The sequence below is a fragment of the Hesperophylax consimilis genome, unplaced genomic scaffold (genome assembly GCF_061612785.1).
Source record: "Hesperophylax consimilis isolate HC1 unplaced genomic scaffold, BYU_Hcon_1.0 scaffold_40, whole genome shotgun sequence".
In the NCBI taxonomy this organism is placed as follows: Eukaryota; Metazoa; Arthropoda; class Insecta; order Trichoptera; family Limnephilidae; genus Hesperophylax; species Hesperophylax consimilis.
In genome coordinates, this window is record NW_028301270.1 from 935,162 (window position 1) to 1,007,250 (window position 72,089).

The 72,089-nt window shown below is 37.0% G+C and overlaps 2 protein-coding genes and 2 long non-coding RNA genes across 4 annotated transcripts in view; 2 read left to right on the forward strand and 2 right to left on the reverse strand.

The window, feature by feature from the left end:
• Nucleotides 1–34,259: 34,259 nt before the first annotated feature.
• Nucleotides 34,260–40,675, reverse strand: LOC149408971 (mitotic checkpoint protein BUB3-like). The gene is made up of 4 exons (XM_089650259.1): nt 40,107–40,675; nt 39,733–39,957; nt 35,889–36,159; nt 34,260–35,202 (listed from the first exon to the last, which is right to left on the reverse strand). The coding sequence occupies exons 1-4, from the start codon at nt 40,308–40,310 to the stop codon at nt 34,910–34,912; spliced, it is 993 nt and encodes a 330-aa protein (XP_089506385.1). The 5' UTR covers nt 40,311–40,675; the 3' UTR covers nt 34,260–34,909.
• A 1,173-nt stretch (nt 40,676–41,848) lies between these two features.
• LOC149408972 (uncharacterized) lies at nt 41,849–45,447 on the forward strand. The gene is made up of 4 exons (XM_089650285.1): nt 41,849–42,005; nt 42,119–42,255; nt 42,805–42,951; nt 45,192–45,447. Exons 1-4 carry the CDS (start codon nt 41,987–41,989, stop codon nt 45,240–45,242), a joined length of 354 nt encoding a protein of 117 aa, XP_089506411.1. The 5' UTR covers nt 41,849–41,986; the 3' UTR covers nt 45,243–45,447.
• Nucleotides 45,448–46,755: 1,308 nt separating this feature from the next.
• On the forward strand, nt 46,756–54,232 carry LOC149408973 (uncharacterized). The gene is made up of 3 exons (XR_016305319.1): nt 46,756–47,207; nt 47,962–48,108; nt 52,393–54,232. It is a non-coding gene; the product is annotated as an uncharacterized LOC149408973 (long non-coding RNA).
• A 14,219-nt stretch (nt 54,233–68,451) lies between these two features.
• LOC149408974 (uncharacterized) overlaps nt 68,452–72,089 on the reverse strand; it is a 4,578-nt gene continuing 940 nt past the window's right edge. Inside the window, exons 3-6 of the long non-coding RNA XR_016305317.1 lie at nt 71,721–71,828; nt 71,426–71,500; nt 70,980–71,132; nt 68,452–69,895 (exon numbers count right to left, since the gene is read on the reverse strand). This is a non-coding gene — a long non-coding RNA (uncharacterized LOC149408974). The remainder of the gene's footprint in view (nt 69,896–70,979; nt 71,133–71,425; nt 71,501–71,720; nt 71,829–72,089) is intronic.

Genomic DNA, 72,089 nt, shown 5'->3' on the forward strand with positions numbered 1-72,089 from the left:
ACAGAAAATAGGAACACCTTTAACACATTAGCTACGGAGATGTTTGTTAAAAAACTGCCACTTGCGGCGGGCGAAATTCTTAGAGTAATAATATACAAGAGACCGCACTAATATTTGTACAAATCGTTGACATACTCGCAAAATAAAGCTCTCCCTTTCAGCTCGTTTCCATTAACGTACAAAAAACAGAGGCAAACAATTTCTGTTAAAAACATACTGTGTAAACGGTATGAAGCGACTTTTTGGAGCGAGCGAAGTTCACACCAGTTTGATCTGTCATCGTGCGGTAGCTCGAAAGTGCAAACATATTGATATTTTTACGTTAATTGAGCGAAATTAAAAAAAAAAACGCCATGGCTATATGTGCTATGTTTGGGTGCTTCAACCGAAGCTCAAAAGGAACAAAAAAATCAGTTTTCACAGGTATTTATTAAAGAATTCATGTTTTTCACTGTATTCAATCTTTGATATCAAATATTTTATATGCTTAACTACAAAACCACAAGTAACTTCCACCATTATTTAAACAATCCTTACACTATTTGTATCTTGTTATGAATATGTATTTGACACAATGTTACGATACTTACTTAGCCCATAGATGTGTTAATAGGCTGTTATTGTGTGTGGTTTTTCTAAGTACATTATTGACTGTTAATATGATTGAATAGTGGGTGGCCAAGTTTGACTTTGTTGGTCTTTGAAGGCCAACGCGCCAGAGTCCCTTCCAGTGGTTGAACTGGAAAAGAGCTCGCCAAACCGACCTACCGACGGTAGAGCATAATTCTCCATTCAGGGCGGGGAAAAATATATCCCATCTACATGATGTTTGAAAGGAAGTTGCAAGGTTGTAGAATGAAAGTAATCTGGATAAACTTTGGACTGGCCGTAACAAATTATATTTGATAAATTTCACAGAGAAATACAAAAAAAGGTGAAAACTTACCCCCATCGACCAGAACGTAGAATCTATCTACCCTGTCTAAAATAATAAGAACGTATTTAGTTATGAGGAACGAACACTGAGTGCCGCGAATGGCGGAGTAGATGAATCAGCCATGTAGCTAGAGGACGGCAGCATCAGGATGTGGCTGGCCGACGGCCCAGTGTGGTCCAGCCAGTAGGAGTAGACGGCATCAGAATGTGGCTGGCCTACGGCCCAGTGTGGTCCAGCCAAGAGGAGTAGACGGCATCAGAATGTGGCTGGCCTACGGCCCAGTGTGGTCCAGCCCTGAGTAGACGGTTAATCCGTAAGTTGCCCTTCCACGAGGCAAGGTGGAACTTAATAATGCTCTGAATCAAAATGCACACGGCGAAAACAGTTTATCGGCAGAAATAATCACCGATCGCTTGGATAAACTATGATTACCCCCACGGCCACACATGGTAAAAACGTTTTCATTATTCACGCCACCCGGGGCGAATTCCACTCGCGGGAAATATGACTAGACTTCTAATCTCGAAGCACAAACTGAACATTTCGGTATTAATCTCAAATCCATGAAATAACTTTCGATTAGAGCCTCAGACCTCCAGAAATAATAATTGACCCCCCGACCGGACAGCCTGTCTCTCTTGTGCCCGGCCGGGAAGTGCCACCATCTTGAATTTTTTCTCACTTCCTGTTAAAGTTCTAAGTTGCCAGAGCATAAACAATAGACAAGATAAATCACAGATTTGACAGGTTCTTACTTAGAGTGAAAATCGTATGTTATTTTCATAACATTACCCCGGTCGCCCCCAACGTGTTTGCCCTTAAACACAAGGAGAACAAAATAAAAGCCTGAGCTAAGAGATACCCTAACTTGGTCTGATGGGTTCCTAAAACATACATGATATAATAACATAAAAAAACGAGTTATATAGCAGAAATGTACTAAAAGTAATAGTATGCTTGCAAAAGGGTGTGTCACAAAATCAGTCGCGCCCATCATGCGTAAGACATGATGGATGAGTCTGCGGCGCATCCAATTGAAGTTCAGAGTATTAGATATAACAAAATCAGAACTTAGAAATAAAGACCTTAAATTGTACACAATTAGCAGTAAGAAGATACGTGGACGGGGCCCGTAATCACCCGCAGCATGTACGATGCTGGGTGATGTATTCTGACTCTCGTCTGGGACTACCGTAGACGTAGCATCTATAACAGAATAGAACTTAAAATTAGTATACAAATATTATCACTAAAGCATGACATCAATATACATCAAAACATTAAATATGCACAAAGCATCACTGTTCAGATTCACTTTTTTAAATAAGCCAAAGTAGGCTACACTCGTAGATGGTGTACCATCTGCACTTTATCACTGATTCTAAATCCATTTTGGAAAAGAAGAGTTTCTCTATAGAAGAGTATTCCTATCTAACTCCCTAAACTGGTCTCGTGGGTTTAGTTTTTCTGACAGTTATACAATAGAAAACAATATATAAGTTTATTTTACCATTGGTATATGAAATACAGGATATAACCAACCATTGTAAATGAATGGTGTTATGAATAGTCTTACAATCATCGCAAAAATGATGCCACATTATTTAGTAAACAACCATCGTTAAAAATGGTGCCAATAGAATTGTTAGCGACCATCGTAAATAAATGGTGCTATAAATAGTCTACAACCATCGTTAAAAATGGTGCCAATCAATTAAGTATTCGTCTTTTGTCCCCGAGGGTTCAATTTGTAAATTGTAGTATTAGTGTAACTAATTACCGAGGTTCTCACAGGAACCAATCAATCACTAATTTATTTTTAGGATTGATTTACATTTTTCAAATGATGAAGTTTTAATATTATATAAATTTATTAATATTAGTTCAGTAGTAACTTGTTTATAGAAACTTAACAAGAATTTTTTGTAATAGTAAAGATACTTACATAGACAAATGGGCAATGAGACCTATGCAAGCACAATATATTTAAACTCGGAACATCTTGAAATACTGGGCGAATAATTCCATATGTTTTTACTTAAAGTAATACAATATAAAGGTATATGAACACAGTTCATATGATATTAAGCTTAGAATACAAGAGGATATGCGGGTTCATATCGTCGTATAATCCAAGTTGACATAAAAATAAACTTAAAAATAAATATGAGCTAAGTTGAACTGATCGTGACCAGAAATATGTATGTATTTGTGTTTCGAAGCATCTCACATTTGTATATATATTTTATAATCTACCAAATTTTAACTTATTATTTTAATGAGAAATTATACTCGAGTAATCAACTGGAGTAAAATTAATTTTCCGTGAAGGACAAACTTAAAAATATGTATATTTTATAATCTACAAAATTTTAACTTATTATTCTAATGAGAAATTATACTCGAGTAATCAACTGGAGTAAAATTAATTTTCCGTAAAGGAAGAACTTAAAAATATGTATATTTATTAACAAATACTGGTCATAGCAATCCGGATGATCAGGCCGAACTGAAATGAGCAGTATTCAGAAGATTTATTTAAAGATAGCACCTGTAAAGATGGCCAGTCTCCACACGATACTTTATGGTAGAAGACTAAACTGGTATGTTATCTGATTTTACTATATCTTTGACATGAAAGTCACCAGTTTCCTTACCATTTAAATCAGCCAGTGTATAGACTAGGTCTGATTTTTTTTTAACAACAATATTTTGAACAAAACGAGGTGCCAATTTTTGTGAAAAATAGTTCAAAGCATTGGATAATACAAAGTTTCTTCTCCAGACTACGTCTCCGACCTGAAAGGTAACGTTTCTTCTCCGTAAATTGTAGTGATTAGCGCCTTTTTTAAATGCTGCAAAAAGAGCGTTCATAAATTGTGGACAGTCCATTTAATCTGTCAGTGTAAATTTTGAGATGAGAGGAATCTTGCGGACTGGATACTTCATCTGCTAATGGATTACGGTGGAGATCCCCATCTAATATTTGTTCTCTACCGTGCATAACAAAGAAAGGAGTAAATCCTGTGGTACAATTTACGGTATTATTCATTGCCGATTGAATTTGTGGGAGAAATTTGGACCAATTTCGATGATCTGATTCCACTAATATTGATAGTGCCGTGCCTAAGGTTTGATTATACCTTTCAACAACATTGTTCTGAGGTGTGTACAGTGAATTGTAAAATGGAGGGCTTATATTGTAACTTTGTAATAGTTCTTTAAATTCTTTTGAAATGAACTGTCTCCCATTATCACATACAATGGTACGCGGTACTCCGTGTACAAGGAAAATATTTTCCTCTAAATTTTTAATAATACTTCTCGCGGTTCCTTGGCGTAGCGGGAATAACCAGGTATATTTAGAGAAAACATCCACGCATGATAATATAACTGTAAAACCTGAATAACTTCTAGGCAGAGGGCCTACTAGATCCACTGATAACATCTGCATAAGTCTCGTAACTTTTTTATAATTTGAAGAAATTCCATTAGGCGGGGCTGTACTAATTTTGTGTGCTTTACAGACGGCACATTGATTTACGAATTGTTTCACCTCTTTGTACATATTTGGCCAGAAATAACGGAGTTGTAATTTTTTATAAGTCTTAAAGACTCCTGGGTGACAAGCACGAGAGGATTCATGTGAGTCTGACAAAATTTCCCTTCTGTTTTCCAGAGGGACTACTTTTTTCCAAGAAGTATCTTCACACAGAGGTAAACGGGTTTTTGTGTGACGAAACAATTCATTTTCACGTATCTGAAAGTTTTGAAAACGCTGCGGACATTCTTTGCAGCCTCTCCAGATATCTGTATACCACTTATCGGTGGACAAATTAGATTCAATGACTGCTATTGTAGCTTGGTCCATTCTCGAAAGTACGTCCGGGACGATGTGTTGTGTGCCTTTACGATGTATAACATCGAAGGAGAATTGAGATAAGCGAGAACTCCAACGTGCAAGACGTCCACTAGGGTTCGATAAAGATCCTAACCATTTTAAACTAGAGTGGTCAGTGATAACAGAAAAATGTGCCCCTTCTATATATGGTCTAAAATGTGTGACCGAGTCTAATACTGCTAACAGTTCACGCTCTGTGATACCGTAATTACGTTCATATGTATTAAGGCACCTAGAATAATAAGCGATAGGGTGTTCTATCCCTTCAATTGATTGTATAAGGACGCCACCTATACCCACAGAGCTTGCGTCACAATGAATAGCAAAAGGCTTAGTAAAGTCTGGACAACTAAGGACAGGAGCAGTCGTAAGTGCTTCCTTTAATTTATTAAACGCTGTTTCAGCTTCTTTCGACCATTTAAATAAACTTATTCCTTTTTTGATCCAGTAAGTTTTGACAGGGGAGCAGCTATACTAGAGAATCCTTTTATGAAACGTCTAAAATAACCACATAGCCCGAGAAAAGCTCTTATTCCTTTAGCATTTTTAGGAATTGGAAAATTTTTTATACTTTCTATCTTAATTGGGTCGGTGCGAAGACCTTTGGAATCCACCATATATCCCAAGTATTTAAGTTCTGACTTACAGAATTCACATTTTTTTAAATTAATCGTGAGACCCGCATCTCTTAACCGTTCAAAAACTTTAATTAACAGTTTAAAATGAGATTCTAAATCTTCAGACACTAAGATTAGGTCATCCAAATAACAAAATGCGTTCTCATCGAACTCTGGTCCAAACAGAGCGTCTGCTAGTCTTTGGAGTTCACTCGGAGCGTTTTTTAACCCGAAAGGCATCCGAGTGAATTCGAACCAAAGAGTATGGATACTAGAGAGACAGCATGTGAAGTGTGCCCGCGCGCTCCAAGTGTGAATTTTGTGGAATTTTACGGAGACGGCTGACATTAGCTTTTACAACTCGGTCGCGTATTGAGCTCCTGGTAAAACGTTGATAAAACATAGAAAAATGGTCAACTGCGCCGTAAAATTGTGTAAAAGCAATTCTGTGAAGAAAATTAAGAAGAAAGACGGCCTTACCTTTCACATATAAGTATTTAAACACCGCTCAATTAGACATTTTATAGTTAATTTTTTGACGAGTTCATTTCAACCGCCATCAGCCAGCACGGCCATCCCGGAATCACGCGGCGGACGAATGTCAATGGGCCGAATCAGTCAACTTATTTTATAATAATTAAAAATTACCAACAAACCTTTATTTTTTATTAATTATAACACACGTTTATAATGATTTGTCTTGTATGGTGACCTGATAAATCAACACATCGACGATTCAACACGAATTTTAAAAGTGGTATAAAGTCATGGAAAGTGATGAAACAAAAACTTTATTAACTGGGTTAAGTAGGTTAGGTTAGGTTTTTTTTTCCTTCGTTTTTAATGACTTTATAATGTACTTTTAAAATGTGTGTTGAATTGTCGATGTGTTGATCAGGGAACCGTCTGTATATATATATACCTAGGTCGTACTTTAAATCCTAGTTTTGTGAACAATCGCGCATGTGCGCGCGTCGGTACGACGAGATGTGTGTCACTATTTTAGGTTTTCGATAAATAACTCTTAAAAGTTCACTTGTATCACATTTTATTTTTTTCCGGTGTAGATAAATATTCTAAGATATTCCGTGTTTTTTTATCGTATTTATGGAACCATGGCTTGATGTTTATATTTATTCATTTTGTATCATGCCTATAAATTGTGTTTATAACATAATATTTTATTAATTATTTAAAATAGTTATTCATGTCTCCTGTACTTATCTTTAATTTGATTTTTTTTCTTCTTTTTTTTGTTATCACTGTAAAACTGTAGAGTTTTTTTCTTATATTATTTACGACCACTCCTTTTCTTAAAGTCAAGCACCAGCTTCCATAGGGAAATAATAATGCACAAAATTGTACTATGCAAATCTGTTGATTAAATAAAATAATACTACCTAACTCTATATTATCAAGTTATTCGTAATCCGGAAATTTTTGTCTTTCTTTGAAAATAAATCTTTATATATGTATATATAAGAAATCTCGTGTCATGGTGTTTGTGGTCGCACTCCTCCGAAACGGCTCGACCGATTTTTATGAAATTTTGTATGTATATTTTTTAGGTATGAGAATAGGTCGTAAAGTATATTTCTTACCAATAGGTGATTATGTGTCCCTCCGGGTCAGCTAGTATATATATAGTTGATACACTGTAACACTGTAAAGTTATTTAATTTGACTTTTATGTCGTTTTTAGTGTTTTTATTAGAGTTTTTTCATCGAACTCTTTCAGCCAGATTTTTATTTTTGATTTGTATTCATGAAACTTTTCCAATATTTTTTTTTTATCTGGAGGAAGGATGTTGTCAATTTTTGTTACAAAATAAATTAAGTTTCTTCATCGCAACATGGGTTTATAACTTGCAATGTTTTCTGTCTTTTTGATTCGTCTAGTGTGATGGATAAGTTTTAAGTTTTTTCTTATATTATTAACGACAACTCCTTTCCTAAAAGTCAAGCACCAGTTTACATTAGAAAAGAATATAATAATGCACATAATTGTACTCTGCAAATCTGTTGATTATTTAAAATAATTCTACCTAATACAAAAAAAAATCTATTCAAACTGATGAATTGCGCAATATTAGCACCAAGGAATGGCGCTGCGAGTTTCAGCAAGTTCATAACATTAGTTTTTCACCCAATTGCACTTGCTATACATTCCCTGAAGATTGATACCGATTTATTTGGACGCGCACTACACGATTCGATCATAATCTTGATTTAGCAAAAAAAAGAGTTACGTGAAATCAGATTTAGGTAATTAACAATAACATGTATGGTACAATAAATAAATAAACAATATGTATGTCTTTTTTTACTTCCCTTTCTGCACTAGTTAATTTTATATTTTTACCACCATTCTTTGTTTGGCAAATAATGCGTAATGCGCTGTATGCCCAAAATGTGATAAAAAATTAAGGATGTTTTTTTAATAAAAAATAAATAAAATAATCTGCAGCCCGTTCACAGTTCGGCCCTTAACTCTGACCCACGGCCCCCTCCGCGCTCGCTTACCGCTCTTCCCCGTCTCTATCCCCCCCCACAAGGGCGTTGACAATTATGGGAGCTTCATTGGTTTTGCGTATTATTTAATACATCTCGACAAATTATGCCGCTTCCATTGATCCTAGTTCCATGATTCGAACAAACCGCGACCGGGCACGACAAAAGCTGTCTTTTCACACGAATCTTTGTCTAGGGCGATCTGCCAAAAAGCCTTTGACAAATCTATTGAGCTGATATATCTGGCTCCACCAAGCTTGTCCAGTATGCGAGAGATATACGGTAATGGATAACTGTCCCTAATTGTAAGATTATTATTTTTTAAAATTAAACAGTAACTTTGTAAACATCACTTATGGGTAAATACTTAATGCCGACCGGGTTTCGCTACAACCGTAGCCTCATCAGGGCAGTATAATACTAAAAATCTAAATATTAAATTTACATGTGTAGATATCACGGTAGGTGGACAGTCTGAGCTACAGTGGAAGAGGTAGGGATAAGTGGGAGATTGGGAGGCGAGTGTTCTTTGTCAATAGGGAACAATCTGAGTATAGGGCTTTTATTTAGGTTTATTTGGTTGTTGATGACTTTGCTATTGACGTTTATGGCTTTCCTTAACTCTAACGCTTCTAAGTTATCCAACCTAAGACCTATTCCGTTTTTATGTAATAGGCTGACGCCAGTATTTTTGTCGAACGTATGGTTGGTTGCTATGAGGTGATTTGCAAATTCGGAGAATCCATTACTGTAAGATTATTGATCCTTCTGGAATCGAGGCAAAAACGACCCGTTCCATCTTTCTTTGTGACTATTAATACTGGGCTAGACCAAGGTGAGCGTGAAGGACGGATGACTCCTAATTTGAGCATTTCATCTACTTCATTATCTAATTGTTTCTGTCTAGCAGGAGAAAGAGGGTAATATCGTTGTTTAACCGGAGGACCCGTAGTAATAATTTTATGTTTGACTAAGTGTGTTAACCCTAAACCTTTCTTTTCAAAAGAAATGGATTCAAATTTCTTAATAATTTTGGTAAGAGTTTTATTTTCCTCCTTGGATAAGGAAGAGGCTGGCTGAATAGCTCTCAACTCATTGATATGACCCGTTCGTTAAGGATTGGGTTCTTTCGGAAAGAGTTCCGGCGCGACTTGAAACACTTTCCAAAAATTTACTCCTAAAATAAAATTGGGAGATAAAGAAGGGACGACGTAGAAAAGTACATTATGTGTTATAGACTTGTACGTAACTGGCAATGTCATTGTACCTAAAACACGCTGATTTGTTCCATCAGCTGTAGAAACATTGAAATCGATATTAACTAATTTATAACCTAATTTTAAGAAAACTAAATGAATATCTCCTCCTAAACAGGAGATTGAAGAACCACTGTCAAGTAGTGCTTTATAAAAATTATTTCCAATAAAGATATCCGCAAAAGGTCGATTATCCCTTTCAAGCTCGGAATCCTTCGGCGGCGGTACCTCCACCTCAGAACTCGAGCCCGAAAGAAACTGTGTAACCAAACGGAGCCAACTCTGCCACTCGCATTTCCTCTGCGCAAAGGAAGGCGCGTGAACAGAGCGACTCACATTTAGTTTTTTGATTCTCTATATTTTAAAGAAGCAACCCTAGGTTTAGAGTTGTTGTGACTCTTCTTCCTACATTCCGATAGTAGATGCCCCCTTAATTTACAAAAAGAACAATAAATATTGTTCCCTGAGGAATTTGATTCAGTATGACACATCTCCTTTTCTCTATTGTCATTGGAAGTTGGTTTTTTCGAATGATGGTTATAAAAAACCCGAGAATTATTATTGTTATTAGAATAATTGGCATTATATTGTTTATTATTATTATTATTATTTTGTTTATAATTATAATCCGTTGAACGATTAGTGTGGGTACCACGATAAGAAGGGTTATGATTGAAACTGAAATTATTATTACCCCGTGAATTGGTATAATAATTTTTTGTATTATCTTTAAGTTGAGTATTATAAAAAGAAGAAGAAGATTTATTTTCCCATAAATTAGACGTTGAATAAGACTCCAACTTATTTGTAGCTTCGGTTAATTCTGAAAAAGAATTGAAGTCCCGAGACGCAAGAAGGTTGATATAAGTAGGTAATAATGCCGTCATACATAATTGTAATAGTTCAGAGGTAGGTAATTTGGCATCAAGCATGTTGTTATGCTTCTGCATTCTCAACGTAAATTCGAAAGCAGACATACCGGCAGGTTGTTTCATAGAGAAAAGTTATGACTTTAATTCTATTTGTTTAATATTTGTTTCGAATTGTTTTATAAGTAATGTAGATAATTCAATCCAAGTTAATTCGGGAGTATAGATGGACCTAAACCATAATAAGGCCAAACCCTCTAAAATATCAGGAAAACATCTTACTAAGTCAACATGACTGACGTTCCTAGTTCTACATTTTTCTTCTATTTGAATTATAAAGTCCCTTACGCAACTATTTCCATCAAATTTAATCTTCCAATCATTAATAGTACTTAAGGATGAAGAAGAGGAAGGATGTGATTCGTTATATATTACTTTAGTATATTTTATATAATTTGTCCCAAATTCGTTGTCATTGTCTGGGTTAACATTCCCCTCGTGATGCTCTAAAACTCTTGAAATCTTAATATTTTTGTTATGCCTTCTGGCCTGAGTTCGCATTTCCTCTAATGTACTGTCCGGTGTAATATTTCTGGATAAAAGGTCCGAAGACAATTCCTCCTTCGTTTTACCATTGATGTTTTCTATTATTGTCGACATTTTGAAGTTTACTTATGAAACCGCAAGTATTGAATACAAAATGATTATAAATTAGCTAATGACGATAGCTATGAATATATTGTACTCCCGCGAGGCAAATATATAATTAAATGCACTTATAAGCACTTTATAGTATTGGTTGCATAACATAATTATCGAAACTTTCAAAGTGTATTATTATTTTGACAGTTGTTGTCAAAATCGCGATGTTTGTTTACGCTTGACATTCCTAGCTGTCAAGTTGACACATAGTATTGTGTTGCCCGTAAAATAAAATAATATTGCCCGTAAAATAAAAATAAATTATAATAATGCGTACAAATCGTTATTTATGTTGGTTGCACTGATGGCACTTTAATAAGTTCGCACTGTTGACTGACATTTATGTACCTAATAACATTTATAGGTTATGTTTTATGTGAGACACGTCGAAACAAAACACATGATTACTAAAATGCTTGCAACTTCGACTCAAAATCAAATAATAAGAACAAATACGAACCAACCACGTTGATGCGCCATGTTATGAATATGTATTTGACACAATGTTACGATACTTACTTAGCCCATAGATGTGTTAATAGGCTGTTATTGTGTGTGGTTTTTCTAAGTACATTATTGACTGTTAATATGATTGAATAGTGGGTGGCCAAGTTTGACTTTGTTGGTCTTTGAAGGCCAACGCGCCAGAGTCCCTTCCAGTGGTTGAACTGGAAAAGAGCTCGCCAAACCGACCTACCGACGGTAGAGCATAATTCTCCATTCAGGGCGGGGAAAAATATATCCCATCTACATGATGTTTGAAAGGAAGTTGCAAGGTTGTAGAATGAAAGTAATCTGGATAAACTTTGGACTGGCCGTAACAAATTATATTTGATAAATTTCACAGAGAAATACAAAAAAAGGTGAAAACTTACCCCCATCGACCAGAACGTAGAATCTATCTACCCTGTCTAAAATAATAAGAACGTATTTAGTTATGAGGAACGAACACTGAGTGCCGCGAATGGCGGAGTAGATGAATCAGCCATGTAGCTAGAGGACGGCAGCATCAGGATGTGGCTGGCCGACGGCCCAGTGTGGTCCAGCCAGTAGGAGTAGACGGCATCAGAATGTGGCTGGCCTACGGCCCAGTGTGGTCCAGCCAAGAGGAGTAGACGGCATCAGAATGTGGCTGGCCTACGGCCCAGTGTGGTCCAGCCCTGAGTAGACGGTTAATCCGTAAGTTGCCCTTCCACGAGGCAAGGTGGAACTTAATAATGCTCTGAATCAAAATGCACACGGCGAAAACAGTTTATCGGCAGAAATAATCACCGATCGCTTGGATAAACTATGATTACCCCCACGGCCACACATGGTAAAAACGTTTTCATTATTCACGCCACCCGGGGCGAATTCCACTCGCGGGAAATATGACTAGACTTCTAATCTCGAAGCACAAACTGAACATTTCGGTATTAATCGCAAATCCATGAAATAACTTTCGATTAGAGCCTCAGACCTCCAGAAATAATAATTGACCCCCCGACCGGACAGCCTGTCTCTCTTGTGCCCGGCCGGGAAGTGCCACCATCTTGAATTTTTTCTCACTTCCTGTTAAAGTTCTAAGTTGCCAGAGCATAAACAATAGACAAGATAAATCACAGATTTGACAGGTTCTTACTTAGAGTGAAAATCGTATGTTATTTTCATAACAATCTATATAATAAACATCCGTTTTGTATGCGTTTTAATGCACTTTTAATATGTTTTACTAAGAAGAAATCTTGGCTAAATTATAATAATGCAACTTACCTATTTCAGTCGGCATCTGAATGTATCTCTGTCTCTTTCTCTCTCATAATATGAACGCTAATTTGTTGGTAAATGGACAGAGACGGAATAATTTTTGTCTTTGTTTTTTTTTTCGTTATAAAAAATTCAGGGCTGTGCTGAAATTGGTTTAGTATTAAATATTTAACTATTTACAGTTTTCCAAAGGATGAAAAAAGGCTAATTAAATGGATTCGTGCAACAAATAGGGAAAATTGGACTCCCAAATACCACAGTGCAATCTGTTCCGCACATTTTTTAACCCCAAGGAGACGGCCAACTACAATCGTAGTGGAAGAAAAGTTCTCCTAGAGAACGGCTCACTACAAGTGTAGTTTTGAGCATTTGTCATGTTCATCGCTAAATATTTAGTAAATTTAACAGTAAAACTTTGAGGTAAAAAATGTTTTGCATTGAGTTGTTTATTTTCTACCACATCCTTTAACAGATTCTCCTTTTTACGTATAGTTTTTTTTTAACAGAACTTTTAAGTACGTTGTATCCCTCTTCACTTGATTCTTATCTTCAGCGCACGCATACAGTCTTAGTTGTCCTTTCGCCGTGTGAGTGTCGCGTTTCTGGCCGTTCTGCTGGACACTGTTTATTGTTATATTAGGGTGACCGTTTTTTTATAACTCTTGGAGTGTTTCTGTGTTAATATTTACTTTTATGAAGTGTTTCGTTCGTATTTATTATTATATTGTGCGTATTATTTGTGAATTTAAGATCATTTTATTGTTTTGTATATTTGAGTGTTTGTTGTAACTATTTAAATTTGATTTCTTATCCTTAAAATGAATGAAGACGTCATTGAAAACTTTGTGATAGATTGCGATTCTGATTTTTCGATGAGTGATGATGAAGATTATATTCCTGAACATTTGGAGAGCTTAGAGGAAGCTTCAGAACAAAATGGAGATAGTGAAGTTGGAGATTTTGAACGCTTAGATGAAGATCCCTCCAATAATATAAATTTTACAAATTTCTCTCCAACGTGGGGATGTGGCATTAACTTTCAGCCAGATGTGCATAGTTTTAATCAACAATCAGGATTAAGAGATTGTGAACTTAACCAAGAGAGTTGTGAGGCTGATTATTTTGAGCTATTTTTTAATTCAGATGTCGTGAGCAGTGTTGTAATCGAAACAAACCGATATTTTGATACTGTGAAATCTCAAAAAACATTTGCTCCAAATTCTAAGTTGCACAGATGGAAAAATGTTGATGTTGATGAAATGTACGTTTTCATTGCCTTGACCATGCTTATGGCGAGAAGTAAAAAAGGCAAAATCCATCAATATTGGTCGGTAGACAGGTTAATTTCATCACCGATATTTGGAGAAACAATGCCAAGAGATCGATATTTATCTATCCTAAGCATGCTCCATTTTTCAGACAATAAAAAGCAACAGAAAGGTGATACTACCCATAAAGTTAGAGATTTTGTGGATTTGATATGCATTCAATTCAAAAAATATTTTTATCCGTATGAGAATTTGTGCATTGATGAGTCCTTGGTTTTATTCAAAGGCAGATTGTGCATTAAGCAGTACCTTCCGGCGAAAAGGCACAAATTCGGCATAAAACTTTTTGTTATTTGTGATTGTAAAACTGGGTTTGTTTTACAATTTGTTATTTATTGTGGTGCTAAAACTTACATTGAAATACCGAATATAGACGAACAAATATCCCGGCAACTACTGACTTCTGGGAAAGTGGTTGTTTCTATACTAGCGGATTACTTACAGAAAGGTCATACAGTTTACACAGACAACTGGTATTCAAGCCCCTATCTATTCAGCTATTTGCACAGCAAAAAAACTAATGCCTGTGGTACTGTTAAAAAGACCCGAAAAAATATGCCGACATTTGGAAATGTAAAAAAAGGCGACGTAGAATGCAAAACAACTGGGTGCTTACTTGCAATCAAATGGCACGACAAGAGGGAAGTGCATATGCTGACTACATCGCACAATGCGTCAATGAAAGAAACAGGCAAAAACAGCTGGAAAACCAAAGTTCCGATAATGAAACCCAATTGTATAATAAATTATAATAAGAATATGGGAGGTGTTGACAGGTCGGACATGTTCATGTCGGACATGTGCAAAGTGTTCGAAAAACTATCAAGTCGTACAAAAAAATTGCTTTTCGGGCAATTGACGTAATTTTAATAAATGCTCACGCAATGTACAAGTTACAGACAAAAAAAGAAGTAAGCTTAACTGATTTTCATTTGGAAGTAATTAGGCAACTTATTACTAAACACCATGCTCCTGGGTCAGTAAAAAAGGTAAATCGAGTAGGCGATTATCCGCTGAGGCTAACTGCCAGACATTTTCCTTCGGACGTTCCACCATCTTCAAATTCTAAGAGAAAATCAGTTTATCGGGAGTGTCACGTATGCAAAAATTCGTCGCTAAATCCTAAACGTCGTGTTCAGACACGTTATTGGTGTTACTGTTGTCAAGTTGCCTTGTGCCCCACTACATGTTTTCGTATATATCACACTGTAGAAAAGTTTTAATAATTAAAAGAGCCCGTCGCGCTGTACAATCTTGTGGCCACCCTTTCTAATGCCGACAAGTGGCCTTGCGCAAGTGTATGTGTGTTGGCCAAATATTTTTCTGCATTGTACGAAAACATTTATTATAATTACTGTGTATATAAAACTCATCGTAAAATTTAATAACTTGATTGCCAAAGGTTCATTTTTTGTGTGAAAAAAGGAATTTTTACGACTTGACAATAAATAAACAATCTGTGAGTGTTCCATTCCGGGATTTGGTCATTTGAAGGTAATATTTTTTATTTACATTACATCTAACACAAAATAACCCAGTAAAAATATAATATTGGAGTTTTACCTACCATTAAAACTCGTATTATGTTGCCTTCCTTATCCAGAATATTCCTAGGTGAGAGATAGCATCTCTGTTTCTATGCGATTAGGGCTTCTCTCCTCTTTCAGTGTTCAAATTTCGCGCCATTTCCCGCGAGATTTTGTCCCTCTGAAATGTCACCCACTGCCGCCAACAGCTGGGCGTACGCAAGTGTAAATGCGACGCCATTTTCTCAATTGTAGTCTCACCAGACAGGGGATGAGGAATATTCTGGATAAGGAAGGCAACATAATAAGAGTTTTAATGGTAGGTAAAACTCCAATATTATGTAGTGCCGTTCCTTATCCAGAATATTCCTAGGTGAGAATTGTCTGCTATCGTCTGGTGGCAGTGTTGATGTCAATTGTGATCACCTTCATGTAGAAGCGTCGGTTGGAGGTCTGCCCTCACACCGATCGCTTCTCCTTCTGACTCCAGAAATGGAGGACCTTTGGGGGTCTGCCCCCCTCGGGTGAATGATTGGATTAAATAGGTTTGTCAGGGATGATGAAGTTCCCAGCTCCTGAATATTGGACTGTCTTATTTCTTTTCTGTAATATTTCTTGAATGTACTTTCACTCTGCCAATTTCCCTGTTCCAAATTTTGTTCTATTGGACAATTTTCAAACCAACGAAGTGAAGCCACTGCCGATCTAGTGCTCCCCGCAGAGGCCTCAATACCAGCATCTCTAAGTATTGTCTTGACCCATCCACCTATAATTGTTCTAGAAGCTGCTTTTGTTGGACCCGATGTGGATAAAAACAGGTTATCAATATTGAGTGCCTCTCGTCTCCTGTCCTCTGAAAGAACACGCAGCTTCTTAAGCCAAAAAACAGGATCTATGGATTGATTTGATGAGGAGTTTAATCTCCATCCTGATTGTTGATACTTTGCAGAATCTGTCTTTGAGCCAAATGCAGGCCATAAAATAATATGATCGTTCATATCAATAAAGTGTTCCGAGGTTAACTTCAAAAGTGTCAGATCATGTACCCTTCGTCCGGAGGCTAATAGGAGTATGACTGCACACCTTCTGGATGCTTCAAATAAGGTTATGTTTTCCACATTGTTATTCTGAAGCCAAGAACATACCTGTCTCGGGTCCCAAATTGTGTCCCGTTGCACTTCAAGCGAGCTGTTTACTATGCCCTTCATAACTTGCTTCACCACGAGATGGTTACTTAAGTCTATTTTCATTATCTGGGTTGCATAAAGTTGAAATAGCTGATTTATGCAGAGCTATAGTGCTAGGAGCTAAATTTAGCGATATTTTAAGATGTGCAAGAAACTTTGCCAACTGAGGTCCCGTTGGATCTCTGTAATTAATGTGGTTGGAAGAGCACCACTTGCACCATCTAATCCATGGTGCTTTATAAGAGGCTAATGTTGAATTTCGCCAGCTGGTCTTTAAAATCTCTCTTTCTCTATCGGACCATCCTTGCAATGCATCATCCCAGCCCCAATTTTCCACACTTGCAGCTCCAGTTGATGTATTTGCGGTGGGTGAGAGCCTGTGGTGGTATCTATCACTACCTCCGGTAGATACTTGATCTCCTGGGGTACGCTCAAGGCTCTCTGTTTCAGGTTTGGTAGCCAAAATACTTTTGTCCATTTGGGAGCTACTAGCAGATAAATTCCTGTGGAGTTGTTCAGATGAGCCAGCACTCGGGGAATTAGACACGGAGGCGGAAACACCCACGGCAGGGGAAAGTGCCACGGTCTGCTGAAAGCATTGTGTAATATCGCAGCTTTGTCTTTCCTGTCTATGGATACATAGTGCTCCACTACATGAGCTGTCGAAGAGGCAAACAGGTCCACAATGGGTCTGCCCCATTTGTGAAAAATCTGTTCTGTTGCAGGAGGTAGCAGGTGCCACTCCGGAAGACGAGTTCCTCGGGACAAGTGGTCCGCAAGGCCGTTGTACCGACCCGGTAAGTAGTGAACTTGCAGGGTTATATTGTACTTGTCTACTAGAGACAAAATCTGGAAGGTCAGATGAAGGAGCCCCAAAGATTTCGTCCCTCCTTCGTTCCTCAAATAAGCGAGAACTGTTCTGTTGTCCGACTGTATTAGAACTGTAGAACTCCTCAAACATTTGTTCTGGTACTTCAAGGAATTTAGTATAGCAAACATCTCTTTCAAATTGCTGTGCCAACCCTGCTGTTCGCTGGTCCAATTTCCCGCAATCGGAGTATCGTCCACTTGAGCGCCCCAGCCATGATCTGCTGCATCGGTCGAGAGGAAATGAGAGGCATCTGGGACGTGTAGTGGCATAAATACCTTTATATTCCGTGCCCACCATGATATGTCTTCCATCACAGGTTTCTTTATGAGAATTCTCGTTTGTACGGGAAGTTTCATCATAGAGTGCATTTGTAGTTGCATCCTTCGGCAATGAAGACGACCTCTTGGAGCGACGAATGATGCAAAATTTAGCTTTCCCAGAATTCTCTGAGCCTCTTTTAAATTCCACTTTCCTCTTTTTTGAAGCCTTTGAAGGGATTGTTGCAGGTCTTCGCATTTCCTCTTGTTCAGTGACTTCTGACCACGTTTCGTGTCCCATATTATACCTAGATACTCCACTACTTGTGTAGGCTCGCTGACGCATTTTTTCAGATTGACGGTCCAACCCAAGTATCTTAGTAGATCCAAAAACAGTTTTGTTTGGACCTTCAGAGTTTCCTTGTCCTGGTGGGCCAGAAGGAAATCGTCTAGGTATACAATTGTCCTCACATTTTGATGACGTAGAGTCTCTGCGACCCAATTGGTCACCTTGGCAAAGGCTTGTGGAGCACTGCTCAGGCCCTGGGGAAGGCATGTCATTTGTAAAAGCTGTCCTTTGTACACAATCCTCAGAAAACGACGGTGAGACTCTGCAACTGGTATGTGGAAATATGCGTGTGATATGTCTATTTTTGTCATCCAGTCTTGCGATTGGAGAAATTCGGGAACTTTCTGATGACAAATTTGTAACATTATATAAAAAATATGTGAATATAATGTAAGCATAATGAGGATGATAATCTAAATAAAAGATTCATATTAACGGAATATAATTTATTGTAAAACAAAACATAGCAAGAGACTCAAAGAATAATTTAAATATAAATAATCTCAGGGTGCGACTAACCTCGAAGAAACGTTAGTAGGTCGGTATATTATTACGTAAAAATGATTAACATGGTGATTGAAAGTTATGCTACATTGTAGGTAGTAAAATAAATTATAATTTTAAATATCATTACTATAAATATTAAGGGCGCCAGTTCCATATAACGATAGAACAAAATTTATTAATTTATAGTAAACCAATATTGCAAACAGAAAGAAACTAAATATTGAATATTTGAAATGAATATTGAAATGAATATTGAATGTTGAAATGCATAATGATAAACTAAAAACTTCCCGATTTCGTGTTGACCGCCATCCGCGAAGAGTCCTTTCTTCCCCGTACGTGTAATCGCTGAATCCGCCACCCGAATACTGAAGACGAAGCTCCTCTTGTTCCGTCAGCCAAACACCGCTCCTTGTCTCATGGTGTCGCCAGTTGTCGGATATCCACACCAAATAATGTAAATCAACGGGTACTTAATTTATCCCGTTACATTACCCCTTTCCGTTGAGAAAAAAAAATTATGTTTATGTTAAGTATATTATAATTTTTTTTTGTAGTGCCTCCTGGCACTTCCTTAAAGTCTATTTTGGGTACAGTGCAGCCCTCCGGTTATAAGAAGTTTGAAGAGAATATCCAACTCCGCATGAAGCCTTTAGAGCCAGGCTATTCCATAATTTCTTCTGAGATGAATGCCAAAGGGTCAATAGTTCCTTATGAAGTAGAAGGCTGATTGTCGTTGAATGGGGGGTTGAGAAGAATCCATGTAGTTTACTTCTTGATGATGAGATTGCCCGTAGGAGATGCGAAGTAAGCCATGCGATGTTCATAGCCTCTGTAGTAGTCAATTGCTTCTATGTTGAGATCCTTGGTTCCGCTTCTTTTTTCAGGTCTTTTTAAAGTCCCCTATTTTCTAACCCCTAACTAATTTATTGGTTTACTTTACAAAGAAAGGCAAGAAGAAATTATATATAGATAATATAATCTCGCATAATGTGTGTTCACCGCAACTGCAAAGACTTGCTCCCTTTATCGATGAATTTGGAATATTAAGGGTGGGCGGACGTCTTCGCTTTGCACAAGTAGTGTCGGAAACCTCTAGACATCCTATTATTTTACCAAAGCAATGTCATTTAACAACTTTAATAATAGATTATTACCATCGTTTGTACCTTCATCCTGGTCCGCGTGCATTGCAATCTATACTGTCGTTTTATCGATGAATTTGGAATATTAAGGGTGGGCGGACGTCTTCGCTTTGCACAAGTAGTGTCGGAAACCTCTAGACATCCTATTATTTTACCAAAGCAATGTCATTTAACAACTTTAATAATAGATTATTACCATCGTTTGTACCTTCATCCTGGTCCGCGTGCATTGCAATCTATACTGTCGTTTTATCGATGAATTTGGAATATTAAGGGTGGGCGGACGTCTTCGCTTTGCACAAGTAGTGTCGGAAACCTCTAGACATCCTATTATTTTACCAAAGCAATGTCATTTAACAACTTTAATAATAGATTATTACCATCGTTTGTACCTTCATCCTGGTCCGCGTGCATTGCAATCTATACTGTCGTTAAAATATTGGATAATTTCGGCTCGTAACGTAATTCGACATCGTTTGAGCAAATGTATCTCTTGTTTTAAAAACAACCCGCGTGGTAGTTTACCCTTGATGGGTAACTTGCCCGCTTCCCGTTTTCGAGAAGGTCGTCCATTTTTAAATGTAGGAACCGATTATGGAGGTCCGTTTGTAGTCCGCGAAAGTAGGCGTCGCGGCGCTAAAACCTATAAAACCTATTTATGCCTTTTCGTTTGTTTATCGACCAAAGCCGTTCATTTGGAATTAGTGTCGGATCTATCCACTGAAGCATTTATAGCAGCATTAGATCGATTCATTTCTCGTCGTGGACTTTGCCAAAACATTTATAGCGATTGTGGTACCAACTTTGTCGGTGCCAATAGATATCATATAGGTCTTTCTAAATTTTTAAGATTACCTGAAAACAATAACACACTTATAGACGCTACTGCCACTCGTTCAATTATCTGGCACTTTAATCCTCCCTCCGCCCCACACTTTAACGGAGTATCGGAGGCTGGAATTAAATCAACTAAACATCATTTGAAAAGGGTGGTGGGAAATCAAGTACTCACTTTTGAAGAGCTAGCTACTGTTTTGACTCGTATCGAAGCAATCTTAAATTCTCGTCCTATTGGTGCGATGTCAACGGATCCGTCTGAAATGGACGCCCTGACTCCAGCGCATTTTTTGATTGGAGCCCCTCTAGTTTCTGTTGTTGAAGAAGATTTTATGGACGTACCTATGAACCGTCTATCGCGCTGGCAATTATTGAAACAAATGTCTAAACATTTTTGGAATCGTTGGCGAAAAGAATATTTACACACTCTTCAACAACGGAACAAGTGGTCGTCATCATCACCCAATCTGAAAGTCGACGATCTAGTAATGATTGACGACTCACATTCTGCGCCCATGCGTTGGCCCGTTGGGCGAGTTATTGAATTATTTCCTGGCGCTGATAAAATTGTTCGTGTCGTTTCAGTTCGTACGCCACAGGGTGTTTTTAAACGTCCCGTAGTGAAACTATATCGATTACCTATCGAATAAATTTTGTTCTATTTAGTCTCTAATTTTAGTTTTCGTTACATTAACTTTAGTTTATATATATTTTTGTTCATCTTCTTTTTTTATGTCGATTGTTGAGAAAATTTGTACATTTCCTCAAGGCGGGCGGAATGTTTAGTATTGAAACAGCTTTTTGAATATTACCTACCATTTTTCCTTACTATCCATGTCCTTTCCTAAAAACAGTCCTACCCACATTGAACATTATGAACATTTATGTTGCACAAATTGTCGCAAATAACAGTCGAATTCGTGTCGTTCAACAGGAAGGTGCCACCTTGGTTTTGTCGTCGTATCATATGTGCAAATACCAAAATAAATTCGTTTGTCGTTCGTCTCGTTGTGGAAGAAAATTCACCAGTGCAAAGTGCATCGAGAGCCCGTATTTTGCCCGGATTCATTGGAGTTCAGGTAGGCTGTTTTCCTTCTTCCACTATTCCCGTGATATTCAAAACCAATTGAATGAGCCTTTAATTATTGTTTTTTTACAGTTCACTCAAAGTGTAATAGAAAACGCTACATTTGGCTAATAAGCGACGAATCAATGTATCTCTGAACTTTATTATTGATGTATTCCTGAACATCTCAACGTACCTGCCTAAATAACTTGTATATAGGTAGGTACTTTGAGATATATTATTTTGTGATATTGTTTATTGTATAATTTTGTGACATACATGTATTAAAAATTAAAAATGTTTATATATATTATTTGTAGAACCTACAGACAAGCCGTCATGTGTGACAGCTTTGTGGGACTGCATAAAACTTGTATCTTTAAAAATTTATAATAAATAAAAATAAATAAATAAATAAAAAAATATTATTGGCGCGAATTTTCCTCTCCTCCATTTCTGCTATTGTTTCTGAAATTCCAGAAACGTCCGCATTGCCACTTGATGATGGCTGACAAAACTGTGGTTTGTTTTTGTATGCGTTAAGCTCTCCTTCAAGAGTTGCCATTCTGGCAGCCATACCGGCAGTGGCGGATCCAGGGGGGGGGTCACGGTGGTCATGACCCCCCCCCTGGGCCCCAGCCCAGGAAGTGGACACATTTTTAATATTTGTAACAAATTCTTCAGAATCAATTAAAATGAAGGCTAAAAGTGTGGATAGATTTTTTTACTAAGATTACGAAAACGTTAGTAATTTTTTTTAGAAATGCATAGTATTATTTTTAATGATGGATTTTGAATGATTTACATGAAAATGTTCCGTCTCCGATTATGTTCCCTTAATTTTGTAAAATTCCACACTGATTATTTTTTTTATACGGCAACACTTTGATATCCGGCGAATTTTTGAATTTGACGTTTAACGTTTACTAGATTTATTGTTTGTTCTCTGCGAACTTAACCACTTAACCTTTGATTTGACTTTTTGCATGAGTAGGTGGTTTGGTATATTTATGCTTTTTGCTAAAGATGGCGGTGTTTTGACAGATGTTATGAACAGAACTCCGTACAATTTCATGCCATTTTTGTGACATTCGTGTTGAAAACGTTCTTTTTTAAATGACTTTCGGCTAGTTAATTACCCTTTTTATTCTACTCTTCGATAGACTGGATAGACACTTCATACCTACAGTGAATATTACAGTGGAACGATTCAAATTCTTTACCAGGAAGCAAAGAAATAACGGTCAACAAGCTGTTATTATTTGTCTATTTTGTCGTGACAAGCAAAGTGTTACAATAATAATGTCGAGTCAAATTCTGCAAATGCAGAATGCTACGGATATGGTTGGCGAGTGGAAACGTTTTAAGCAATCATTTCTTTTATATATGATGGCGAATAACTACAACGAGGAAAAGGAAATTCAAAAAGTTGCAAGATTCCTACACACAATACTATGTTGAAGACACACCTGACACCATGTTATATTGTGGTGAAATAAGAACACGATTAATAATTGTAATCTGTACTGAATTGGTTGACAATTGACATTACACGAGCCTACGCCGCCCGGGCTTGCGTAGGAAAAGACAATCTTAATGATATACCTAGTGTTACCATATCCAACAATACCTACTTTTTACTTGTATATATTATTATCAAAATTAAATTATAACTTCTTGTAACTGTAACTGACCGGACCTAAGTCCTCCATCACAACACAAGCACGCATTTTCGGCTTTCTGTGGTGGTGGTAGGAGTTATTGTTGGGTTATTCGTAACCCGGGAATGTTTGTCTTTCTTTAAAAAAAAAAAAAAAAAACTTGACCACGACTACGTGACCCCCCCCTGGCGCCAAAGCTGGATCCGCCCTTGCATACCGGCTATCGTTCCCAGTATTTCGTTGGTCTTAGGGATTATTTTTGCAATATGCTCTTTCGTGAATTTGCTGTTGGGATCCATTACCATGTTAGTAAGTATATTTACGGCGTCTTTGGCCAATTTTATGTACTCTTGCGAATCCATTGTATATTGTTATTTATTTAATTTGTTTAAAGAAAAAAAAAAAAAAAATTTTCTTTAAGAAACAGTAGGATTCGATCTGACTTGCTTCGGATATCTAACAATACCGATTCCGTGACCGTTTTATTTATTTATTTATTTATTGGATGATTTTTATAGCGCCGCTTTATAACCAGATTTCAAGGTTAAGGGGCACGTTGCCATTATGATGGGATTTAATCCCTCAATGGGTAACATGATGATAAAAGAAGTAGTAATAAAAAGAGTTATGAATTACAACATATTATTTATTTCTACAGCGTACAAAACCAGAGCAAACAAGAGATCTCAAAATATTCATGATTGAATTTAATCCTAGGGCGTGTGCGTCGGACCGAAGGCCTTCCGCATCGGACTTTTTAATAATAGGTAGCAATGTTAAATGGTGTGACTAGAAAAGTGAATTAAGAATAAGTAACATGAAACGTGCGTGTGTGTGACAAAAGTATTCTGACCTGTTATAAAGAGTAGAGGGCGCCAAACATCATTTTACATGACGTTAAATTTAGATGAGAAAGCAATGACCAGCAAGACGAATTATAATATGTTGCGTCATTGTTCCCCAAAAGATCGATGTCTCGGAAGTTCGTCCAATGTCGTTTGTCGCGTTCGCTACGTCTTCCGGGATTGCGTCTATAGCCGGCGGGAGCCGTAATGGTACTGGCCGCTCGGGCGCGCTCGAGTTGCCGTCTCCTCTCCTCTTGTCGGAGTCCAGTGTTTACACACTCCGAATCATCTTGAAATGTAGCGGGTAGTAAAGAACTGCTACAATGCCCCCTCAGCCAAAAGACTTATGCCTATAAGTCTGAGGTTCGCCTGACACCTCGTGGCCAACAGGCCTTGAAACCACTCCTGCAGTAGAAATCAGTAGTTGCGTAACGGAGGGCAGCAAGGGGCTTCAAAAATGACGACATGAGTTTCCGACGTCTATGTGGTGGAGCACCTCAGGCTCCAAGTTGTCCAAACAGGGCCCGTCCATTTCAGTTTCAGAAGTTGCCAGAGAAGGACAGCAAAGACGGACAGCATACTAAGATGATAAGTGATACTTCAGTCGCACCAGCACGGAAATGAAGAAGAAGCAAAGCAATCCAGATGATCCTGATGAGCGCATCATGTAGTACGTTGAGGGAAGATGATGATTGACTTGTTCAGTAGCACAGCACGGAGATGAAGAAGAAGCAGAGCAATCCAGATGATCCTGATGAGCTCATTATGTAGTAGGATGAGCGGAAGCAGAAGAAGTCTTCGTGAGAATGTTGGATGTCTAGCCTACCCGAACTGGTCATTGATTAAAGAAGCTAAAATTTATTAAAATAGCAAGCCCTTTTCAAGGAAAGAAGGTGCACACCTTACAAGCAAGAATTATAATATATTTACTAATTGAAAAAGGTGATGCTCAAGTTGAAAACCTGAATAAAAACTCTAACAAACTGTTTTGTATTAAAAGTGACAGTTGTACATAGGCGAGGTAACCAACAATGAAAAATAAATTCCAAGGCCCAAAAAAATATAATAGTAAAACGTCATGATGACAAAAGCAATTAATATTCGAAGGAAAATTTTCTTAAAGAAGAAGAATTTACCGTAATATCGAAGATAACAGCTAAATAGTGTATAACCATACAAGTGAATGAAGCTAATAATCAAACCAAAAGCAATGGTAATTAAAAGTTTTGCACTACTTGACAATAGATGGCAGTAGTGTAGAAATAAATTTTAGATAGAAAATCAATAAATTTTCTTGTTAAAAAATATTGAATAAAAATCTAGAGTTTATAGAGCAATTATATAAAAATTAATCTAATCATAATTATTTTATTTTCAAGCACATATTCTTCCGTCACAGAGCGAACCAGTGAATGACTGAAGAATACCGTAGAAAATTGACGAAACACATGATTCGTTCCATACTTTTCCGAGCTCTGGAAAAGCAGGGAAGGAATCAAATTACGAAGAAAATGTTAAAACATGCACTACAATTAAATATGTAAAATATAAAACCCATTACAGAACCAACCACCATAAACCTGTGAAAGTGATAATGGCTTACCGACTATTGATATTGAAATTTTCATAAAAAAATCAACAAAAATATCTTAATTGTAAGCCTGATGAGGGCTATCATGTGCTAAAGAGCCTAAGCCATTATAATGCCACAATAACTCTTCAAAATAAGTGCTGAGGTGACAGCATCAAGATAGAAGTATATTTCCTTCAACATACTCCAACACAACAGAAGAGCTGGTATGCTAATGTATGAAAACAAAAGCACGAAGCTCATGAGCTTATGATAAGGTCACTCAACAAGACATGACAACTTAATAAGTAAGGTCGAGCGCAAAATAAGCACATCTTAATCAATGATACTGAGAAAAACAGCGGTAAACAATAATCATAACGATGAGAGCGGATCCTCTTAAGAGAAATAGATGTGTATGACAATTTTCAGACAAAACACAATAACAATAGATAATAATCATTAGAAATGATGACATAGTAACATACAAAGCAGGTTGAAAAAGAGGAATGGAATTCTTCAGGGAAAGAAAACCATTACTCCCAATCAACCAGGTATCAAAAAGGAAATAAGTTTCCTATACCCACGTGATCAGTGTAGGTACCAGAAACCCGTTCACTTTTTCCCTTTGTAAATAATAATAAAAACAATTAATTTTCTGCCCTAATTAAATCTTTAATATGGAATGTTCCAATAGGCTTTCCCTTCATATCTGCCAGTTTGTAAACGACGGCCGAGACCTTATCAATAATTTTGCTTCTTAAAAATTTTGGAGCAAGTTTAGCGGAGAAATGCTTAGAAGCATCGGACAACACGAAAGAGCGTCTCCAAACAATATCACCAACTTTGAATTCCACATGCCTTCTACGAAGGTCATAGTGAACCTTATTCCGTTCGTAAGATTGACGTAAACACGTCCTAACTTGGCAGAAAATGTCATTTAGCTCAGAAACGTCTTGAGCCCATGTGTCACGTTTCAAGAATGTTAAATCTTCCGAAGAAAAATCAGGTGATTTGTAATCTTTGCCTGAAATAATGGCTTCCCTGCCAAAATTTAAAAAGAAAGGGGTGTAACCCGTTACCTCGTGTACAGCAGTGTTAATAGCAAGCTCTATTTCAGGTAAATGATTTGCCCAAGTTCGATGATCCGTTCCCACGTACGAACTTAAGGCTGTAACTAAAACTCTGTTAATTCTCTCTACAGGATTATTCTGTGGATGATATCTACAGTTAAAAAACATGTGACGTACATGATATCTGTCAACTAAATGTTTCAATTCTTTTGAAATGTATTGGGGACCATTGTCTGCGATGATGCAATCCGGAACGCCAAATTTTAGGAAAATTTCATCCTCTATAATAGCAGAGACATTTTTCCCATTCGCACTTCTCAGCGGAAAAATTTTTGTAAATTTAGTGAAGAAATCAGCGACAACTAATAGATATTTATAACCTTTCTTGTAGGAGCTGGGAAGAGGTCCCAATAAATCTGTCGAGATAACCTGCCAAGGACGCTGGACCAACTTAGGATCTCCCATAAGACCGGGTGCAGCCTGATTTGAACTTTTCTGTCCTAAACAAGTGTGACATTTAGATACAAATTTCCTTACGTCTGAAGACATTCTAGGCCAGTAAAATTTCAAACAAATCCTATTCAGAGTTTTCATAATCCCAAAATGGGCAGATGTAGGAGGTACGTGATGTAACGCAATCAACTCTTGTCTTTGATCCTTAGGAACAACTTCCTTCCAATCATTAGGCTTATGCAGGGCTTCCATACTCTGCACATGCTTATATAAAACTCCCTCTACAAGTTTCCACTTAGAAAATAGCTCAGGTTTAGCTAAAACGTCACGACACATTTTATTGTACCACCGATCAGTACTAATAATGGGAGATTGAACAATAGATGAAATAACTAAAGGATCGCGAGATAAAGCATCTGGCACAACATTTTCCTTCCCTTTCCTGTGTTCAATAATAAAGTTAAATTGCTGCAATCTGACAGCCCACCGAGCTAATCTTCCTGAAGGTGATTTTAAGTTTACTAGCCACTTCAGACTATAATGATCCGTAATTACTTTTACAGGGATGGGTGACCCTTCAATGTAACCCCTGAATTTCTCCAAAGCAAAAATTAACGCATTAAGTTCTTTCTCAGTAGTAGAGTGGTTCCTTTCCTGAGCCGATAACGATCTACTAATGAAGGAAATAGGGTGTTCCCTGTTTTGATCATCTAATTGAGAGAGTACTGCGCCTAAACCTTCGTTTGATGCATCACAAGAAATAGTAAATGGTTTATTAAAATCTGGGCATGCTAAGACCGGAGCCGCGACAAGAGTTTCCTTTAATTTAGAGAACGCCGCCTGCGCTTGATTATTCCAAGAAAATTTTTTACCAATGAACTCTTTTTTGGTTAAGTTGTGTAACGGAGCAGCAATAATAGAAAAATTTAAAATAAAACGCTTGTACCATGATATAATACCGATGAAACGTCTCAGACTCTTTTGTGAGGTAGGTACCGGAAAATCAACCACAGCCTTAACTTTGTCTGGGTCAGTTCTCAGACCATTACTATCTATGACATAACCGAGATATTTAAGCGATTCTCTACAGAATACCGACTTTTCAATGTTAATCGTGAGACCCGCCTCGAACAGTTTACGTTTTACAAGTTTGAGTAATGCTAAATGCTCTTCAAAAGTACTGGAAATTACGATAATATCGTCTAAATAAAAGAAAACTTTACCATCAAATTCTGGGCCAAAGATTTTAGACATGAGCCGCATCATTCTCGAGCTGGCTCCATGAAGACCGAAAGGCATAGAAGTAAATTGAAAGAGACCCCTTTTAGGAATAGTAAAAGCCGTTTTTTCCCTTGAACTACGTTCTAGTGGAATTTGATAAAAAGCATCTTTTAGATCAATAGTGGATAGAAAACGAGCTCCCCCCAAGCTGTCTAAAATATTTGAAATGTATGGTAACGGAAATGCGTCCCTCTTAGAGATCGAATTAATTCGTCTGGAATCCAAGCAAAGGCGGTACGTGCCATTTTTCTTTGGTACAAGTAAGACGGGACTGTTCCAAGCACTACTGCTCGGTTCAACGACGCCCATCTCCAACATTCTATCAAGTTCCTTGTGTACAACCGGGAGCAGGTGAGGTGAAATCGGATAGTAACGCTGTTTTACAGGTATACTATTACCAGTGTCTATGACATGTTCCTCTAAATGCGTACGACCAAGTTTGTCCCCAGAATTTATTTATTTTTATTTATTGGATGATTTTTATAGCGCCGCTTTTGCGAAATATCACCTCAGGGGCGCTGTACAGTTAATGCAGATATTACAAAAAAAAAATATATAAATATTACAAATTGAAATTAAGTTAAATAAAATGAAGTACAGAAACAGGTGACACGGAGATGGAGAGTCTGCTGCAAGAATCCTAGGTGGTGAGGAAACTGGACCGGCTGCTGCAGCGAGAGAGTCCACCGCGTCCACCAACAGTGCCAGCACGAGGTTCGTCATCCTTCCAGGTATGTGTCTGCTGCTAATAGAGCGCTGACACAATGTCCTCTCATGGATTCCAGACCTTGGCAGCACCGCTGTGACATTCGACGAAGGTAGAGGATGGAGACTCTGCAGCAAGAATCCCAGGTGGTGAGGAAACTGGACCAGCTACTGCAGCGAAAGAGTGCACCGCGCCACCAACAGTGCCAGCACGAGGTTCGTCATCCGTCCAGGTATGTGTCTGCTGCTAATTAAGCGCTGACACAGTATCCTCACATAGATAACAAACCTTGTGACGCTCGGAAAGTCCATCTCCTTGTACACTTGTTTCTGGTGATTATGTTAGTGGTGCATTGTTCCGAAATAAAAGGCGGCGGACGGAATAATAAATCACCTTGGGCACTTGTTAGGGCTTTCACTGTTTCCAAGAATAACATTGAAAACATCTGGCGTACAACAGTTACCGATTCTCGTCCCAAGTTCAACTTCAACTTCAGCGAATTTAGAATGAAATTGAAATATAATCTTTAACTACATTATCAAGTAAATTTTGTTGATATTTGGATAAGTGATGTTTGTCCACAATACCTCTGACTTCAGAAGTAACCCGAGGAGCAGATTTTACTACCTTCGTATTCATAAACTTAGAAATATCCGGACAAATGTTAAAAGATTTCCAAAAATCAATACCGAGAATAACATCCGTCTTTATATCTGGCATGACAACAAAAATAAACTCTTTAACAACATTATTACATGTTATAGGAAGCGAGATTTTCAAGTTACAGCAAACGGAATGACCCGTCGCAGAAGTTAAAGAAAATGAATTATTGAGCTTAGCCAACTTGGCACCAAGTTTTAAAAGTTTTAAATGAAAATTATTACCGAGAATGGAAACATGTGAGCCTGAGTCCAACAGGCCAGAAAAAACAGTTCCGAGCGTAGAAAAGGATACGAAAGGACGGCCGTCCCTGTCAGCCTTCCCTCCGTAACCTGATGCTCCTAAATTTCTGTAGAAATTCCTGACTACCGAAAGCCATTCTTGCCACGCCGGATCGAGAGCAGTGATACTGGTGGAGACGTCTTCCGCCAGCGGCACAGCTAACGTCCGGCTCTCGCGTTTTTTGACCTAACGCAAGTGCAGTCAGGAGTCTTAACGCCTGGACATCCACAGCGGAAGCAATGAATCTCCTCCCTGGAATTCACGTTATAAGGTTTGAAAGACATGTTTTTATGAGAAGAATTCACATGCCTGAAAGAATTAGGTTTAGAAGGTGTATTTGTATTTAGTGGCGCCTTTTCGCTAGCAGTTGAAGGGGTTTGAGGGGACTTTGAACCTTTCCTCTGATCAGAACGACTGTCTGCCAATTCAATTAATTTACCCAATCTTTTGAGGGTAGCGATGTCCGGAATGGAGTTTAATGCAAGTTTTTGAATATATCTGGGAAGCATATTGCACTGGAGAATTTCCAAAATTTCTACATCAGGCAATTTCTTGTTTAATCTTTTATTTAAGATGAGAACATTAGTGATAAAGGTACCGAGTGAATCATTAGGTGCTTGCATAGTTGACCTCAACTGTGCAAGGAGTCTACGGTCATAATCGAGAATTTCATATTCCTCCTTGAGGCCTACCACAAGGTCATCCCAGGATTCGAAAAGGGAGCGATTGACCCTCAGCCAATCAAGGGCAATCCCATCAAAAAGTTCAAACGCGCCTAAAAAAAGATTGTGCTTACTTACAGAGCGAGACAGGGCGAGTTCTTCAACACGTTCAAGAAACTTCCTAATGCAAGTAGTGCCATCGTACTTGATATTCCATAAATGCAGTGGAACCAACGGAGATGTGGGAACAATAATGTCTGAGTCCTTGACGGAAGACATGGCGGATTCTTTTACTTGACTCCTTGTATCAGGCATTGTGACTAGATGTACCTAAAGATTAATTGGAAAAAAGAAAACAGCAAGGCAACATTAATCACGTCCGAAGACGGCAATAATGAAAAGTAAAAGTCCCAAAAGAGGAAAAATGGGTGTCAAATTATTTGTACCTACACATCTAATGGACAAAAGTTCAGAAATGGACATACACCAATACTAAAATTTCAGATGTGGGAATCTGGAACAACTTACAACAATAAAAAAAAAAAAATACGAGATACCCACCAATCTCGCAGAGTACCAACGGACAATAAATAATTTTAAAAGGATAAAAGTAATAATAAAATTTTTAAAATTGTCTTCAATTTCTAAAAGAAACTCGGCTAGGGGACGACGCAATCCAGGAAGACACACTCCAAACGACATTAAAAACACGAAGAACAGGCCAAATACTAATGTCACACATGAAAAAAAAATCAATCCAAAATGCTAACCTAATTAAAATGTTAAAAATATCCGAGAAAAAACCACGTTGGTGCGCCATTATAACCAGATTTCAAGGTTAAGGGGCACGTTGCCATTATGATGGGATTTAATCCCTCAATGGGTAACATGATGATAAAAGAAGTAGTAATAAAAAGAGTTATGAATTACAACATATTATTTATTTCTACAGCGTACAAAACCAGAGCAAACAAGAGATCTCAAAATATTCATGATTGAATTTAATCCTAGGGCGTGTGCGTCGGACCGAAGGCCTTCCGCATCGGACTTTTTAATAATAGGTAGCAATGTTAAATGGTGTGACTAGAAAAGTGAATTAAGAATAAGTAACATGAAACGTGCGTGTGTGTGACAAAAGTATTCTGACCTGTTATAAAGAGTAGAGGGCGCCAAACATCATTTTACATGACGTTAAATTTAGATGAGAAAGCAATGACCAGCAAGACGAATTATAATATGTTGCGTCATTGTTCCCCAAAAGATCGATGTCTCGGAAGTTCGTCCAATGTCGTTTGTCGCGTTCGCTACGTCTTCCGGGATTGCGTCTATAGCCGGCGGGAGCCGTAATGGTACTGGCCGCTCGGGCGCGCTCGAGTTGCCGTCTCCTCTCCTCTTGTCGGAGTCCAGTGTTTACACACTCCGAATCATCTTGAAATGTAGCGGGTAGTAAAGAACTGCTACAGCTTTTGCGAAATATCACCTCAGGGGCGCTGTACAGTTAATGCAGATATTACAAAAAAAAAATAATATAAATATTACAAATTGAAATTAAGTTAAATAAAATGAAGTACAGAAACAGGTGACACGGAGATGGAGAGTCTGCTGCAAGAATCCTAGGTGGTGAGGAAACTGGACCGGCTGCTGCAGCGAGAGAGTCCACCGCGTCCACCAACAGTGCCAGCACGAGGTTCGTCATCCTTCCAGGTATGTGTCTGCTGCTAATAGAGCGCTGACACAATGTCCTCTCATGGATTCCAGACCTTGGCAGCACCGCTGTGACATTCGACGAAGGTAGAGGATGGAGACTCTGCAGCAAGAATCCCAGGTGGTGAGGAAACTGGACCAGCTACTGCAGCGAAAGAGTGCACCGCGCCACCAACAGTGCCAGCACGAGGTTCGTCATCCGTCCAGGTATGTGTCTGCTGCTAATTAAGCGCTGACACAGTATCCTCACATAGATAACAAACCTTGTGACGCTCGGAAAGTCCATCTCCTTGTACACTTGTTTCTGGTGATTATGTTAGTGGTGCATTGTTCCGAAATAAAAGGCGGCGGACGGAATAATAAATCACCTTGGGCACTTGTTAGGGCTTTCACTGTTTCCAAGAATAACATTGAAAACATCTGGCGTACAACAGTTACCGATTCTCGTCCCAAGTTCAACTTCAACTTCAGCGAATTTAGAATGTTTCTAGCACAATTTTCGATTATTCATTTTTGAAACACTGCACTCTAGTCACATTACTATTAAGTTCTGATTACTAATTGGTAAGTTAATTTAAAATGTTGATTCACTGATTTTTTAAATAACTTCAAAGGGATGTTGCCTCGTTTCCCTTGAAAATACTAAAAAAACACAAAGCGGTTGGAGACGGCATGACGCGTCCAGCTGCCACAAACGGCGCTACTCATGACGTAGCGTGAGATAAATGCAATATCAAGTATATTTGCACAAGTTCATTTAAAAATAAGCTGATAGATATTTATTTGACAATAATCGCTGTCACTTTGCAGAGTTTATTTTACTTGAAATCACTAATGAGACCGTTTAGAGTTCACAGTTTGTAGATATTTCACTGCACTGATCTTCACGAAAAAGTTTACCGATACTTTTTAGATTTTTTACGTATTATAGGCTATAAATTCCGATGATCTTTGTGGAGGGATATTTTTGCGTGTGCTCTGTGTGAAGTATGAATAATTAACTGATAATATACCTTAATATCTTATTCCCTAACATTTCCGCAAACAACACCGCCTAAATCTAATAAAATATCAGTCAACACAGCTCAAGTCATAAAATAAAAGTTAAAATAAAGTAAATCGTCAAAGTAAGTAAAAATAATTATTTCTTAACCGCTAACTAGGGTATTTGTTAAGTAATAACAGAAAAAATCCACCGATTTTTTAAAATAAACAGTTTTTTTCGTCTCCTGTAAAGTTGGTAAAAATGACTTATGCGGTGTTGTTAGCTAAGGGACGATATGCATTGGCAACCCTGGTGCACATTCACATTAGAACCAATGAAAATGATGTAATGCAAGTTTTTAAATACCGGTAAATTGTTTATCAGGTGCGGTCATGGATCTATTCTTGCACTTTGGTTCAATTCAATACCATTCGTGACTAGATGCATATTTTACCTAGTGTTCTTCAATGTTAAAAGCAGGTAATCTTAAGAATAAAAACATCTCGACTCCCATGCAAATACAGCACCAGTTGAAAAAAAAGGTAGGCTTCATGAGACTGGTGATGACTCATGATGTCAGTGGTCACGTCCATAGATTTGATGCTTTTTCGGGAGACGTGAAAAATTAAAACTTTGAAAATTATTTTAAAACCGACTATATATAACAATAAAAAAATAATGGTATTTAAGTTAGAAGGTAAAATAATAAAAATTGACTGGAGTTTAACAAAAAATATGGTCAGAGAATTTTTTTATTGAAATCAATACCTATAACATAAAATTACTGACAATAATATTTCATTTATACACAATACGTTTTTTTCTGGACCACAGATCAATACATATTAACCCATTGCTATACAAACTTTGGTTCTAAAATGTATGCCCGAGACTCTAGTCCAGTGGTTCTTAACCTGGGTTCGATCGAACCCCAGGGGTTCGGTGAGTCAGTCTCGGGGGTTCGGTGGAGGTCAAGACCCCCGACTTATATGATTCGTGGTGACATGCCCCGCTTGTCCATCATTGGCTAAAGGTGATCACGCAGCGGTAGAGCTTGCGATTACCGGTCAAGCTGGCCGCCCGAAAATGACCATAGTCATTATATACGGACCATAGACATTTACTCCTAATTTTTCAAATTAGGAGGGGTTCGGTGAATGTGCATATGTAACTGGTGGGGTTCGGTACCCCCAAAAAGGTTAAGAACCACTGCTCTAGTCATTGAATCAAGTTAGGAAGAGGGAGCGGGCCAGCAACCGTCATGATATGGCGTACAGTATACTAATAAACAATATTAGCGGCCACCCTAAAAAGACAGCAGGTATGCCAATGGGTTAATATTCATTAATTATTATTACAAATAGCGCATATTTGATCACATACACTTGTAAACATCAGGCTTATAACATGAGTTCTTATTTAGGTTTGGTCTCTTGATCAGTAACGTATCTAATATAAATGGTATCTTCAGCTTTAGGGTCTTCTGACTCTTCAGGATCTCCAAGATTGGAACAAGCAATGGCCAATACAGAACCGTCGTGGCAGAAGCTTAATGAGGTGATGCAAGTGTTGTATCGATGGAACTGGCATAACCGTTTCTTGTTGAAGCCATCCCAGATGTTGACGTAGCCGTCAGAGCCGCCTGTCGCAAATGTGTTGTAAACGGAGTGGAAGCTGATTGCGTTGACGGGATAAATTTTTTCAATTCCTAGAAAAAAATAGTAAAAACCAAATAAAGAAACATTACAATTGTCTTGTGCAGCTCTTTGCAGCAGGAATTAAAATATTATTAACCTTAAAGCAAATAGTTTTAAATATTTATCTACAAACATACTAATTTATCTACAAGCATACTAATTTATCTACATACATACTAATTTATCTACATACATACTAATTTATCTACAAACATACTAATTTATCTACATAGATACTAATTTATCTACAAACATACTAATTTATCTACACACATACTAATTTGTCTACATACTAATTCAATTTGTCAGTGCTTTTTAATTTTGTTTTGACTCCATGAAGAAAAGTGGGTCAAATGCCACTGGAAGTGAATAAGAGATGGGAGAAAACACACGACATGAGAAATCTAAAGTGCTCATATACGATCCAAAATCAATACACCGAGCAGTGTGCAGAGGCAGTTATATTCAAGAGCTCGGCTGTGAAATAATTGGTCATCCTCTGCGCTTTTTCCCTCCCATGACACTCCTTTCTTTCATCAAAAAAACACATAAAGCATCCCAAAGATAACACAGATCCTGACGGAGATGATTCCTTTTGAAGTTAAATAAAAAAAAACGTATCAAGAGTCGGAATAACAGAAGTGGGAAAATGACACGATGATATGTTAGTAAGTTGGTTAGCCACAAAAGAACATACCTGCTTTTTTGATTCTGTGGCACTTGAAGGCATACATCTTCTTCTGCACCTCGGGATTGCTGTCAAGGTACTCCATGGCCACGCTGCCCTCGATGGAGCTGAGCACGTAGCCCTGCTTGTTGGGGAAAACACGGATGCAGCGTGTCTGGTACTTCAGCGAGGACTCGCGGCGCTGGTTGGTCTGCGCCATGTTGCGCACGTCCCACACAAAGATCTTACGGTTCGTAGTGCCTACCACAAACTTCTCACCAATCACGCTCATCGTGTACACCTGGAAAAAGCTTTTTTTTAGAAACAGCATGTATTTGTTATAAATATATCATATTTATCAACTAAACAAACTTTTATCAATTCAATTTAAACCACACTGTAGAAAGAAGAGTATGCAAATTTGCATCTCAAAAAATGTAAGCATCGCAGGGAATGATTTTTCATGATCTCATTTGGGTACATTTTAGGTTAGTTGACAATATTTAATGCGTGACAGACAGGCTGTAATAGTAAATCACATGTTCATGCTACAGAGTAAAACTATTGTTTAATTTTTTTTAATACAAAATAATGTCTTGAGTGAGCAATCAAATAATATACTCAAAGCTAAGCTGGAAAATATACAGAAAATAGGAACACCCTTAATATGCACATTTTATTTTAAAAACACTTTGTATCAGTTAGCTAATTTATTTATTTATTTATCTACGCCTTTCGGACTTTTACATAAAACAAGTATAAATTAATTAACACATAAATTTGTTTTTGACCACTTTATTTTAATTACACTCAACAGGTTTCAGAGTTACCTTTCCTTTAAAACGAAGAATTTTAAAAACAGTTTTACTGGGTGGCGCAGATGGATCGGGTGGTTTTAAAATACTTGTCAAACTGTCAATTTTAAAGGTATTGGATTGAAATAAAGTGCAAAACGTGTAGTTACAATGGAAGTTTATTAACAAACAATTGGTAAAGCTAGTTTTTAAAAATTACATCCATCAAATGCCCTCCTTCTCGAGCGACGCATTCTTGGAGTCGGTCCTTAACGTTCCGCATTGCCCGCTCAAGCACATCACCAGGAATTAATGTGATTTCGTTGTGAATTGCTGCCTTCAACTCCTGAATTCCGGGTATCGGGTGGTTATGAAGTGGACTGTACGTCTGGAGTGGGGGAGCCAGGTGTTCGGCGGTCTTCGTGCTGTGGTGGGGGGGACGGGAAGTTTCAGTTGCAGACTGGCAGTCAATCGCGATGGCTACGTGGTCCGTTGAGCATCGTGTTTTCGCAGTGGAAGAGTTTATACGCAATAACGAGTCAATTGTTGCTGTGACGCGTGCCTTTCGCAAGCGTTTCAACATCCCAACTCGAGGTAGTGTTCCTAAGCAGTGGCGGCTCGTGACTTTTGGGTGTACTAGAGTGCTAATATTATAAAAAAAGGCATTTCTGATGTTGTTATAGCTGAAAAAGATTTTTTATTTTTTTTTCGAAAATCGATTTTTTGTATGAAGATTTTCAGGAAATTTCAGTATACCCGTGCGCCGCACGGAATTCCTGAAAATTTTCATACAAAAAATCAATTTTTGAAAAAAAAATAAAAATTCGTTTTCAGCTACAACAACATCAATTAAGCCATTTTTTGTAATATTAGCACTCTAGTAACCCAAAAGTCACGAGCCGCCACTGTTCCTAAGCGAGATACGATATTGAGTTGGGTGCATAATTTCCGCACTACTGGTTCATGTGCTCCAAAATGGACGTCTGGACCTCGAAAAATAAGAACGCCTCAGAACGTGGAGCGTGTGAGACGCGATGTCATTACGAGCCCACGTCGATCAACGAGACATCGTGCTCAAGCTCTTGGAATGTCACGTCGAAGCCTTCAAAGGATTCTTAACAAAGAACTGAAATTCCACCCCTATAAAATCATGGTGGTCCAGAAGATTCTCCCAACAGACCATCTTCAAAGGCTTCAGTCTAGCCAACGGATGTTGGAGTTATTGGAAGATGAAAACCTGATTATCATGATGTCTGACGAGGCTCACTTTCACATTAACGGCTACGTCAACAAGCAAAATTGCCGTTACTGGGCCGACACTAACCCAAGAGACCTACACCAACGGCCTCTCCATAGTCACAAAGTGACGGTTTGGTGTGGGGTTTCTAAGGTAGGGATAATTGGGCCTTACTTTTTTGAAAATGAAAGGGAGCAGGCGGTTACTGTTAATTCGCAGCGTTATGTGAACATGATTGAAGAATTTCTTCTCCCACAACTTGAAGAGAACAATTACGACATGGACAATATGTGGTTCCAACAAGACGGGGCAACTGCACATACCGCTAGGATATCAATGCAAGCTGTGCGCGCTCTTTTCCCTGGCCGTTTGATTTCCCGTAATGGAGATCTCCATTGGCCCCCTCGCTCACCGGACCTCACGGTATGTGACTTCTTCTTGTGGGGCTATTTAAAAGCAAGGGTGTACGTGAACAAACCCCGGACCATTCAGGAGTTGAAGGCAGCAATTCACAACGAAATCACATTAATTCCTGGTGATGTGCTTGAGCGGGCAATGCGGAACGTTAAGGACCGACTCCAAGAATGCGTCGCTCGAGAAGGAGGGCATTTGATGGATGTAATTTTTAAAAACTAACTTTTCCAATTGTTTGTTAATAAATTTCCATTATAACTACACGTTTTGCACTTTATTTCAATCCAATACCTTTAAAATTGACAGTTTGACAAGTATTTTAAAACCACCCGATCCATCTGCGCCACCCCGTATAATCAATAGAAGAATAAAAATAACCATGAAAATAATAGCACAATAATAAAACAATGTAATAATGCTTGTAGCTTTATATATATTATATAGCTACAAGCACAAAATATTATAATCTACGTAATCAGAGTGTACGTACACATGTTTAAAAATATACAAACAGTAGGACAGTTATACGTTAGTAGTATCCACTTTCGACCTAAAACACAATTAACATTTTATAGTAATCAATAACGTATGTACCCTAATAAATTTTTGATTAATTCATAATATTATTAATTATCATTGTTTAAACTGTTCAAATAAGCATTACTTACCCATGTTGAATAAAATAAATCATTTAGGGGTGTTTCGGTTAAAACTGGGTATTAAGTTTAAAATAATATTATCCATAAACAAGTGAAACAAATTCATTATATTCGCTCTAGATAAATAACAACTGCGAATGAAGAATGTCAACTAGAAACACACACACAGGAACACCCATGTATACTGTTGTTGTTGATGTATTACGCATTTATTTGTCGGGCGATTCTATTCTCGAACCCCTGCCCCCGGCATACCTACTCTAGACACCCTAGAAGTATTTGTTTGGCCGGCTAGCGACCATTCCCCCGGCCCGCGACGACCTTACCTCATGCCCGCTTAGTGCGAATGAGACAAAGGCAAAATTTAATGTAATATTCAATTAAATTTTTCGTCGGACTAAATTTGGGTTTTTATGTTAACACAATTCTTTTTTGAAGAAATTTTTTTTTTTTATAATTCTACATACTCTTGAGAGAGGATGGGTAAGATTTTTCTTTTCGGGGCTATATTTTATAATTTAAAGCATAAATCGGACTCTCATCCGTACTTTCTACATGGCACACCTTTTGATTTAATAAAAGAAAAATCAGTTTAATTTGGTATTTTAGCCGTAAATCCAAAATTTTAATTTGTATGAAAAGGTCCGCGCAGCCGTTCTTCTTAAGTGTGTCCCTGTTTTCTGTATATTCACAGCTAAGCCAAGTAGATACATATTTTTAGATTAAGATTATAAGGGTTAAATTAGAAAAAGATAAATAAATCGTCTTACCCGTTCATTTCCTTGGTTATAGGTCCCTACACATTGCGGTGATCTGTTATCCCATAGTTTTACCGATCCGTCCCAACTGCCGGTAAGGACGGCGTTTATTTCGCTAGCAAATTCTACGCATCTTATAGCGTCTTTATGTTCGCCCATTATAGTTTCGATATTACTGTTAAAGTCATACATTTTTAAGGTACCATCCAAACCTCCGCTGTAGAAATGAACGGCATCCTGAAAGAAATTTTAAGTTAAATCAACATGAAAGCATAAGATCATAAAAAAATTATTTGTATTGCAAAGAGAACGTGTAGGCTTCAAAGAGCAGATCAAATGCGTCCCTAACCGAAATTGTAACCAAGAAATAAAAAATTTAAACATACCCGAAAACAAACATCCAGTACGGGTAGATCGTGGGTGTATTTATGTCTTTCAACATTCGTGGAGATGTCGTACAGTCGAACAGTGCAGTCCCATGAAGACACCAAAAGAAATTGGTTTGATTTGGGGGCAAATTTCACTGAAGAAATGGCATCTTCGGGACAGTTCTTCAGCTTAAACTCAATGCGAGATTCGGAAATAGTCATATTGAAATGATACAACAACAAAATTGGGAAAACCTATTTAACCTTGTTTTTGTTTCGTAAAATTTTGAGCACTGCTAATCAAAACAAATAATATAGTTTCAATTTAGGTTAGAAGCGGCGTTTGCGGGATTACAGTTAATACACGGATACCGCCATAGACATAGATTATAGAATAGATACTAGCAGATCATAAATAAACCTAGCAGATACTAGAAGTGGATAGTGGATACTAGTGACCTAGTGACTAGGTACAGTAGATACCACCCAATGATACCCGACCATCTCTAATCAGACAGCGACAGCCCCAATTTTTTCTATGGATATGGAATAAAATTCCGCACTCGACACTCTCGAAAGTCATCATCTTGGGAGTCATCATCCTGCTCTCCCCCTTGGAGCGGCGCCGAGGCTCTGCCGACCAGGAAACTGCCCTAGCAGAAGTTACCGTCTCGCCTCCGCCGAGAAACTTCCTGCTCTCCCCTTGGAGCGGCGCCGAGGCTCTTCCGACCAGGGAGCTGCCCTATCAGGAGTTACCGTCTCGCCTCCGCCGTGACACTTCCTGCTCTCCCCCTTGGAGCGGCGCCGAGGATCTTCCTACCAGGAAGCTGTTCACTCAGGAGTCGCTGCCTTTCGACTCCGCCCTTCGGAGCCTTGGCCCAGGCTGAACTAATTCCGCCCTTCGGATCCAACCCAAGTGGCCGCTTGTGTGTGTCGGTGATAAGTGCGAACGTGGAGATCCGCGGTTCCAGATAAGAAGTATAATTTAAGACTATTATTAAGCCTAGATTAAGACTAACTCTTCTTTATACATTTTATTAAATAAATTTTAAGAGTGTTTTGTAACTAAGTAACTTCTTTTTTTACTCGTTCCTCCTTTTCTTTCACATGAATAATATTAATTATTAACTTCCATTTTAAAGTTGTTACAATTATTAATATTAAATCCCCTTGAGTAGAGTTATAACATACTCTTTTGAATAATTTTCAAAATTCTGATATATTTTATCTGTTTTTTTCCCGTCATATCTGTTACAATCGATTAAAATAAAAAAATGGAGTGCAAATAAAATCTTGTGGTTTTTCAAAGGGGTTTTAAAAATTGATGAAGTGGAATGAAGTTTATATTAAAAAGTTTTACGGAACGTAAGCAAATCTGCCGTTATATTACTGTGCTCATAATAAAGTGCCGTAAAAAAAGTAAGATATATTGACAAAAATAGAGTAATAGCTCAATAGCTGAACCGAGAGTGGTTTATTTAAGGCTGAATGTGGCTGAACCTCTCCATAAATGAATATAAAAAATATGTTCGTCAAGTTTTTATCTTGGCGGCTTTGACGTTTCAATTTCAATGTTTCGGCTTCGGCGGTATCTATGGCCGTATGGTGGTATCTAGGGAGTCGCTATATGCACAGCGACTAGTCGACAGGGGCGTGGCCAACATATCCGAGCATACCCGAGTGTGTTCCGAGTAAATTGTTTCTCACGTCACGTCACGAAACGTCAGAAATAATCAGAAATGGCGTCTTTGAGTGGCGGTTCAGACCGTCTTTTAGAAGTTTCATTAAGTAATTTCAAAAAGAATTCAGAGACGGGTATTATCAGTGGATACATTGACGATGAAGCATTTCTGTGTTCTGTGAATGCGTTGGGGCACGCTTTTTCAACGAGAGACAGTATGAAAAAGAAGTTGGGAGGTAAGTTCTAAACCTTAGGGCCTAGGTCTAGGGTAGGCCTTCCCATTTCTTCAGTTCATAAGCAGCTGCTGATATTTACGAGTTATTCGAAATTAACATTTCCAATCTTTCAGATGCAGTATACACGTTCTGCCCGCCTACAGTAGAGTTCTTTGGGATGCCATTTACATTCGGTATGAATGCGTACAGAGAGTGCGCCCAAGGCCCCCGACTACACAGCCCAAATAACAGCAAGGAGATAGTTGAGTTGGTATGTTCATGCACCCTAGAACCACATCAGCTAGGCCTACTCCCCCTCGTCTTTCAATAGTAGCATTGACAGAGCATCGAGGACTCGGTGGTCCAAGATTAAGGTCTATAACCCCAAAATGATCACCGTATCGTCGGTGATGTGTTTAAAATAAAAATAAAAGCGATGGGCCTGGGCCTAGGTAAGCTAGGACTAGATTATACCAGGGGCCTTCCTAATATGGCAGTTGGAGCTCCGTCTCAATTAGATTAACACGACAATCACACCAATCACAATTCATCTTTGTGTGTTAAAAAGTGTGCCGTGGCTCGTAACACATCCTCATGTCGTGTTAGTCTAAAGAAGACCGTGCTCAAAGTGCCAAATTAATTAAAGCCCCCACTTGTAATTTTATACTAATGTCAACATTGCATAGGCCCTAACAACTTTTGTAAAAGTTAATCATCTGCGTCAAATAAGTTAACCATGGGCAATTTATTTGCCGCACAAATAATAGGTGTCTTATACGTATAAGCCTATTAGACCCTATACCTTGAATTGTTCTTTCAGGCTGATCACCCAAACCATAAGAAGAAGAGGTTCCGGGTTTTGGACTCCAAGAAGCTTGGTTGTCCCGCAATGATGAGTGTGAAACAAATCAAATATTTTCCAGAATTTCCTGTTCCACCTCAAATTTCAGAAAGAGCAAAAACGAAGGTATGATAGTTTCTTTTCTCTGCTTATCCCTACATGGGCAATCACTTTATAACATTTTAATGTTTTCACTATAGTTAGATGCAGTGTTGTGTCAGATACTTTTTAAAAATATCTTTTTTTTATATTAACTCCACACAGGAGGCCCTGAAGAAAATAATTTCCCTCAGGGCCTATATCATCTTTGGGGATGCTGTGTGGAGGGTCTTTTTGTGGAGAGGAAGGAGTGAACATGGGTCTTGAAGAGTCCCATGTTGTAGGAGGGAGGAAACACAGAGGCCGGCAACTCGTTCCACAGCCGAGCTGTTGAACTTAATAACGAATCGTAGAAGCGATCCGTTTCTCATGTGACAAATGTCAACCGTGTACAAATGTTGGGTGCGCGTTTGGCGTGTATCCCGACTACGCACCGGTGCCGAAGGGATCAATGACGCTAGTTCCTCAGAGCATCTTCCATTGTAATACCGATAGAACAAGGACAGCAGCTAGATACAGATACAGATACTTGGCAAAATTTGTAGCTAGATACAGATACAGATACTTGGCAAAATTTGTAGCTAGATACAGATACAAGATACATTGTAAAATTGTATCTGTATCTAGATACATATACTTTTTAAAAGTATCTCACAGATACTCAGATACATTTCTTCTTTTTTGGGGGAAAACTTAAAAAAATATATATTATCGAAAACAGCGATTACTTTGATTTCTTAAAGACGGTAGACGTAAACGCTTGTGATTATTTTACATATTTACACTTGCTTGTTTTATTCGTTGCCCAAAAAGATATTGGCAAATTGGCCTGCAAGCGGTGATAACATAAATGCATTAGGGGTCCTCGCGAGTACCCGGGTAATATAATAATAATAATAATAATAATAACATAACATTTATATAGCGCAGTTTTGTGTTGTTTCACTACAAGTGCGCTTAACTATAATAAACTTAAAATAAAATTTCCTATTGTGTTCCTTTTAAAAAAAAATAATTACATAATATGAAATAAAGAATAAACGGTTTACACAAAAGCAGAGAATAAAATTTAACAATAACAGTGCTATTTTAGTAGAGGATAACAATAAAAGACAGTGACAGTGCACGAAAAATAAGAACTTTAAAATTAAAATATTATATAAAACAGGAAAACATTAAAATATTATATAATAGGTGGACATTAAACATAAAAGTACAATAAGGAGGAAACCGAAACCAAACAATTACCGGAAAACTTCAAAACCTGGCTTTTTATAGTATATTAAAAAAGAAGCTTAGATTCATGAGAATATAAATGATTTTAAATTATTAAATATGATTTTTTGAATAATTTTGTTTTTAAAACCCGTTTAAATTCAGCCAAATTTTGTATATTGGTAAGGGCTGGGGGAAGTTTATTCCAAATGAGTGGGCCAGCTACACGAAAAGAGCGATCATAGTAAACAGCTCGATTTGACCGAGAAAGTTCGATTAAACGATTGGTAACATCTAGATCTGCTGACCTCAGAGTAAACTGTCTATCGCTTAGGTTTTGTCGGACACGGTTAGCATATTACTACCCGGGTACCCGACGCCCCTTGGATAAATAAAAAAATACGTGAACTATGTGCAACTTGATTACTTTGGGTTCTGATGGAAAATTAAAAATAAATGAAATTATTCATTATTTTAATTTTATTTTTTAAATTCTTTTTTTTTTTATATAGGGGGGTACCCGGGTACTCGGGTTAGGACCCCTAAAATGCATGAATATAAACTGCTATAAAATATTATACACTGAGGTGTCAGATACTAGTAAAATGTATCTAGATACAGATACAGTTATAGAAATATAGCTAGATACAGATACACAAAAATGTATCTAGATACTACACAACACTGGTTAGATGCAAGGTTATACAAATACCATTTTGGACAACACACATTTGTTTAGAAGGAAATGTGGTGGGAATACGCAACTTCCCATCGCTTACTTCACATTTTCAACATTCTTATCTATTGAATTTGACTGTGCTGCCATGTTAGATGTCAGCACAGTACCATGGCCGGAAATATGATTACCAGGGCCTCAACACTGCAAAATAGAAGGTGTGAAGCATACTTCCCTGTGCCCTTAAAAGGAAAATCACATATTTTTTTTTGTAAATATTATTTTATATTTTTTACTGCCTACCAAACCAATAATTACTGTTTTTGCAGGGTTCTGTTATTTTTATTTATAGTAAAACAATGTGGCTTGTTTTCAGATTCTGAAACAAGTGAAGGCAGCCCTTCAATCCACCAGCCCACCTACGTAGAGTAGACCTACTGGGGATACCACAATAAAAAAAATGCGCCATGTTCTCTACCTCATGGTGGTGTGGAAATGAGTTAACAAAATTATTATAAGTATGTAATGAATAACCCGAAAAAATTACAAAGTTGGTGTTGGGTACGTAATGCTTGATTTATCTGTCATGTTTTTAAAGGGGTTTGTTCCCTCAATGTTTATATTTCCTCTGTGTGGTGTAATGTATTATTTTCCATTAATAAAATAATATCAAATATCAAATATGTATCAATGAATTGCCCAACTTCCCTCATTGCTCACTTATCCTTCAACATACTATATGGCATCCAAATTTTCACATAGACTCCAAATAATGATAGTTTTACTTTCCCATAGGTGTACTGTTTTGTAATGTAAAAAGATTAGATACTTTGAGTATATATAGGTCTTGGGATTATGTATGAGAATAAGTTGACATTTCGTCCTCATATCGAATATTACGAGAGATGGGAAGGCTGAAAGAGATATTGAAAGAAGGGTAAATGCAGGTAATTCCGTTAATGGAGGACTGAACGCCGTTGGCGCTAACAAAAAATTGTCCAAAGAAGCGAAGTTAGCAGTCCACAACGGAGTGCTGGTACCTACCTTGATGTATGGAAGTGAGGCATGGAACTGGCAAAGGAAGGATGAAAGTAGATTGAATGCTGTTGAAATGAGATACCTGAGGCGTATGTGTGGTAAAACCATGTTTGATCGTGTGAGGAATGTGGAGATCCGCAAAGAGTGCAAGGCTGATGTAAGTGTAATGATTAAGAAAGGGACGCTTAGATGGTTTGGGCATGTAGAGCAAATGAGCGAAGATAGGAGTGTAAGGAGGATATATGATGCAAATGTGAATGGTAGCAGAAGTCGGGGACGCCCGAGGAAGACATGGCACGATCAAGTGAATCAGATACTCGAGTCGGGCCATGTCAAGAGTCAGAATAATAGAAGAGTATGTATGAGACGATGTATGAATGCGAATGAGGCAAGGAGTGTGTGCCAAGACCGAGTTGTTTGGCGGTCCGTCCTCTCTGCCTACCCCTACGGGGAAACGGCGTGATGGTTAGTTAGTTGGTTAGAATGTGGTTGCCATACCAAACAGTCTTTATTAAGGCTTTGGAATCGACTTTATGATATTGGCGCTATAGTAATGTAATCTAACCAAATGAAATCAAGGTGCAAGAATCGTATGAAACGAAATATGAAAATTAGCTATCGGCTGCTCGGCAATATTCGGAAATGCTCGGCCGTGACGTCACAAAAAAATCTGAGCGGAGAACCAATTTCAAATAAAGCGCCGAAACACCTGACTTCGGGTATGCTCGGAAATGTTGGCCACGCCCCCTGTCGATTAGTCGCTGTGCATATAGCGACTCCCTGGTATCTACGGGAGTCGCTATATGCACAGCGACTAGTCGACAGGGGCGTGGCCAACATATCCGAGCATACCCGAGTGTGTTCCGACAGTGAAACGAAACGTCAGATATCATCAGAAATGGCGTCTTTGTGTGCCGGTTTATACCGTCTTTTAGAAGTTTCGTTAAGTAATTTCAAAAAGAATTCAGAGACGGGTGTTATCAGTGGATACATTGACAATGAAGTAAATTATGAAGCATGCCTGTGTTTTGTGAACGCGTTGGGGCACTCTTTCAACGAGAGACAGTATGAAAAAGAAGTTGGGAGGTAAGTTCTAAACCTTAGGGCCTAGGTCTATGGTAGGCCTTCCCATTTCTTCAGTTCATAAGCAGCTGTTAATATTTACGAGTTATTCGAAATTAACATTTCCAATCTTTCAGATGCAGTATACACGTTCTGCCCGCCTACAGTGGAGTTCTTTGGGATTCCATTTTTTTGGGCTGCCATTTACATTCGGTATGAATGCGTACAGAGAGTGCGCCCAAGGCCCCCGACTACACCGCCCAAATAAAAAGAAGAAAAGAGAGTTGAATTGGTATGTTAATACACCCTTGAACCACATCAGCTAGAATATGATTTAAGATTTTCACGGCCAAAAGTATTTTTGCTATTTGTTTTTGGGGTATTATGCCGTGTTGCGCTAACTCCTTCTTTAGCCAACGTTTCGGACAGCATTGCAGTGTCCATCATCAGGGCAGATGTGTTATTTGCCACATCAGCTAGGCCTACTCCCCCTCGTCTTTCAATAGTAGCATTGACAGAGCACCGAGGACTCTCTGGTCCAAGATTAATGTCTATAACCCCAAAATGATCACCTTATCGTCGGTGATGTGTTTAAAATAAAAAAAGCGATGGGCCTGGGCCTAGGTAATCTAGGACTAGATTACACCAGGGGCCTTCCTAATATGGTAGTTGGAGCTCCGTCTCATTTAGATTAACACGACAATCACACCAATCACAATTCATCTTTGTGTGTTTAAAAGTGTGCCGTGGCTCGTAACACATCCTCATGTCGTGTTAGTCTAAAGAAGACCATGCTCAAAGTGCCAAATTAATTAAAGCCCCTGCAGCTATATCTCATTTCACAATTTTAATTCATATCACACTGGATTATAACCACACTTGTAATTTTATACTAATGTCAACATTGCATAGGCCCTAACAACTTTTGTAAAAGTTAATCATCTGCGTCAAATAAATTAACCATAGGCAATTTATTTGCCCCATAAATAATAGGCGTCTTATGCGTATAAGCCTATTAGACCATATACCTTGAATTGTTCTTTCAGGCTGATCACCCAAACCATAAGAAGAAAAGGTTCCGAGTTTTGGACTCCAAGAAGCTTGGTTGTCCCGCAATGATGAGTGTGAAACAAATAAAATATTTTCCAGAATTTCCTGTTCCACCTCAAATTGCAGAAAGAGCAAAAACGAAGGTATGATAGTTTCTTTTCTCTGCTTATCCCTACATGGGCAATCACTTTATAACATTATTTTAATGTTTTCACTATAGTTAGATGCAGTGTTGTGTCAGATACTTTTTAAAAGTATCTAGATACAGATACAGATACCTGGCAAAATTTGTAGCCAGATACAGATACAAGATACATTGTAAAATTGTATCTGTATGTAGATACATATACTTTTTAAAAGTAACTCACAGATACTCGGATACTTTTCTTCTTTTTGGGGGAAAACTTAAAAAAATATATTATATATTATCGAAAACAGCGATTACTTTAATTTCTTAAAGACGGTAGACGTAAACGCTTGTGATTATTTTACATATTTACACTTGCTTGTTTTATTCGTTGCCCAAAAAGATATTGGCAAATTGGCCTGCAAGCGGTGATAACATAAATGCATTAGGGGTCCTCGCGAGTACCCGGGTAGCATATTACTATCCGGGTACCCGACGCCCCTTGGATAAATAAAACATACGTGAACTATGTGCAACTTGATTACTTTGGGTTCTGATGGAAAATTTAAAAAAAAATAATTAATTATTCATTATTTTATTTTTTAAATTCTTTTTTTTTATATACGGGGGTACCCGGGTACTCGGTTACTCGGTTACTCGGGTTAGGACCCCTAAAATGCATGTATATAAACTGCTATAAAATATTATACACTAGATGGACAAAGGTTTAAAATTAACTAGAGAAAATCGGTAAAGAAGTTCACTTTGAAAATAAAGTATCTGAAAGTATCTGAGGTGTCAGATACTAGTAAAAATGTATCTAGATACAGATACACGAAAAGAGCGATCATAGTAAACAGCTCGATTTGACCGAGAAAGTTCGATTAAACGATTGGTAACATCTAGATCTGCTGACCTCAGAGTAAACTGTCTATCGCTTAGGTTTTGTCGGACACGGTTAGCATATTACTACCCGGGTACCCGACGCCCCTTGGATAAATAAAAAAATACGTGAACTATGTGCAACTTGATTACTTTGGGTTCTGATGGAAAATTAAAAATAAATGAAATTATTCATTATTTTAATTTTATTTTTTAAATTCTTTTTTTTTTTATATAGGGGGGTACCCGGGTACTCGGGTTAGGACCCCTAAAATGCATGAATATAAACTGCTATAAAATATTATACACTGAGGTGTCAGATACTAGTAAAATGTATCTAGATACAGATACAGTTATAGAAATATAGCTAGATACAGATACACAAAAATGTATCTAGATACTTCACAACACTGGTTAGATGCAAGGTTATACAAATACCGTTTTGGACAACACACATTTGTTTAGAAGGAAATGTGGTGGGAATACGCAACTTCCCATCGCTTACTTAAACACATTTTCAACATTCTTATCTATTGAATTTGACTGTGCTGCCATGGTAGATGTCAGCACAGTACCATGGCCGGAAATATGATTCCCAGGGCCTCAACACTGCAAAATAGAAGGTGTGAAGCATACTTCCCTGTGCCCTTCAGGAAATCAGATATTTTTTTGTTGAAAATATTATTTTATATTTTTTACTGCCTACCAAACCAATAATTGAATGCATCGCCCGAATAACGTTGCAAACAACAAAAAATCGTAAAGTGATTTTTTGGTGGAATAATGTTCTTTATGTGTACACCTATCTATCCTACTCTTTCACATCATGAAAAAAAATCTATCTACCTCTTTTAGTAATAATAATAATAATAATAATTGGATAATTTGTATAGCGCCGTTTTTGTGAAAAATCACCTCAAGGGCGCTGTACAATTTATTTCCTAGGATCTACATTTGTTATTTAGACCAACTGTGCCAGCACGAGGTTCGTCATCCGTTCAGGCATGTGTCTGCCGCCAATATAGCGCTGACATGTATCTGCTGCCAATAAAGAGCGCTGACACAACATCCTCACATAGACAACAAACCTTGGCAGCACCGCTGTGACGCTCGACGAAGACAGAAGATGGAGACTCTGCTGCAAGAGTCCTAGGTAGCGAAGGAACTGTACCAGCTGCTGCAGGGAGAGAGACTACCCCGTCCACCAACTGTGCCAGCACGAGGCTCGTTATCCGTTCAGGCATGTGTCCGCCGCTAATATAGCGCTGACATGTGTCTGCTGCCAATAAAGAGCGCCGACACAATATCCTCACATAGATAACAGACCTTGGCAGCACCGCTGTGCAAAATCACCTCATCCTAGTTTACCTTAGTCTCTCCAGTCACCTCCCAGCCTTTCATGCCACCTAGTGCATCCTCTCGACCCTTTCAGACTCCTTCCTGGCTCCAATACGTTCTTTCTATTGTCGTGATCCGACGATTTCACACCTCTGTCTCAGACTCTTAGGGCTCGCTTATCGCAGGCTATCATAAGCAAAATCTTGAACCAAAGTCAAAGTGAAGTTTATGAGTGTCATCTGTAACAAAATACATAAACAAAAACAGAAAATAAAAACAAAGACAAAAACTTTAAACAAAATATGGCTTATCTGTCCTCCATGCAGACATCCTCGGTTGAAAAGGTCCCGTAAATCCCAACACCACTTGACACTTGAGTCAGGTATAAAATCTTCGACTGCATTGAGAAATCTTCGTTCTAGCTTCACTTTTAAAAATTAATCGGTTTAAAATGCTATAATAATTGCAAATTCCGGCTAAACGGTAGAAGTTACGCACATTTCGTGAAATAAGAAGGTAAGCACTATATAAAACACGGATGCTGAACAATTTTCAGCGATCTCTTAGCAAGGGAAACCTTCTGAAAGGATCAAACAAACCGGAGCGGTTAAAACACGTCCGCAACGAATGAGTGGACAACTATGTCAAAGTTTTAAAATGTATGTCAAATAGCAGCCAGAAAAAACTACACGTAATATGCAGTCGTCTTATGTCATAATACTAATAATCATTTATAACACTGCCGCTAAAACATTCTGAAAAGTTCCCAATTATCATACGTGTACATACCTGTCCAAGAAACGCTCCCAAAAACCATCGATGAAATCGCCTAGGTGTATTTTTAACCGAATTTGGAAAAGCGTAGACGCCATTTTTTTAGATTTTAAAATCCACTTGAACACAACGTCCCGTGAAAGTATCCATTAAAGTATCCATACAGTAGAATCTTTAAGTTCATGCATCCAAAGTGCACTGGGGAGCCAGTCTCAGTGGAATAACGTTGCGCGAGCCGACATGCCGTCTGTACAGCAGGTAGTTTCGGTGTCTCCGCGTATTTTAAATAATATGAATAAAGGGAAAAAACGTAAAATTTCTTCTGAAAACTGGAAGGATAATAAACAGAAGGCATTAAGAAATTCGGGTAAACCTTATACAAGTCGTAAAGGCAAAGCGGTTAGCGGCAAATCGCCCCCAACACAGGTTAGTGGAATAACGTTACACTTATATTTCTTGTGTAAATAAGTTTTGTTTGGTTTTTTAGTACAAATTTCTTAAGTACTTTGTTTATTATTTACATTATCAAATATTAATATTTTTAAACAAAGTATCCACTTCATTATATTATATATTTTCAACACTGACATATTTCTATCTGAGAGATAAACAATTCCTTGTCCATTGTCAAGTTATTCAATATGTTTTTATTTATTTCTTATTGACATGTTTTTTTTTGACGTCTTACTGTTGTTGATAATATTGATTTAACTGTTTTTTTACAGGACTTTATGTGTAAATGTCGATACCCAGATTGTAAAACTATGACGTTGCATAAAAAAAAGGAACTTTTTGACCTTTTTTACACTAAAACATAAAATGAGCAGAGCCTTTTTTTGCAAAGCTGTATTGAAATGCTGGAGCCAAAACGAAGAATAGTACCCGAAAATGTATCGAAAAGACAAAGCTGTCAGCTTTGTCAAATACTTACCAGAAATCAACAGAAGCTTTTATGAAAACCTACCGGCTCAGTAAATGTATGCACTACAGTGGAAAAACGTTGCAAGTGGCAGCTTAAGCAACGTTATTCCACATTTTTTTTTGTTTTATGTCGATTATTTCCTTTATTTTAATGGTTTTTTAAAATATTTTTTCACATGTACCCTTGTTTATGTCTAAGTAATATAAAACTTATTTTAAAAATTGGATGTTTTCTAATAAAAAATCATTTAAAAAACGTTTTTTCTTGTTTCTGAAAAATCTTGTTTTTGTTGTTTGCAACGTTATTCGGGCGATACATTCAATTACTGTTTTTGTAGGGTTCTGTTATTTTTATTTATAGTAAAACATTGTGGCTTGTTTTCAGATTCTGAAACAAGTGAAGGCAGCCCTTCAATCCACCAGCCCACCTAAATGTGTGCTACGTTATTACGTCTTGGCAATCGGAGAAGCGAGCCACAACCACAGCAGAGACGCGGCCAAGATGACCCAAGAAATTCATCCTGACCTGATACAGGAGATCAACAGGCTTGTTGAAACTGGAGTTTCCTCAGTACGAGATGTGTCTCTATTGTTGGAGCAATTTATTAAACATAAATTTCAGGATGGGGCAGAACCTGATCGGCTCAATTCAGGATTTATCTGTCATGTTTTTAAAGGGGTTTGTTCCCTCAATGTTTATATTTCCTTTGTGTGGTGTAATGTATTATTTTCCATTAATAAAATAATATCAAATTTTTTTAATTTTTTTTTATTGGTTTTCAAGCTACAATCCCGTTAAACTGCAATAAAGCAGTTTGTCAACAGGATGTTAATGATCAATTACATACATACACACATAATATTATTACTATAACTATACAATTAACACACCTAAATTAATATAAACTATCTCTATTTAGTAACCATTGTTTCAGCATATATCTCAATCTATTTGTAGAATCGCAATTTTTTATATTAATGGGTAACATGTTAAGCATTTTTGGCACGTTAAATTCTAGGGTTCGCCCTCCGTATTTATTATTATATTTTGGAACAAGCATTCCTTCATTCTTTGTAAACCTTGTATTATATTCATTATCCACTTTCTTTTTATAATCAGACTCAGATATATGTTGAATCAATATTTTGTACCATAATAAGGCCTGCACCGGTAATATTGTTAAATTCCGATACAACAATGATATGTTTCGTCTCTGTGAAAAAATATGTTTTTGAGCTAATAACTTAACCATAGAATTTTGTACTGATTGCAGGTGGTTTAAATTAGTTTTACAAGAGTGACCCCAAGTAGTTAAACCATACCGTAAAGTTGATTCTGCGAGTGATAGGTAAATAATTTTTTAAATATTCACCGGAACGAAACATTTCAGTTTGTATATCCTACCCACTATCGCTCTCAGCCGCTTGCAAGTTTTGTTTATTTGTGTATCCCATTTGAAATGACAATCAACAGTCACCCCCAAATAAACGTATTCATTTACCAGTTCAATACTTTCACACATACAGGGCTGTAAAATGTTTTGATGAATACATATAAAGTTATGTGAAATTATTTTAGGCATGATCTGAAATGAAGCATGTGGAGACCGTATGTACATCAATTTAGTTTTCTTGGTATTAATGATTAGACCTGCGTCATGTGACCATTTTATCAGGGACGTAAACTCATGTTGCATATATTTAATCGCAATGGATAATTGTTCATCGGATATGACAAGAGCAGTGTCGTCAGCATATACAAAGTGTCTTACATATTTAAATATTTTTTTCATTATTGATACAAATATAATATAAAGGGTTGGACCCAAAATCGACCCCTGCGGGACTACAGCATAGATTTTTTTCCTCCAGCTCATTTTTTCTAATATATTTACACAGATATGTCTATTAAATAAATAATTTTAAAAAAAATTAAGTAGGTTACCTCTAATTCCAATTGCTTCTAAGATTTTTAATAATTTCTGTGGGTCAATTGTATCAAACGCTTTGGAGTTATCTATAAATAGTACTAAAACATGTCTTTTATGGTTTAATTCATTATTAACTCTTAAACCCTACCTGGGGTACTGGAGTACCCCCCTGGTGTTTAAAATATCAACAATTTTAACAATATTGCACTGTTACAAAAATCGCTCTAGCTAATCTACTCTCGATAATTGGCGCGTAAGTACGTCAGAAAGCCGTGACCGCCCGGCAAGTGCAGTCCCGTCCACAGGTGTTCCGGGGTACCCCAGTACCCCGTGGTAGGAATAGTGTTAATTCTTCCTTCGAGTTATACTTTAATTACTGAAGTTGTTTTTCGACATCTCTCTGGTAAGTTTACACATTATTTATGATTTACTTTATTTTGTGATAATGGTTAGGTAACAGTGTTGATAGGGAGGGCCTTCGCCCAATAACGAGACATTCATGGATTAATAATGTGTTATGAATGTAATGACAGTGTATGCAGTGTAATGAGATATGACAATTAACAATTGGTTCACGTCTATACCCACAGCCAAGAAATTACTGGAAAAAGGGATAACATTAGTTGGAACTGTAATGAAAAATAAACGATAAATTCCTCCGGTTTTCTTGGACACTAAAAATCGAGAGAAATGCACATCAAGGTTTGCCTACGACGGACCTCTCACACTTTTATCGTATTGTCCTCTGAAGTCAGCTAAAAATAAAATTGTAATCATGCTGTCCACCATGCATGACATCCCTGACAAGGATAATGAAGTGTACCTTCCAGAAATAATACATTTCTATAGTAAAACCAAATGCGGAGTGGATGTGTTCAACCAACTTTGTAAGAAGTACTCGACGTCCAGGAAGACCAAAAGGTGGCCCATGTATCTCTTCTACGGGTTGCTAAATGCTGTTGATGTCAACTCTTGGGTCTTATTCAAGCTGTCAACTAAAATTGATAAGGAGAAAATCACCAAGCGGCGTGAATTTCTAAGAGTTTGACAATGGCACTCATAAAGCCTCATATGAGAGCAAAATTACAAAGGCCAAGTTTACCCCGGGATTTCTGAGAAACTATACGTGCAGTCTTGAATATTTATATTGAAGACCATAGGCCGGTCCCTGATAATCCCAAACCTGGTCGCTGCTGCTTTTGTCCGCGCACATAGGACATAAAATCTTGATCTGTCTGTAACACTTGTCGCCGCCATATTTGTGCTGACCATCTTTACAAAATCAGTCCTTCATGTAAAGGCAAATATGTCTATTAGTTTTTATTGATAAATTTTATTGTCTTTTCATATTACTTTGCCATAATAAAAATAATATTTAAAGAAATATCAAAAACTTCTATTTTTTTTTTTTTTACGTGGGGTACTTCAGTACCCCGTGGTAGGAATAATTACATTCCCAGAGTGGTAGGGTTTAAGAGTTAATATAATTTGAAAAATCCTGTAATAAATTCTCTGTGCTTTTTTCTTTTGAAAGCCATATTGATTTTGGTCTATAATGCTAAATTTTTCTAAGTATATGAATCAATGAATTGCCCAACTTCCTTCATTGCTCACTTATCCTTCAACATACTATATGGCATCCAAATTTTCACATAGACTCCAAATAATGCTAGTTTTACTTTCCCATAGGTGTACTGTTTTGTAATGTAAAAAGATTAGATACTTTGAGTATATATATTATAGGCCTAGTACGAATCTGTACAAAAGTTGAACATAGGGCCTACCACAAGTCTTTTATTGTCCAAAATGAATTATATTTGCAGGAATTAGAATGTGGTTGCCATACCAAACAGTCTTTATTGAGGCTTTGGAATCGACTTTATGATATTGGCCATATAGTAATGTAATCTAACCAAATGAAATCACGGTGCAAGAATTGTATGAAACTAAAGATGAAAATTAGCTATCGGCTGCTCGGCAATATTCGGAAATGCTCGGCCGTGACGTCACAAAAAAAATCTGAGCGGAGAACCAATTTCAAATAAAGCGCCGAAACACTTCACTTCGGGTATGCTCGGATATGTTGGCCACGCCCCTTGTCGATTAGTCGCTGTGCATATAGCGACTCCCGGTATCTACGGGGTGCGCCTGTTCTCACATTGCCGGAGGATTGGGGGCGGAGCTACGAAGTTTGCCGAGTGAACACGAATGCTCAAAGCGGCTCGGAACTACGAAGTTTGCCGAGTGTACACGAAGGCTGGCAACAATCAACTTGATTTTGAATAATTTGTTTGAAGTCTTGAAGTTTGACTGTGGTTTGACGTTCGAAAATCTCTCAAGTATGAGGGAGATTTTGAGTTGAAAGAAACGAAACGCTGCATTCAATACTGAGTTGAAGGCTTCAGGGTTTTCATTCTCAACCAGAACCAGTTATGGTAGAAAAGGTATGTAGCCCTACCCTACTACAATCACAGAGCGTGCAGCGTCTAGCCCTGCCCTTTTGGCCAACATTAACTTATTTGTATTCCATTTTTTTTAACCTAACCTAACCTTCTACTTCCTGGTTACGAAACCATTACAAGGATAGGTTATTGTACTTTTTATTACTAACCTCCAACTTACCTAGCTCTGGTAGTTTGTATTGATATTTGAAGGTTATGTTTGTATTATTTAAGCTTTCTGCCAGAAGCCTGACCTCACAATTGTTATTTAATCTTATTTATTCTAGGTTTTCCGAATAAAATCACAAAGTAGAAGAAATTTGTGTTTAATCCGTGACTTATCCTGATATTCCTTTACGATAGGCCTACTTCACTAGTAACTCTTAAGATGCGCCCTTGAGGTGTTTTTGCACAAAAACGGCGCTATACAAGTCATCCAAGTATTATTATTATTTATTTATTATTTATCATTTAAACTTGAATGCACTACTTGTATTTTTATGACAAAGTGCCTTCTTCGATGTAATTGTTATGCAGTCTTATGGAGAAATAACAACCAACCAAGAAAGCCAAGTTCTCATTGTCACAGGTTTAAATTTGCCGGGCAGATATGAAGTGAAGTTCGGATTTCGTAGCTCCGCCCCCAATCCTCCGGCAATGTGAGAACAGGCGCACCCGGTATCTACTGTATCTAGTCACTAGGTCACTAGTATCCACTATCCACTTCTAGTATCTGCTAGTATCCAGGGGGGTATAACTCCGATACTTTTTTTGGTTTTTGATGACGTCGCTACAGCCCGACCAATGAAAAGCCGTCGTGGTTTGATCTCTCACTCTCTCTAGCATAAGACCCGTGAAACAGAAAGAGAGGCTACGTTCCACCTACCCGGAAATGCGGTATATTGGCAAATGGCGGACCGCTATCTAAAAACCCAGTATCGGTTTGTGTTTTAAATATTATCAAGTCCGCTGAAATGTATACGATATCAGTGAATGTTATTCTTTACGAAGTTCCGCGTGTCTTTGGCGACTCGGATCAAGTTGCATCATGGGATTCTTTAAGAAATATGTATTCATAACGTTACGAAACAAAATGGTGGTTGGATTAATTTTTTTCCTTTTTCGTCAGGTAAATATCCTTATTTAATGTTATTTTTTTGCTGTACCGAGTTGAAAATGAATATAACGTTACAATATATATTGATAAATGATTATTCAAATAGCTAACTCTTATCAAATGTCATTACAGGATTTAGAAACATCTCCACTGTATGCTATTCAATGGACACCTTCACGGGGCGTTGCGTGTTGATCTTCGGTTAAAAATACACCTAGGCGGTTTCATCGATGGTTATTGATGGCGTTTCTTGGACAGGTATGTAAAATGGCAGACGTGTGATAGTTTGACAATTGCCATTATCGCCGAGTCTGTAAAGTTTGCAATATATATTGATAAATTATACAAAATGCTCAACTGTATAAAATGTCATTTGTAGGGTTCTAAAACGTCTAAGCTGTCGAAATATAAGCCGTGATGACAGTGCAACGCTTTGACTTCTGAACAAAGGACAGCGCAGAATTCTGGCATCTTCTCAAGGTGAATATTATCATGTTATAATTAATTAATTAATGTCATTATTATAACGTAAATAAAAGCCTAACTTTCATCTATTGAAACATCTCTACTGTCTGCTTATTGCATATCCACCAATAATAAAAGAGAAAGCGTTCATTTTTTGCCTAGAATCATGCCGGATATATTCGCAGACACAACGGTTCCTTTAATCTTTACGTGCGCCAGTTTTCAGTATGACATAACTATAACATCTTGCTTTATTCACATTCAAATATTTCATAACACACCACATTTTTACCCATTAGTTTCGGGGAAAAAGCAACGTTTTGACACGCAGTCCGCTTCATTTACACGCAAGCATATGTATTTAATTATCAGAGTTGTGCCGTTTAGAAAGCCTCATGCTATTTATAGGAAAGGAACGAAACAACCGCAAATGGCTCGAAACGCCGTTTGCAGTTGTTGCGTTCCTTTTCTGGTTCGGTTCGGAGCTTATAATCACAGGGGCCCAACTACAAAAACTGGTGTTTTGAGTTAAGCTGGGTTTTGGTAATGCCATTATAATATTTATTAGTGACACGAAGCGGACCTTAAAGTTACAAAGTTTGTTTGCATAATTCTATTAGATAGTAAGTTGCATCATTGTAACATTTGAAAGTCAACACAATGCAATAAGATTAAAATACAAGACGCGTTGGACGCCATTGTAATATTTAAAATTCATAGCTATAAAATTCATGTTGAGCGTCAAATTGTATTATCATACAAAAGTTAAAACGCTATTAACACTCGAGACAAGAAAACATGAGGCGACTCTTTAATTATAATATTCAAATAACATATCTCAAGATCGTGCACTGTGTTCGTAGATGGCTAATAAACCCCTATGTTTAAATATATATGTTTAAACATAGGGTACAAGTAATATCTATTACAAAATGTATGTAATTAGTTCTGGCCCGCTATTTGATATTACATTTGAAACTTTGACAATCGCCATTAACGCCGATTCTGTAAATTTTGCACAATTCTTCTGATCATTTGTCTCTTATTGCAGATTTTTTTGTTGTACCAAGTTCAAAATGAATATAACATTAAAATACTATATATTAATGAATGAATTAACCATATGCATAATTTTTGTCGTTTGCAGGATGTCAAAACTTCTCTACCGTCTGCGTTTTTAAGTCCTCGAGAATGAATGAACTTCAGCCGGCGTTACTTTGAACTGGAACTAATTTCACAATCCTCTCTATGTCTTTCCAAAGGCGTGATGAAAATGATGACACTTCAACGCTTTGATATTTTAAAGTTACTAATCATCCATGAATGGTATAATTATGGAACTAATTACATAACTAGCTTGCCAGTTAATATATCTACTTGAATCGGAAACGATCAAGGTTTTTAATTGGACGGCCAATTTGTTCATTTAAAATTTGTTCACAGACCACCATAGGGGGGTCGGTCAGGTACCTACAGCTATTTGATTTAAATGAAAGCATTCACTTTATTTACATTCGAACATCAAATCGTAAATATGAAATTTGGCACAAACATCTTGCTTCATTCACATTCAAACATTTCATAACACACCACATTTTTACCCGTTAGTTTCGGGGTAAAAGCAACGTTTTGACACGCAGTCCGCTTCATTTACACGCAAGCATATGTATTTAATTATAAAATTAGGCAGATGCCTCTCGCATTACTTTCGGGCAAAAAGCAAAAGTGTTGAAACACATTCTTTTTAATCTATTGATTTCTTCACGTGGTAAAATACATACAGTGTGACTTGAACTAATCATTAAATTTGTCAAAACCCATCACTATTTGGGGAAACGAAATGAAATATAGTAGATTCATTAAAAAGAAAACTAGCGTCCCTTTCTTAATGATATTCTAAATTATATTTTAATGTTATTACATTCGTTATTTGCAGGATTCTACTGTATGGATACTTTAATGGATACTTTCACGGGACGTTGTGTTCAAGTGGATTTTAAAATCTAAAAAAATGGCGTCTACGCTTTTCCAAATTCGGTTAAAAATACACCTAGGCGATTTCATCGATGGTTTTTGGGAGCGTTTCTTGGACAGGTATGTACACGTATGATAATTGGGAACTTTTCAGAATGTTTTAGCGGCAGTGTTATAAATGATTATTAGTATTATGACATAAGACGACTGCATATTACGTGTAGTTTGTTCTGGCTGCTATTTGACATACATTTTAAAACTTTGACAATTGCCATTATCGCCGAGTCTGTAAATTTTGCAATATATATTAATAAAATGATACAAAATGCCTAACTGTTATTAAAATGTCATTTGCAGGGTTTTGAAAACGTCTTTGCAGTCTGCGTTTTTCAGTATTCGAGAAAGCCGAGTAATGACAGCCGGCGTTACGTTACTTACATACGTTACTGGCGTTGCTTCAGAAATATCGTCAAGTCGTGATGACCGTGCAACGCTTTGACTCGACGTTCTGAACAAAGGACAGCGCAGAATCCTCAATGCACTTTCTCAAGGTGAATATTATCATGTTCATACTATTATTATAACGTAAATAAAAGCCTATCTTTCATCTATTGAAACATCTCTACTGTCTGCTTATTGCAATTGACAATGGAGGAAATCTCCACCGGGCGTCGTGGAACTTCAGAAATATCTAAAAATATAAGTTTGAAATTAAAGTTGTCAGCCGGCTTTAAGCGTTTCTTGAACAGGTATACAATGGCACAAGTATGATGGTTGGGAATTATCAGATAATGTTTTACAAGAAAGTCACGTGAAATGATAAAAGAGAAAGCGTTCATTTTTTGCCTACAATCATGCCGGATATATTCGCAGACACAACGGTTCCTTTGATCTTTACGTGCGCCAGTTTTCAGTTTCAGTATGACATAACTTTTTCTATTATGACGTTTCTTTATCTTTTTGCTGTACCGAGTTGAAAATGAATATAACGTTACATATATATTAATATAATGGCTAACTGTTATCTAATGTAATTTGCAGGATTTAGAAACGTATTCTGCTGTCTGCGTTTTCCAATTGACGTTCAGCGCTTTGACTCGACATTCTGAACAAAGGACAGTGCAGAATTCTGGCACTTTCAGGTGAATAGTATCATGTTCATAATATTGCATTCGAACAACATCAAATAGTAAATATGAAATTTGGCACAAACATCTTGCTTCATTCACATTCAAACATTTCATAACACACCACATTTTAACCCGTTAGTTTTGGGCAAAAGGAAAAAGTGTTGACACGCAGTCCGCTACATCTACACGCAAGCATATGTATTTAATTATCAGAGTTGTGCCGTTTAGAAAGCCTCATGCTATTTATAGGAAAGGAACGAAACAACCGCAAATGGCTCGAAACGCCGTTTGCAGTTGTTGCGTTCCTTTTCTGGTTCGGTTCGGAGCTTATAATCACAGGGGCCCAACTACAAAAACTGGTGTTTTGAGTTAAGCTGGGTTTTGGTAATGCCATTATAATATTTATTAGTGACACGAAGCGGACCTTAAAGTTACAAAGTTTGTTTGCATAATTCTATTAGATAGTAAGTTACATCAGGCGTTTCAATTATTGACTATCATTGTAACATTTGAAAGTCAACACAATGCAATAAGATTAAAATACAAGACGCGTTGGACGCCATTGTAATATTTAAAATTCATAGCTATAAAATTCATGTTGAGCGTCAAATTATCATACAAAAGTTAAAACGCTAAACACTTGAGACAAGAAAACATGAGGCGACTCTTTAATTATAATATTCAAATAACATATCTCAAGATCGTGCACTGTGTTCGTAGATGGCTAATAAACCCCTATGTTTAAATATATATGTTTAAACATAGGGTACAAGTAATATCTATTACAAAATGTATGTAATTAGTTCTGGCCCGCTATTTGATATTACATTTGAAACTTTGACAATCGCCATTAACGCCGATTCTGTAAATTTTGCACAATTCTTCTGATCATTTGTCTCTTATTGCAGATTTTTTTGTTGTACCAAGTTAAAAACATTAAAATACTATATATTAATAAATGAATTAACAATATGCATAATTTTTTTCGTTTGCAGGATGTCAAAACCTTTCTCTACTCTCTGCGTTTTCAAGTCCTCGAGAATGAATGAACTTCAGCCGGCGTTACTTTGAACTGGAACTAATTTCACAATCCTCTCTATGTCTTTCCAAAGGCGTGATGAAAATGATGACACTTCAACGCTTTGATATTTTAAAGTTACTAATCATCCATGAATGGTATAATTATGGAACTAATTACATAACTAGCTTGCCAGTTAATATATCTACTTAAATCGGAAACGATCAAGGTTTTTAATTGGACGGCCAATTTGTTCATTTAAAATTTGTTCACAGACCACCATAGGGGGGTCGGTCAGGTACCTACAGCTATTTGATTTAAATGAAAGCATTCACTTTATTTACATTCGAACATCAAATCGTAAATATGAAATTTGGCACAAACATCTTGCTTCATTCACATTCAAACATTACACCACGCACCACATTTTTACCCATTACTTTCGGGCAAAAAGCAAAAGTGTTGAAACACATTCTTTGCTTCTCCATTTTTATCAGAGTTGTGCCGTTTAGAAAGCCTCATGCTATGTACACGAGCTGAACTTCGATTTATAGGAAAGGAAAGAAACAACCGCAAATGGCTCGAAACGCCGTTTCCTTCCTGGCTCGGTTCGCAAATCGGGAGCTTACATATTTAAACAACCTACAAATAATACAGAATAGACGTTTTAATCATGGAATGGAACATTACCAACTCCTCAAAGTTGCGTACCATCATGAAATAGTTTTACCGTCAAGTACGATTTGCCAAGATGTTATTAGCGCACTTTACGGACATTCTCATTCTGTAGCGATTCAAATTTATTCAGTGACAGAGCGATACTGTGTCCCAAAAATGTAGATGCACGTAAAATTAACGAAAAAGTCTTGCTTATGAAATGACAATTTAAATCGCAGGGTCAAACTTTTAATCAGATTGGTGTTTATTTACCAGAACCCGTCTTTACGCATGGGCAATTGTATGTAGCTTGCTCCAGAGTCATAACAATAAATTCATTAAAAATTCAAATAGTCGACGGAAGTCCTCAAGGTGTAAATCAGGCTGGAGTTTCAACCCAAAACATTGTTTACAGGTAAATTTTAGATTAGGTATTGTCGTTTCATATCTATTTAAACCAGTAAATTTAATCTATTTAAGACTAATCTTCCCATTTTAAATTTATTCGCAGGGTTAAATACATACAATGTGACTTGAACTTATCATTTGATGATAACGCAAACCTAAATTTGTCACTATTTGAGGGAACTGTTGATTTTTATCATTAGGAAAATTTAGTTTCAGATTAAATAGATTCCCAAAAGCATTTTAACTATTTTTATATTCTGTTTAAACTTTAAAAAGTAAAACAAGTTCAAACTCAAAATACTTATATCGAATCAGATTTAAAAAAAATAAATACACTTTAATGAAATTAAAACGTTGTTTGATTTTTACTTATTTCCAAAATCTGTTATTTTATTTTATTTATTTCATTCAAAAAACAGTGTTTTACATAAAAAGCATACTCTGCACATCTCACTAGGGCATTTCAATCGGTAGCTTGACATAGGTAAATAGGTTTGCTCAGCTAGATCAGTGAGCTAAATTAAAATGTATTTATGTAAGGTAAGTTTTTAGATTCTCACGGCCAAAAGCATTTTTGTTGTTTGTTTTTGGGGTGTTATGCCGTGTTGCGCTAACTCCTTCTTTAGCCGACGTTTCGGACAGCGTCGGCTTAAGATCAGCGTCGGCATAAGATCATAAAAAAATTATTTGTATTGCAAAGAGAACGTGTAGGCTTCAAAGAGCAGATCAAATGCGTCCCTAACCGAAATTGTAACCAAGAAATAAAAAATTTAAACATACCCGAAAACAAACATCCAGTACGGGTAGATCGTGGGTGTATTTATGTCTTTCAACATTCGTGGAGATGTCGTACAGTCGAACAGTGCAGTCCCATGAAGACACCAAAAGAAATTGGTTTGATTTGGGGGCAAATTTCACTGAAGAAATGGCATCTTCGGGACAGTTCTTCAGCTTAAACTCAATGCGAGATTCGGAAATAGTCATATTGAAATGATACAACAACAGATGTTAACAAATTCTCTCAGGACGACAAGGTTCCAACTCACAAAGTGCGGTCCTGCAAAAATGAGCTATAAGGTATCTTTCCTTACGGCACATTTTCTCAGGACGGCGCTTTGTAAGTTGAAAATCTGTCGTCCCAAGGCCGTCGTAAAAATAGCTTCAAATTACTAGAAATTTGAATTCCTTTACTTTAAAAGGAAAAACATTTTCAAACAATTATTGTGCTTTTCTACGACAGTGTTGAATGTTAACATTTCTCTGTTTATCAGAAAAATGAAAAACTTTGTTACATGTGAAGTATTTTTATTTTATTTCACTAATATGACAGAAACAATAATGATTATCAAACAAGAAACTATAAATATTCTTACACAAGGGAGCATCGTTTTTTCGTGTGGCGACTGAATTACTACCGCTGGGTCCTACAGGAACACTTGAATCTGAAAAAAAATTATCTTTTAGATCGAGGAAAGGAATGAAAAAAGATCTGCATAATGGATGAAGACATTTTCGAATATTTCCAAGTAACATAGAACAGATGTTTACCTTCATAATCTTCCTTAGTCCTTTTGGAAGAAGGATTCATATCTCGCAAGACGTAATAATATGGTCTTTGGTGACATCACACGGTCCTGTAATGTAGGGTCCTGGCGGAACATGATTTGCACCTGTATTTTCGTCACAACGGGTCCGATACTGTCGTAAATCCGGATAACTACCAATGCCGGGAAGATTTAAAGTCGGCAGTGCGGAACTTCGAAGTGATCCATTCGGCTTTTTGTTTCTGATGGAGAAATGGCAGCCACAAACGAATATAGGTTAAGATACGAATTCGATTCTACAGGCCCATTCGCCGAACCTGCGCTCCTCAAAGCTTCCGTGTTTTGGATATTTATGTCGAGTCGATTGTCTGTCAGTACATCCCTTCACACAACACGGCTTGATAACTTTACCTTCAGACATTTCACATATCAAACAACTCAAAACAACAATATGAACTGTCAAGATGGCGTCACATTCACATCCGTCACATCGTCACATGGTTTCAGGCATTTGACTTGGCGTCGTTATATAATGATACCACTATGCAAAAAAAAACATTTAGACATAAATTAAACCTATTACCCTAAAAATCGGGAAATTTCAAAACATCTTTCGTAAAATTTTAAAAAACAAAATCAACGATACCTGATCAATTCAGACCTGACGCTCGATAAAAATCAATCGTGTTTTTAATTTACGTTCCAGTAATGCGAAAAACGCAAAATTTTCGAGCAAAAAGGCGCAAGAAATTTTTTTTTATGATTTCGCGTTCGGGGTGCGTTCGATGTTGAATAAAAACATAAACGGTGAAGGAGAAAATGTTTTGCAGATCATCCCGATCGATGAAAACGAAACGTTGCGAAAATGCACCAAAATTTGGCCGTTTCGAAACCGCGCGCGTGGCAACACTCGTGATTTCTGAAAAATTCGGCCGAGAAACAAAAATTCCCAGATTTGGAAGCTCTGACGCAAATCGTTTTTTTGCCATAGTGGGGCAGTCCTGGCGGCGGGAGTGTGAACCTCGGTACTTTAGTATGGCGCGCCTCGAACGCTTCCAGTTCCCGCCGACAGAGTTCCGCTAATTTTCCCGCCGTACGAATCCGGCCGAGTTTCTAAAAAAGCTGGTTGAATCCTGTTCACGTTTTGGCACGCTGAATTGAACTTGAATTCTTTTCCCGCAGAGAGGCGTCTCGGTCTACTTTCGCTTGAAGCCTGAAACAAATGAAAGGCAACTTTTTTCAAGCACACGAAAACGAACCTAGTGTCCTATGCGACTTTAGGTGCGAGTGGTCGAGTTTCGCCTAATTTTAAGCGACCAAATAAAACAAAGAAACTGCGTATTACTATATGTACTAGCTTTTTGCCCGTTGCAGGCAACTGATTGGTAAAAATTAATCGCGCGGTGTAGTATTTGAATGTAGATGAGGCGAGGGTGTGGGACTGCAGATTTTTAAGTAATGTAAATTTCCCCTTAAATAACGCCTGCTCGCGTCCCCTTAAGAGTTACATCCCAGTTTTCAAATAGTATGTGGGCTACGCTAGGTTTGTATAGACTGGTTTGTGATTTAATTCTAATACCTATTTTCTGTAACAAAAAATTGCCCCTTTAATAACGCCTGCTCGCGTCCCCTTAAGAGTTATATCCCAGTTTTCAAGTAGTTTGTGGGCTACGCTAGGTTTGTATAGACTGGTTTGTGATTTGATTCAAATACCTATTTTTCATGTTCTAAGCTAACCTCACCTAAACTACATCACATTTTATTCTATTTGGTTGTTATTCGGGTTATTTAATTTAATTATATGTTGATTATTTGTTATAATTGTTACATTGACTTACGTATTAATATGGATTAATTATACACGATGATATTATTTATTTTATATGGCAATACTTAATTTTTTTTGGTTGGCAGCAGTGTCTATGAAATATTTTGTATCGCGTAATTGACTATGAACGAAATTAAAATTAAAAGTGCGTATTTTTCCGTCTCCCCCGAATAATAAATCATGTTTTGAATTAATAAAGCTAAATCCATTTATTTGAAAGTGAAATATTGCGTATTAAGAGTGAAGCTGAGTGTGAGCAAAAATGTTTATAAATGTAATATCGTAATATGTATGTTTGCATGTGCATGAAGCATTGAGTGTGTGCCCACAAATTTATTCAAATATATGTATGTTTGAATGTATGTGCCTAAAATGAGCTTTTCGCCCGTTGCAGGCAACTAATGGGTAAATGTACTAAGCCATTTGATGTTTGGGTGTAGATGAGACGAAGAGTGTGGGACTACAAAATTAAAGAAAGAAATATACTGATCATTTTTTCACTACGGGGCGACAGTACCCATATTTAAAAACTTTTAACTGAAAAAAGTTTATTTAAAAAAACAAAAACAATTGAATAAACCGTTTTTAATAGTAAATTACTTTCCCAAACGTCTATGCTCCTGGTAGATTACAGCGTCACCGAGCTAATTTTTCGCAGAAATGGCTTTATAAGAATTATCATTAATTTAATTAAAAAAAATATATATATGCAAAACGAAATATGTTACCTACTGGTTAAAAAAATAAAGGGATCATGCTATGTATGAATGGCTCCCGGGGCGACGGTTCTCATGACCGCCACCCTAAATTAAATAATTATTATTAATCGCGAAATGCAAAAACCTTTAATAAAAAAAATCGTTACTTCAACCTACTTAATATTTATAACGCAAAAAAATTATTCGTTTAAAAAAAAATCAGAATGTGGATGAAGCATTACCTATGTTATTTTTGATTATTAAATGAAAAATCTTTATCATTGTATGTGGACCCAATTTATTGGAAAACGTTTTTAAGTTTGATTAGCCTTAAATATTTTTTTCAAAACACTGGTTGTTCAGCGATCATCGATCTATTTTTTCATCGATCTGTGGTTTACATATGTCATTTGAACTGACATTCGATGTTAAAATATATGCATTATTTTGCAGGTTAAAAGTTAATGCTGATTAATTTGCTAAGAAATTCGAATTTTAATATGACATAACACCGGAAAATTGGAAATTTTATATCTATTATGAACCCACAATAAAGATAAACGGAACATAAATGATATTTTTTTTGATAATTTAAGTCCAATGAAGTTCGATAATTTAAATGTTGGTCTGTTAAATTTTGTAAGAGATATTACTTGTGGGTTAATAAACCCCTATGTTTAAATATATATGTTCAAGTATATTTTATAATCATCTTGGTGATCTGACGTGACAACTGAGCAATACAAAATCTAATATTTTTGAAAATATTTTGATGCTTTCATCAAATTCTGCGAGTAGAACATAATTTTAATGTCAATGAGATACCTTCAGATACTACTTACTGCATCCCCAAAGATGCCATAAGCCCCGAGGGAAATTATTTTCATTCAGGCCTTCTGTGCATTTAGTGTAAAAAGATAGAAAAAATTCTGCAACTTTGACTTATGGCACTTCAAAATCATCTGTACAGTTTGACGCAGTTTGTTGAAAGTCCACTCCATGAAATTATTTATAATAACTGTAATGTCAACATAATGGAAATTTTAACATATTATAAAACTGCTCATCTTGATACAGAAATGCCCTAGTGAGATGTGCATAGTATGCTTTTTATTTAAAAACTTTTTTTGAATGAAATAAATAAAATAAAATAACAGATTTTGGAAATAAGTAAAAATCAAACAACGTTTTAATTTCATTAAAGTGTATTTATTTTTTTAAAATCTGATTCGATAAAAGTAATATGGGAAGAACCAGAAAGAAACCCATATATAGCATATTAATTGCGTTTCATATATTCATATTTCATGTCAAATAAACAACTTATAAACAACTTTTGAGTTTGAACTTGTTTTACTTTTTAAAGTTTAAACAGAATATAAAAATAGTTAAAATGCTTTTGGGAATCTATTTAATCTGAAACTAAATTTTCCTAATGATAAAAATCAACAGTTCCCTCAAATAGTGACAAATTTAGGTTTACGTTATCATCAAATGATAAGTTCAAGTGACACTGTATGTATTTAACCCTGCGAATAAATTTAAAATGGGAAGATTAGTCTTAAATAGATTAAATTTACTGGTTTAAATAGATATGAAACGACAATACCTAATCTAAAATTTACCTGTAAACAATGTTTTGGGTTGTAACTCCAGCCTGATTTACACCTTGAGGACTTCCGTCGACTATTTGAATTTTTAATGAATTTATTGTTATGACTCTGGAGCAAGCTACATACAATTGCCCATGCGTAAAGACGGGTTCTGGTAAATAAACACCAATCTGATTAAAAGTTTGACCCTGCGATTTATTAATTGTTATTTCATAAGCAAGACTTTTTCGTTAATTTTACGTGCATCTACATTTTTGGGACACAGTATCGCTCTGTCACTGAATAAATTTGAATCGCTACAGAATGAGAATCTCCGTAAAGTGCGCTAATAACATCTTGGCAAATCGTACTTGACGGTAAAACTATTTCATGATGGTACGCAACTTTGAGGAGTTGGTAATGTTCCATTCCATGATTAAAACGTCTATTCTGTATTATTTGTAGGTTGTTTAAATACGTAAGCTCCCGATTTGCGAACCGAGCCAGGAAAGAAACGGCGTTTTGAGCCATTTGCGGTTGTTTCTTTCCTTTCCTATAAATCGAAGTTCAGCTCGTGTACATAGCATGAGGCTTTCTAAACGGCACAACTCTGATAAAAATGGAGAAGCAAAGAATGTGTTTCAACACTTTTGTTATGTTGTGTTATGAAATGTTTGAATGTGAATGAAGCAAGATGTTTGTGCCAAATTTCATATTTACGATTTGATGTTCGAATGTAAATAAAGTGAATGCTTTCATTTAAATCAAATAGCTGTAGGTACCTGACCCACCCCCCTGTGGTCTGTGAACAAATTTTAAATGAACAAATTGGCCGTCCAATTAAAAACCTTGATCGTTTCCGATTTAAGTAGATATATTAACTGGCAAGCTAGTTATGTAATTAGTTCCATAATTATACCATTCATGGATGATTAGTAACTTTAAAATATCAAAGCGTTGAAGTGTCATCATTTTCATCACGCCTTTGGAAAGACATAGAGAGGATTGTGAAATTAGTTCCAGTTCAAAGTAACGCCGGCTGAAGTTCATTCATTCTCGAGGACTTGAAAACGCAGACAGACATCCTGCAAACGACAAAAATTATGCATATGGTTAATTAATTCATTAATATATAGTATTTTAATGTTATATATTCATTTTTAACTTGGTACAACAAAAAAACCTGCAATAAGAGACAAATGATCAGAAGAATTGAGCAAAATTTACAGAATCGGCGTTAATGGCGATTGTCAAAGTTTCAAATGTAATATCAAATAGCGGGCCAGAACTAATTACATACATTTTGTAATAGATATTACTTGTACCCTATGTTTAAACATATATATTTAAACATAGGGGTTTATTAGCCATCTACGAACACAGTGCACGATCTTGAGATATGTTATTTGAATATTATAATTAAAGAGTCGCCTCATGTTTTCTTGTCTCAAGTGTAGCGTTTTAACTTTTGTATGATAATTTGACGCTCAACATGAATTTTATAGCTATGAATTTTAAATATTACAATGGCGTCCAACGCGTCTTGTATTTTAATCTTATTGCATTGTGTTGACTTTCAAATGTTACAATGATAGTCAATAATTGAAACGCCTGATGTAACTTACTATCTAATAGAATTATGCAAACAAACTTTGTAACTTTAAGGTCCGCTTCGTGTCACTAATAAATATTATAATGGCATTACCAAAACCCAGCTTAACTCAAAACACCAGTTTTTGTAGTTGGGCCCCTGTGATTATAAGCTCCGAACCGAACCAGAAAAGGAACGCAACAACTGCAAACGGCGTTTCGAGCCATTTGCGGTTGTTTCGTTCCTTTCCTATAAATAGCATGAGGCTTTCTAAACGGCACAACTCTGATAATTAAATACATATGCTTGCGTGTAAATGAAGCGGACTGCGTGTCAAAACGTTGCTTTTTCCCCGAAACTAATGGGTAAAAATGTGGTGTGAATAAAGCAAGATGTTATAGTTATGTCATACTGAAAACTGGCGCACGTAAAGATTAAAGGAACCGTTGTGTCTGCGAATATATCCGGCATGATTGTAGGCAAAAAATGAACGCTTTCTCTTTTATCATTTCACGTGACTGTCTTGTAAAACATTATCTGAAAATTCCCAAATATCATACTTGTGCAATTGTATATACCTGTTCAAGAATCGCTTAAAACCGGTTGCGATTGCAAAGAATGAGCCTTCAAAATCAACGATGAATTAGCGCCCAGGTGTAATTTTAATCGTATCCAAAGAGCTTGAAGAACGGAATCAAACACTTCTCAGGTCACGTTCGTGGAAGAACGACCTGCAGAATAGAAAAGAGACGATTGATTAGAAGAAATGAGCAAAATTTACAGACTCGGCGATAATGGCGATTGTCAAAGTTTCAAATGTTATGTCAAATAGCAGCCAGAACTAACTACACATAATATGCAGATGTCTTATGTCAATACTAATATGTAATAATTTATAACACAGCCGCTCGTGTCAAGAGAAGTTGCGTTACTTTTCAAATATCGCTTCAATAATTATCTAGAAAGAAGAAACATTTCAATAATTGTGCTAGAAATTTATAAATCTATAAATAATAATATTTACCTCGAGAAAGCGTCAAAATTCTACGCTGTCCTTTGTTCAGATTGTCGAGGCTGGTAAATTTGACGGTTTGACGTCCTGTAAATGTCAAAAATTATATTAATGTATAGTATTATAATGATATTCACTTTTAGCTTGGTACAACAAAAAGATCTGCAGAGAAACGCTCGTTTAATGATTAATTTTGTGAAGATATCCATCGTCAATTACAAAAAGCAGACAGTTAAGACGTTTCAGTAGATAAAAGTTGGGCTTTTATTTATGTAACAGTAATATTATGAACAAATTGTTATATTACCTCGAGAAACCGACATAATTCTGCGATGTGTAATCGCCAACCGTCATCATTCTCCTTTGTTCAGAACGTCGAGGCTTCAAAGCGTCATCGTAGAGAAGTTTCAATAACCTGCAAATGATATTTGATAAAACTTAGGCATATTGTATATAGTATTATAATTTTATATTCACTTTTAACTTGGTTCTACAAAAAGATCTGCCGAGAAACGCTCGTTTAATGATTAATTTTGTGAAGATATCCATCGTCAATTACATCGTCAATTACAGGCTAAAGAAAAGATAATTTACCAACTACTAATACCAAAAACCAACACATCCTTTGGACAAAAACACTACAGATTCCAGGCTATAAAACTATTCAATTCACTTC

Excerpts from the sequence above, each read along its gene's own strand:
- LOC149408972 (XM_089650285.1), top strand. Across the intron at positions 42,256-42,804 it reads GCAAGGAGATAGTTGAGTTG|GCTGATCACCCAAACCATAA; the intron begins GTATGTTCATGC and ends TTGTTCTTTCAG. Across the intron at positions 42,952-45,191 it reads CAGAAAGAGCAAAAACGAAG|ATTCTGAAACAAGTGAAGGC; the intron begins GTATGATAGTTT and ends GCTTGTTTTCAG.
- LOC149408971 (XM_089650259.1), bottom strand. The coding sequence starts at position 40,310 with ATGACTATTTCCGAATCTCGCATTGAGTTTAAGCTGAAGAACTGTCCC. Across the intron at positions 39,958-40,106 it reads TACTGGATGTTTGTTTTCGG|GATGCCGTTCATTTCTACAG; the intron begins GTATGTTTAAAT and ends AATTTCTTTCAG. Across the intron at positions 36,160-39,732 it reads ATAACCAAGGAAATGAACGG|GTGTACACGATGAGCGTGAT; the intron begins GTAAGACGATTT and ends AGCTTTTTCCAG.